This window comes from Terrapene carolina, unplaced genomic scaffold (assembly GCF_002925995.2).
Source record: "Terrapene carolina triunguis isolate 2854851 unplaced genomic scaffold, T_m_triunguis-2.0 Scaffold58, whole genome shotgun sequence".
NCBI classification, from domain to species: domain Eukaryota; kingdom Metazoa; phylum Chordata; order Testudines; family Emydidae; genus Terrapene; species Terrapene triunguis.
Window position 1 is genome coordinate 12,147,817 of NW_020664409.1, and position 72,089 is coordinate 12,219,905.

General features: G+C 44.2%; 1 protein-coding gene across 1 annotated transcript; it reads left to right on the forward strand.

Annotated features, from left to right (window-relative positions):
• The first annotated feature begins 9,934 nt into the window (after positions 1–9,934).
• SCGN (secretagogin, EF-hand calcium binding protein) lies at positions 9,935–59,125 on the forward strand. Its single transcript, XM_024209542.2, has 11 exons — positions 9,935–10,007; positions 10,907–10,977; positions 30,458–30,550; positions 30,794–30,883; positions 32,439–32,495; positions 34,049–34,126; positions 49,307–49,362; positions 51,467–51,512; positions 51,612–51,671; positions 52,231–52,299; positions 58,590–59,125. Exons 1-11 carry the CDS (start codon positions 9,935–9,937, stop codon positions 58,716–58,718), a joined length of 822 nt encoding a protein of 273 aa, XP_024065310.1. The 3' UTR covers positions 58,719–59,125.
• Positions 59,126–72,089: the final 12,964 nt, after the last annotated feature.

The window sequence follows — 72,089 nt, forward strand, 5'->3', positions numbered from 1 at the left end:
TACTCCGCCAGCTCCCAGCCGCGGCGCTTCACTTCCCGCCACCGGTGAGTGCAGGGAGGTTGGGGAAAGGATCGCCTCCCGCACTCACCGGCAGCGGGAAGCGGAGAGACATGGCCCCAGCCTACTCTGCTTCCCTTGCCCTAGCCCCAGCCATTTCGCTCGGGTTGGGGAAAGGACCGGCTCTCACCGGCGGCGGGAAGCGGATGGAAGGTCCAAAAGCCTAGTGGAGCGGATGAAAATTGATGTCTGGAAATGCTGTTGACTGCACATGATATGTGGTTGATCCTTTGCTGGAACTCAAGTTGTGGCTACAGTCAAAATGGGATCATCATTTCTTTTACTAAGTAGCCCTATCACCCCTTCCATTCCACCCTTCAATGCACATGATTTAGAGGTTTGTATTGGTCACCATCCCCAAGTACCTGGATGTCTACCTTCAATATAATACATTTAAACAAACAAACAAAATGCCCACCCTAGCTGTGTTATTGGGAGCTGTGCTGGAGGGGGACAACAGGACCCAGGGTGGGACTCAAGGATTGCAAATAAGCTTGTGCCCATCTTAGATTTTTGGGGAGAGTGGGGTGGGGAAAGAGCATCTTTTTTCAGGATAGAGCTTTATCTCCAAATTGATTTTCATGGGGGGTGCATTTAATCTGTTGTTTTGATTTAGTTCCCCTTTCAGTATGTCTTTTATCTGCTTCGCCAGCATTTACTTTTCTGCAACTCTCGAAGACCCCTTACCAGGCTGCAATGCTTTGTTCATACCATCTCTAACTCCAGCTGCTTGGAACAGTTCATTTGGCATAAACACTTCTGACTGCTCTAATTTAAATCATATGATGTGAGGCGATTAGTGCTGGGAATTAAAACTCATGCTCCTTATGGTATTAATACACACAAAGTAGGTAGATGTGCACTTGACAAAAATTACCAGCAATCACTGCACGCTCATTGGGGAGGCAAAATCAACTATGCTGAGGAGTACCTATGCTAGCATCATCATTATTGTCTTTAACCATTGCAAGACTGAGGGTAGCTGCTGAAATTATTTGTTTGGGAAGCTAATCTCATTCATACATCTGCAACTTTTACTGTCTTTCAGATACTCCGTGCAAAGCAAAGGGCCAAATTCTGGCCTCAAATCTATGTGCTGAAGATGGCCCTAATTCTCCTTCTGGAGACACAAAAATATGAAGCTGATAGTTACAGCTGGGGGTCCTATTGCCCAATAACAATTTATTTAAATGTAGCCCCTTATTCTGTTTGAAAATTATCCACAGACAGACCTGGATTTTTATGCACATTTTGTCTTCTGCAATTACTTGATGAATCCTTTAAATAGACACATTTTAGCCTATGGGTTGCTCACAAATTATTTACTGTAATTATTACTCGGACAATTTGCTATTGGTAATTCACTATTGCGCTTTATGACTGGTCACCTAAGTTACATGGTCTTGCTTCTGTTCCCTGATTGGAAGACTCCCATTCCCACAAAGATTTCAAGACAGCTAGGCAAACACTTCCAGCATAATTACTCATGCATGGGGCCTGATCCAAGCCCTACTGAAGTCACTGTGTATTTGAGGCACTTTCTCTTCTTGCAAACATGGTTGCGAACAAAACATTTGCAGTCCACAAGGTCAAGAGAGTCTGTTATGGAGAGTTTACAGTTTTGACTACAAAACAAGATAGGTGATTCAGAGGAAGCTGTCACCTTAGTTAATTGTTTCATTACCCCGGGGTCATTAATGTTATTAGTAATTAATTTATAATTAATTTATATTCACAGTTTTAAGTAAAACAGATATTGACATATGTTTTTGCAGTGGTCTTCCAAAGTTAATGATAATTGTGGTTACATAAAAATACTTTTGCTCTATATGGTCAAAATGAGAATAGATCCCAGAACTATGTAAGAACCAAAAAGGCTCTTTGTGATTTGAAGTTTAATTGCCATAATTTGAAAATAAACCAATAAAAGAAACATCTGAACTAACAATCTGCCCTCATGAAGACTTAATGGAAAAATCTCATACTGCTAAATATTATTAGATTATCTTTCCATCTATTTCTGAATAAAAAATAGTAAAAAAATGGTGTAGATTTCAAAATATTCGAAATATATCAGTATGATGCAATAGGATGAAATGTAGTTATTTCAAGTCCTTTGGGCTTAGTTTTAGTAACAACTATTTTGAAATCCTTTATCTCTAAAACTATGATGTAATCCACAGACAGGACACGACCTTTTTGTTTTAAGATTATGGCACCACACAAAAAGGTTTATAGGAGTAATATTTTAACCTAAAATAATCCTAGTTTTGTTTCAGAAGCTGTAAATCTTTAATCCTATGGCTTCAGTTAATGTCTAAAATAAATGTAAAACAAAAAGGATGGGTTACTCACCTTACAGTGACTGGAGTTCTTTAAGATGTGTTGTCCCTATGTGTAATGTACTTCAGGATGCGCATGCACCCCGGAACAGAGAATTTTCCTTAGTAGTATCTGTCTATACCCCCACTCTCCTTGTGCTCCCCACTGAGGGGGGAAAAAGGGGCTGCAGACTGCAACTATCTTAATTCCTTCTCTACTGCAGTTCCCAGCAAGGGGAAACCAGGCAGTGGGGAAAGGAGAATGGGTAGTGGACATATAGGGGCAACACATCTTGAAGAACTCACCTTACTACAAGGTGAGTAACCTTTCGTTCTTTGAGGAGTGATTGTCCCTGTGTTGTGCATGGCAGGTGACTCACGAGTGGTGTTCCTTGAAGGAAGCAGGTGCCTGGAGTCCTATGACACAACAGATTGCAGAATTGCCCTGCGTAGAGAGGCATCAGAAGCAGCCGCTTGCACTCGTGCATAGTATCTAGTCTAGGCATGTATGGAACTCCAAGTTGCCGCTCTGCAGATGTCCGTAATAGAGACCTCTCTAAGGGAAGCTACCCATGCTGCCTGAGCAAAAGTTGACTGCATTTGCACGTGGCTATCAAAGAGACATTGTTCATCTTGTAGCAGAAGTAGGATGCACACTGAGATGCATTTCAATAGCCTCTGTGAGGAGATGGCCTCTCCTTTTGTACGTTGCATGAATGAGACAGAGCCTAGGGAACTTCTGAAATGATTTCATTCTTTGCAGGTTAAAGGCAAGAGACTTACACATGTCAAGCGATTGCTACACCGAATCTTCCCAGCTACATTGAGGCATATGGTAAATCACAGGTAGATGGATACTTTGGCTGATATGGAAGTGATATGAAACAAATCCCTAAAGCTACCTATAAAATGTTTTAAACTATTTACAGAGAGAAGCTGAGGCAGTCAACACAAGCACTGAAGCTGACCATGGTTGTCCAGCAGGCCCTTGTATTTTCTCAGGGCAGGGCAAGGGCACATGTGCATACCACACAGACACTACTAAAGAGGTTCTCTGGTCCTGAGTACATGGAGTGAATGCACAACCTGAAGTGCTTTGCACATAGAAACAATCACTCCAAGAAAAACCTGCTTTATTAAGAAAACAGAATATACGGCAGATGTACTCATGTTGTTTTAAGTCTGGTGGTGGTAAATACACATTTCACTTTATTCTTCAAAAATACTGTATTCTGAGGAGCACCCTGCTGAAATAATGCAACTAGTTGGGAGTCCCTCTATTTTGGTCCATATAACTCCACACACTTTAGAACCACTGATGTTCTGCTGTGTAAGTTTTAGGGCACGATGTTAAAAGCCTACGTGAAAGGTCCCCCACTCCTGAATGCCAAGGCTCTTTGGGGCTGGGGCCAGGGGATGGCTGGCAGATCTGCTCCTATACACACCCTCTGACCCTTCAGCTGCTTCCTTCCCAATAAGTAAGGACACAGAGTCTACTCCATTGGTTACGGGGAAGACACTTCAATGGGGCAACATTGAATTCCCTGGTGCCCACCAGCATTATCCTGGCAGAGTGGTAAGAAGATCATTTGGGCCTTACTGCATACCTCTTAGAATACGTGTTTAATAGTGCTATAAATAAAGAGCCACATTCTGAGAGCCTTCCTTGCAGCAAGTAGTAACTTACTCCACAAGTACTCCCCTCCCCATTGACATCAATGAGACTACTCAGGTAATAAGTGGCTACTCATCATGAGAAAGGGTATCAGAATCTGGCCCCAAAGAAATACTTCAGGCCTCCAACTCCAGGCCTTATTGAGTAGCCTATACCAAATGGATTAATCATTGTACAATTACACCTTAAATGATGAGCATAGTTTTATAGTTGATATCACTATACGTTGTTCAGCATCTTTAGTACTTGGGTTTTTGCAATGACTCACATGTGGTCTTCCATGATATTACAGATCTTAAGAAATTGCTGTGGGATATTTTCCCAAATAGACTCATAGACTCATAGACTTTAAGGTCAGAAGGGACCATTATGGTCATCTAGGCTGACCTCCCGCATGATGCAGGCCACAAAAGCTGACCCACCCAATTTCCCTTATCTCAGCTGTTGAAGTCTCCAGATCGTGATTTAAAATCTCTTGTGTATGTTCCCTTCAGGGGTGGCTCCAGCAAGTGCATGCCTGGGGTGGCAAGCCGCGGTGGCAATTCGGCGGCGGGTACGCTGAAGGCACGGGACCGGCAGATCACCCGCAGAAACGCCGCCGAAGCCGCGTGACCAGCGGACCGCCCGCAGGCGTGCCGCCAAAGGCCGCCTGACTGCCGTGCTTGGGGCGGCAAAAAACATAGAGCCACCCCTGCTTCCCTTTACCCTCTCAACCTTCCTGGAGTGTCTTTGTCATCTTTGCATGCCTAGGTACGATTGTGTCTGGAGTGCAGGCTGTCCAAGTGATGATCCTTTGTGTGTGTATTTGTTACTTTACTGCTTCTGTTTGACAGCTCTGGGGACTGGTATCCCGTATTTACCACTGAACAGGTACAGCAGAGTGAGTGGCAGCGCCAGCATCCTCCTACTGCCCTGCCAATGGGCCTGAGCTCTGATCCAGAGGGGCTATCTCCCTGAGAGAGAGGTTAGTTCATATTGAGAACTCATTCATACTCTTTGAGATGAGGCTGCCACGTAGGGCCAGTTGTGGTGGTGGTGGTGGGGAGGCGTTGTGATGTGGAAGCTTTCACACTGGGAATTGAACCAAGGGATTGAAGCGAAGCTCATTGAAAGTTACTGAAAAAACTCCAGAGGGCTTTGGATCAGGCCCTAAAACTGCCAAGCTCATTTCACAGAGCAAGCCTTGATTTTAAGGGTTGCCGCCTCCTCTTTGGTGTTCAGGAAAGTTTTAACTACTTTACCAGTGTGCATGGTGTCATCATTATATGTGAGGGCAAATACGAGGCCAACAAAATTATCTCCTGATGGCACTGCACAGTATATTAGGATTTGTTTATGCTTTTAAGGATTATGGGTCCATTCAATTTTAGTTAGTTTCTCTTGAATTAGTTTCTTTGAGGTGCAGCCTCAGATATTCCTAGAGCCTTCATCATGTTTTTCAGTTTTTATGGACAATATTTTAGGGGGAGGTTGTACAGACTAACCAGCTGAGTCAGCAGATGTGGGAGGTGTAACAAATGCAAGGGTGCGCTCCTCTCCCAGGAGAGCAACTTCATGCATGGTGTTGTGATGGCACCTGAAGCTAGAGTGCATGGAGTAAAAGAGCCGGTGCTACAGCCAGAGGTGAGATCAGGAAGGTCCTGTGAAGTGAGAGATGGAAAAGAAAGGATGCACCATATTAGCCACCTATACACAGAGCCAGCACTGGCCCTGGGGATGGTGTGTGCGTATATGCCAAATTACCACCCACCCCCTCTTTCTTAATGATTAAACACCAGGGTGCCTGGGGAGTGGGAGGAAAGACGGGGTCTGAAGCAGCAAATCTTCATTATACTTACTAGAAGCTGTGCCCAGCTGCAGCTTCTTCTCCCTCCAGGTGGGACAGATGGAATAACGGCATCTCTCTCCACTACTGTGTGGTGGCACGTTCCCATTCTTTTCTTTGAGGTACAATGAACCTGGCCAGCCTCTACCCCACTTCCTCCTCTCTCCATGATGGCCAACCCACCACACATCCTTCTCCAGTGGCTGCAAGTGCAAGGGGATGGGGTGGCTGCAAGTATGGCTGGACAGATTGAGTAGAGAGGCTGAAATCTCAGACAAAAGTGAGACCAATGGACAGGTGTGTGGATCGAAGTTTTGACAATGGGAATAGGGGCAGGCAGACTGCTCAGGCAGTGGGCTGGGCCAGTCAACAGGAGCTAAGGGAACATGGTTCTGAGGTGGCGGGAGGGGACCAGCCCCGGGGTGGAGGGGTTAGACTTTGTGGGGGTGGGAAGCAGAACAAATGGTCAAGCAGGAATGGAAGGCAAGGCGCACAGGTAGCACTGACCATGCAGCTCCTGAGCTAGGTCTCAGGAGGGCTATGAAATCTGGAGAAAAGTCATAACCTCTCCCTCTCATTTCTTACCCTCAGCAGAGGACTTATTCTTGCAGATCCCAGCTCACTACTCTCATGGTCTCCAGCCAGATGGCATCCTGGATGGGGCCCTATAGCACAGCTAAAGAAAGGTAATATTTCAGAAGTTGGAGGAGGGGGCAAGGAAGAGCTGTGATGAATTGATGTTATGATCAGATAACTGGGGTGTGGAAACTGATAAAGCTATTGGATAACATTGAAAACAACAAGGAAATATGTTCTTTTAATTGAGTCCTACTCCTACATTTAACATAGCATCCTGGCAACACAGAGGAGACTTAAGAGATGGAGGGAATAATTGCAGTCCTGAATCTTTGAGCCAAACTGAGCTGTGGGGACTGAGAAAGGGAGCTTACCCTCTACTACTTTGTTTTTCCTATACTAATATTGTCTGTCCCGATGTGGAAGGGGTGGGGGAAGTCCACGTTCTTTCTCCTCCACAGGCAGATACTGATAATACTCTAGGGTGGGTAGGTGGATGTTGCTGAAGAGTGAGTACCATCCATCCTCAAACTGTACAGACTGTGCCAAGGTTCAAATGACCATGGAGTTAGAAAACATCGTTGACTATATGGTTAACGAATCAAGTGGGTCCCTCTTGCCTCCCTCCCCTCCTAAGCCTGGACCTGCTTTGTTGGGGCTCTGGGAGGTTCTGAAAGGACAGCAGCAGTAACAGGAAGCAGATTTTACCATTCCCTGTCTGCTCTTGCTCCTGTAATGTCACAGCTAGGGAGCCAAGCTGCTGTCTACAGGACCAGAAGAGGAAGTTAGGAAATACCCTTACAGAGAAATCCTATAGAAAACTATTAAGTTTCTGTAAGTTCTTTGCACAGTCCTATAAAATGTACTAGAGAATTATAAATATGCTATAGAATTCTACAGATTGGTTAAGAAACCCTATAGAAAGGATCTCTTGTCTGTATTAAATTCTGTTGGTTTTAGAGTAATTTGAAACCTTATTAACTTTCTATAGAACCTTCTTGCCTTTGTCCCTATTAAATTCTATAGACACTTTCCATAAGGATTATAAAATATGGTAATATTGTCCTTAAATCAACTAAAATGGGTTTATAAAGACCAAGTTTAGTCTCCTAGGTCACCAAAAATGGCCTCTGAGCAAACATTTATGGAAGAGCCATACTTTTAAAAGCCAGTTAATAAATAACTAGCAAATAACTTTTACTGATATTTGTTTAAAGCCCATATGCTCCTTCTCTGTGAGTAGACAGAACAGGGATCCTGGCTGGGTGTGCATGGACAGGAGGAATGCCTTCCCCACTGCATCATTCCCCTTACCCTGCAGAAGCCCCTTATCAGATATCTTACAGAGTTTCAGCCCTGCAGCGTGATGGAGCATACCCAGGGAACTGCCACTCTGCTACATCAGCCTGAGGGAATTTAGAGGATAAGTGAACGCTGGCTCCAGGAAGCCATTTCAGGAGCAATGGCTGGTGGAACTGTGGGTCCATCAGGGGCAGGAAAGAGTTATGAGCTCCTACAGCAGTGCAGAGGCATGGGGCCTATGCAGAGATGGCTAGAGATCTGGGGTTCCAGAGAGCTGAACCCCATTCAATGTCCATGATGTGTAAGGGAGAAGCAGAGGCAGCCTTCCCCAAAGGAGTGATCAGATAAAGAATGGTGGAGTGTCCAGTCCTGATGATGAGAGTACCTGTGTGGATACCCCCAGACTACCTGATTTATCTGTCTTTTTGCCTAATGCTCCTGTTGCGGGGGCTCCCACTTCATGGTGGGGGCCTTTGGCTGAGGCTGCTTACAGCCTAGGCATTCCATTGAACATCTCAGAAACCTTTTGTCTAGAATAGAGTGGGGAGACCACAGTCAGCTGGCTGTGATATAGTTGTAATAAACAGCTCTCATGCTGTTAATTAAATGCCTCAACTCTATGGCAGCTATTTTTTCCTTCCCCTACTTAAACCAACCAAGTGGTTTTATTCAATTACCTAAAAGGTTAGTGGGCTCTGGTAGCTTAGAATAGGTCCATTATGGATCTGTATGTTATATTTATCTAACAGATTGGTCACAGATTAAAAACTTTTAATTCATAGGTGTGATATCACTAAAAGCAAGTAATTTGCAGGTATAGTGTTCTCTGTGTGAACGGCAACGTCTACTGAACAAATGCAAGCAAAGATTTTCAAAAGCAGGGGCCTAAAGTTAGCCTCCTCAATCTGTATTTAGGCATCTGGCTAAGTGACTGGCAGGATTTCCAGCAGTGCTCCCAATGAAATCATATATATTTATAAATTAAGACAATGGGAGTTTCTGGGTATCAGAACTTTTGAAAATCTTGCGACTTACAAATGAGTTCTTTAAGGGCCTGGTCCAAAGCCCATTGAAGTCAGTGGAAGTCTTTCCATTGATTTCAATGGTCTCTTGCTCAGGCCCTAACAGTCAAACATTAGGCACCCATTTTTGATATTTGACGGTGCAATTCTCCCTCTCACTTCAGCCCAGGTGTGACTTTAATTTCAATGAAGAGTTGGAGAATCCTAGTAAATACCCTGGAATTCTTTTTATCATTTTGGTTTCTAGGGAACTTTTTGGAGTCTTGTAGGACATTTTTCTTTTAATTAAAACTCACATTTTCCATGCAAAATATAATTTAAGGATGACCCCCCCCCCAAAAAATCATGAACATGTCTTTTTCAGAGTAAATGGATGCCTGTGCAATGCCAACATGAAGGATTCTTGTTTTAAGTCAATCCTCCCCCTGCTTCTAGGTGTACTTGAATTTCTAGGTCTACCCTTGTTTGAATAAAATACAAACATGTGCAAACCAAAATCAATCTTGCAAAACTGTACGCAAGAGGACTGAGAAAACAAGCATTGGCACTGCACAAAAATACACCAAGACTTCAACAGCACTGTACAGACAGCTCCAAGGGCTAGGTGTGTGTCATTACTGCAGCCTGATATGCAGATGTCACTCAGACCACACACATCCCCCTAAACCGGACGGTCAGGTGACTTTGGTGGGCTTGGGAAGAGCCACTGTGAGAGATGCTAAAATAAATATCTCCAGGCAGCACTCTCTAAGTTGCCCTTCCACCCTGTCTCGAGCAGAGCAGGGGTCAATAGGGAGGCAGTTTCTAAGAGCCCCCCATGTAGTTAGCGGTGTCCTCTCTTTGCATCCCTGCAGCTCTCAGACACCAGGGAATGGGGGGTTGATTTTTAACTTGGGGGGTCCAGCTGCGGACAGCTGTTTTGCAGTGGAGTTCTCCCTCTCCCCCCGGTGGCTCGGCCTCTGCCCTTCCTCTCACCTGGGCCCATGCGCGCGAGCGCAGGGCGTGTCTCCCTGCGGGCTCCTCTTTGGGAACCCTCCCGCCCCTAGTCAGTCGGGGGGCGGCAGGCAGAGCGGCCGGCGCGCTGCAGGGACCGCAGGCGGGCAAAGCGCTCCAGCCGCCGCCGGGAGTTGGGCGAGTTCTCTCCCCCAGCAGCACCATGGACAGCAGCCCCCTGGAGCAACTGGACGCCGCCGGCTTCCTGCACGTCTGGCAGCGCTTCGACGCCGACGGTGCGGCAGGTTTGCTCGCGCGGGAAGGGAGCGAGCCGGGCGCCGCTGGCTTGGGGGCGCGGAGTGTCGGGCGAGGCGAGGGGTCCCGGGACTGGGAGGACGGGTCCCTGTGGCTGGGCGTGGGGTATCTTTCGGCACCTGGGCTGCAGGTGGCTGTGTATGCGGGAATCCCCCTGTGATGTAGCTGGGGCGTGGTGCCCCTGAGTGCGGCCCTAGGTGTGCATGCCCTGTGCCTGTGTGATGCACGTGAGTGTGGTGCCAGAGTCTGAGTAACATGTGGCTGGGGCTTCATATATGTCTGAGACTTACCACGTACTTCTGTGTTTGCCAGCTGTGGCAGATGTTGCCTGCGCCCCGGATAGCCCGCAAGCAGGCTGATAGCGTTAACACCGTGCAGCAAAAATCAGGACAAATGTTCTCTTTGCGCACCAACAATGTTTTTTTTTTTTTAAATGAGCATCCACCAGCACTGAGTAGCTGAATCAGTCCTTCCAGGAAATCCTGAATTTCACAGGGTTGACCTTATATACATAAGGGAAATTTTTTTTTTAACAATAAATATACCTTGCAGAGAATGCACTCAGAGCACAAAATATTTGTCTACTCTGTTACTGCTACTGCTTCTTTTTTCCTTTTGGCCAAGACCTTTACAATATAATAAAGAAAAATTAAAAATATTAAAATGCTAAGAATTTGAATTAAATCTAACAACTTCCAACTTTAAGTGATGTGCCATAAGATAGGAAGGATGAATAGACTTATTTAGGAATAAAGAGAACATTCCTCCAACTTGGCACAGTTTCTATAAACATAAAAATGGTTCTATAGTACGTAAGTTGTGCTTAGAGTTAGAGCAATAATTATGTCTGTTCAATCATGTATGTTTTAATTGTATTTAGACAATGGTTACATAGAGGGGAAGGAGCTTGATAATTTTTTTCATCATCTACTGAAGAAACTGGGCACATCTGTAAGTACTTACCAAATTCCATGCATGTGAAGACAATTACGTTTAAAAAGGTTTTGTATTCTTTGCTCTGTGACTACTAGTTTCCTTAGTGAGACCAAAGATAAAGGGTTTTATTTTCTCCTAGCAACAACAGGTGCTAGGAGAAACAGGTGCAATAACTCTACCAGTATTAGAGCTGTTTATTTTCAGTCCAACATCTGTTACTCACTCTAAGGTTATAATTTTGGCACAAACCAAATCTCCTCTTTGAAAGCTTGGAGGAAAATCCATTTAGATGAATAAAAATGGAACTGAAATTCTTTAATACAGAATAATTTAGTCTTGGAGGGGAAAGTAGCAAGTATTTATGCTTGATTCAAAACAATGCTGATTTGTTAATATGATCATTGATTTTGGAAATAAAATTACCAAAGAACTCTTCCTGCATTAATTTTAACCAGTGCTTATGAAGAGTTATGCCTTCATTCTTAAAAGTGGCTAAAGGATAAACATATGAGTCAAACATATTGCTCATAAGATCAAGACTTGTGTATCAAGACTTTGTTTGGGTTGGGTTGGTTTGGGGTGTTTTTTAGCTCTATTTCATACTATTTATCAGTGCTTCTCATCTTATGCTGTTCACAAATCAAAATGTACAAAAAGTTTTATGCTAAAATCTCCCTTTCCCCCTTATCTTCAGTTCATACTTTGCCTTTGAATGTCACTATATGCCAGAGAGAACTACTGCCACTGAATAAGTGTGTCCTAGAATTTGCACAAAGATTACATTAAAAAAAGTATGTTTTCACTACAGGGTCAAATACAAGAAAAAAAAAGTCAGCATCTCTTTAAATAGAAGAAATGGACACAAAGCAAATAAATGTGATGTGAAACAACTCCATTAAATAAAAACAGATAATAAGACAGGAAAAACAGGCTAGTTAAATCTGAACAGATTTCTGACTACAACGTGCAAAATTAAGAATGGGGGTCTTACATACTCCAATTTGTAATTATTCTAAACAAAAAAGAACTGTTGTTTCATTTGCAAAAAGAATCGTTTTATTATGAAATATTGCTGGCATGTATAGAAAAGTCTATTTAGAATTTAGCTATAAATTGCATAAAGACAGAGAGGATTCAGAGATGAGGAATGAGAATGATTATGGATATAGAAAAATTCATATGAAGAGAGGTTGAAAAGACTGTGATTATTAATTTTAAAAAGGAGATAAAGTTGGAAGCTTCCATTCTCCCTGCTTCATAACATAAGATAAAAAGGCACTGAATTAAACTGAAAGGTGTCGTATTCAAAACTGATAAAAGTGTTATTTCACACAATGCAGATTGTGACTAGAACTCATTGCCATAGGATGTTATCAAGACCAAGAACCTAGCAATATTCAAAGAGGGATCAACATTTATATAGATAAGACTATCTAGATTTATAACAACGCTAAAGAAAGTATTGGAAGGGATATGAGACTTCAAGCTTTGGGGTTTAAGCCAACCTTTAATTATGAGGTGTTAGGAGAAGAATTTCATAGTGCAGATTATCTGATGTTTGCCTGCTGTGGGGTTTCTTGCACTGTCTTCTGAAGTGTCTGGTGCTGGCCACTGTAGTACTGGACTAGATGGGCCATGAGACTTCTGCAGTACAGCAAGTCCTATGTTCCCATGATCACACACAGAGGTCTATGTGAAGTCTGTTTCATGACATGAAATAGGGCATTACATACCAAAACAGTAGTGCACAGAAACCAGTGTGTACAGGGTTCATAATGGAACATATTTTTCCCTTTGTTAAACAGGGTATATAATGACAACTCTCATCATTGCCAAAAGTTATATGTTCAAATGATTTAATTTAAATCAGTCTTCTTTTCCTTTCTGCATCTCTCATTTTCTATATCTACTGTTGCTATTATAAGAAAAAGTTTCACATAAATTAAAACCCTCTGAATTAAATTTAAGGAACAGATTCTGCCACACTTACTCATATGGAGAGTAGTATCTTGCTTTGCAAAGGATTCTCAGTGAAATCAGTGGGAGCGGTAAGGTGCTACTTAACAGCGAGGGAGCCAGTATATGGTCCTTAAACAATATGATCATGCGTTGCCTTGCATCCCTTCCCCTGGTATCCACAATTCAAGAAGGATGTTGATAAATTGGAGAAACTTCAGAGAAGAGCCACAAGAATGACTAAAGGATTAGAAAACATGCCTTATTCTGATAGACTCAAGGAGCTCAATCTATTTAGCGTAACAAAGAGAAGTGTAAGGGGTGACTTGATTACAATCTATAAGAACCTACATGGAGAGCAAATATTTAATAACAGGCTTGTCCATCTAGCAGAGAAAAATATAACACAATCCAGTAGCTGGAAGTTGAAGCTAGACAAATTCAGACTGGAAATTAGGTGTAAATTTTTAATAGTGAGAGTAGTTTGGAACAATTTACCTAAGGTCACAGTAGATTCTCCGTCCCTGACAATTTTTAAACCAACATTGAACGTTTATCTAAAACAGTGGTTTTCAAACTGCAGGTCGTAAGGCGCTGAGTCACGGCGGCTCTGGTCAGCACCACCGACTGGGCCATTAAAAGTCCCGTCGGCGGTGCTGCCCAGCTAAGGCAGGCTAGTCCCAACCTGTTCTGACACCACGCTGAGCCCTGAAAGCGGCCAGCAGCAGGTCGGGGGGCCATGGGGCTCTGCACACTGGCCCCGCCCCGAACACTGGCTCCACACTCCCATTGGCTGGGAACTGGCCAATAGGAGCTGAGGGGAGTGGTATCCCTGTGTGTGAGACACACGTGGAGCCACTTGCGTGCCTCTGCCTAGAAGCCGGACCTGCTGCTGGGCTCTTCCGAGGTGCAGCGTGGCCTGCAGTGCCAGGACAGGGAGGAAGCCTGCCTTAGCACCCCTGCCTTGCTGCTGACTGGGAGCCTCCCGAGATAAGCCCGTGCCTCAACCCCATGCCCCAATCCCCTATCCCAACTTTGAGCCCCCCCAAACCCGGAGCCCCTTTCTGGATCCCAAACCCCTCATCTCTGGCCCCACCCCAGAGCTTGCACCCCCACCTGGAGCCCCTCCCGCACCCCAATCCCCTGCCCCAGCCCAGAGCTCCCTCCCACACCCTGACCCCATCATTCCTGGCCCCACCTCACAGCCCTCACCTCTGTACCCCAACCCTCTGCCCCAGCCCTGAGCCCCTCCCACAGCCCAAACCCCTCATCCCCAGCTCCATTGGGTCACAGGCATCAACAATTTTCTTCAACTGGGTCGCCAGAAAAAAAGTTTGAAAACCACTGTTCTAAAAGATATGCTCCAGGAATCATTTTGGAGAAGTTCTATGGTCTGTGTTATAATCTGACCTCCTGTGTATGATCACAATGGTCCCTTCTGGCCTTGCAATCTATGGGTCTATTTTCAATTCTCATTGTTTAACTAATGGCAAAGTTATCTCAAATCCATAGGGCAGTAGTCAGCCTCAGCATTCTGCTTTCCCTGCATGGGTGGATCTCCCATTGAGGCTACTGAGAAATACTGAGGCTGAGTAAGTCTGAGAGTAGAATTTTGTGCTTTGATTGGAAGCTCCTCGGGGAACGGCCTTTTTTTTATTTGTCTCTTAAGCATCATGAGCATCGTAGCACTATATATGAATGACTTATTTTTGTATAATTATCATATAACATTACGTTTACCCACCATTTTTCTTTCTGTACACATCACCTATTCCGTACATGTCTCCTACTGATATGTGAAGAACCCCTTCCCACAGTGGAAAAAGTCAAGGGCCCCCCTGGAACTATTTTTCATTACCCTAAAGAAACACATTGCCTACTGATATCAGCACAGGGATGGGAGCTAGGATCTCTGCATTTTAATCCTAGTTTTGACACTGATTCCTTTTATGGGCACTTAACCTCTATGCCTCTTCTACCCTCTGCTACAGAGAGACAATAACACTTAATGACATACCTTGCAGACGCATTACAAGGATTAATTAGTTACTATTTCCAAAGTGCTATACAAGTGATAAATAACATTATCAGCTCTCGAAGTTGTCTCTGCTTGAATAGTGAACAGTTTCATAATTATATTTTTTCAACCTCCGCTCTCTAAGCTATTATTTTCCCCTAATGACCACTGTAATCTGTAACTCTGTTATTTTTCCCAGCTTCTCTGCTACATCTTTGTCTGACATTAAATGCAAGCGCATCAAAGCAGCTGGGGAAACAATTAAAGACAGAGTCTATGAGCCACTTGAGAATCAGATTTGTGGATTACGAGCACTGGGCAAGAAAGAGGATTCAGAATGTGTCACTAGTGAAGATGGGTCCAAACCAAAGTCTTGAATCTAAATATCTTTGAACTTTTGGGGGTGTTTTGAAGCAAAGGAAGATCTGAATTTTGCAAAGCCCCTCTAACTTTATAATGGGCCAAACCAAATCCCAGATCCAACCCCCCTTTCCTTATCTAACTATGAAAAGCTATCAGGTCATACAATTCTACCATAACTCCTTTGATTTGCAAGTAGATGTAGATTAATGGGCCACTTCACCTTGAATGGTCCCTTGAAATCTGTTACCTACTTATGCTAAACAATCTGTTCAAACCTTGTATTTAGCAGTGACACGTCAAGTTAGTTTCCCAGACCAGAAGAAGAACTCTGTGTAAGCTCAAAAGCTTGTCTCTCTTGCCAACAGTATTTGGTCCTGTAACAGATATTACCTCACTCACCTCATCTCTCTAATACATATGCAAAAGGTTTTAGTAAATTGATGGAGTTATGGTAGGATTCTGTAGTCTAATTACCAGTCTATACTGATGGGCTAAGGACTAGATCCACAAAGGGACTTAGGCATTGCAATGCTCAGTGTTGCAGTGCCTAACTTTTAGGCACCTTGCTGCACCCAGTGGAATCCACAGCCTCTGAGTTAGGTGCCTACGTGCCCAGTGCATGGAAGAAAGAGTTAGCTGTCAAAGAATGGGATCCACAAAAGACCATCCTACTGAGGCCTGGTCTACACTCCAGGGTGAAGTTGACGTAAGCTGTGTTGCGGCGATCTAGCTGTGGAAGTGTTTTCACTTAAATTTGACTCCCACCGACGTAAGTGCCTCTTTACGCCAATTTAGTAAGACTGCTTCCCCGCGTGGCATAGAGTCACGGGCGATGTAACTAGGTGGACGCAGTGTCAGTGTGGACACTGCATTGCTTACATCAACTGTTACTGACTTTCAGCAGCTGTTCCACAATGCCCCATGCTGACAATACAATCGATACAAGTGGTCCTGGCGAGGATGAACACCGACAACACAAGGAGCAAAGCGTGCACATACACACAAGCGATTTAATAACTGCGGTGGCTGTATGCTGACGTAAGTTAGGTCGGCATAATTTTGTAGTGTAGAAATGGCTTGAGCGGGGTGCTACCTAACTTAGCTAGTAGGAAATGTCAAGAAGAGGGGTGTGGCCTGAGTTCTACCCCTCTCAGGGAGTTTGGTGCTGCAGGGAGGCAGCTATCGCTGCTTGGAATTCACAGCTCTCCTGGAGCTAGGCCCCTAAGCAGTTGTTTTTTTGTTTTGGTTTGGGGTTTTTGTTTGGTTTGTTTTGCAAGAAAAACACTCCGTGGGGTGGGAATAGGAAGTGGTGGCAGCTTCCCTTGTAACTTTTAGCCCAGTGACTAACGTATTCACTTGGATGTGGGTGACCCGGGTTACATGTCCCTCCTCCCCCGCCTGATGTGGAGCAGAGATCTGAATGTGGGTTTTCCCAATTCTCAGGTGAGTGCTCTAACCACTGAGCTATGGAATAGTCTGATGTGGGGCTCTCGCCTATTGAAGCTGGTTCACAGGCTATAAAAAGTATAATTGTCCACGATACCATGCAGCTTTCCTAAGCAAGCATGTTTATTCTTAAGGTGAAAGCATTAGAGAAAATATATAAAGTATTAAAAGAACTTACACCCATGCTAATAAGCTTACCAGAGATCACGCCCCAACCTTCCAGCCTCACCTCGGGGGTTTTATGCAGCCATAGGTTCGTAACAACTATTAGCTTAGAATAAGCGCACCCATGAATCTCAGAGTCACTCCTACTATTTGGGCCTCTGACCTTGACCTCATGTAACAGGTGATCAGCAGACAAAAGGTCCCCTCCTCAGGGCAGAGCTTCGAAAGGCTGAGCTCTTGCATAACCTGAGGGGGTAACATTTGCATGCGCCTCCCCCTTGAAATTTCCTGGGAAACCCACTTAACTTTAAAAGTTCACATTGTTTCAAGTAGGCTCGTAACACTTTGAGGCTCGTAACACTTCCCCAAATTTACATTAGTCATGTCTCCCTTCTAAACAAGTTACATACAGTCCAACAATAATACATGAACATTTGCATTTTTAATATAGTAAACTCCTAAAATACTTAAACTTACTTCAGTAGTGTTCATCCAGGATACTGCTGGAAGTTGCCATTTCTGTCATATGTATATAGGTCCTGATTTCCAGCCTGACTTTAGTTCCATTTTTGTGCCCACTATTCTTTTGAGTGGACATATCTACTGGTTCATTTTCCACCCACAATCAAGTGTAAATACACTTGGTCATATACATGCCTAAGATTTGTGGAGGAATAAATTGGACCATCACATATTTGTGCCCACAATTTGTGGGTGCAAGTAGACGGCTAGCTTTTTTTAAAAAAAGAGGCTATTGTAGTTACTCTGCATAGGAGGCACTTAGCACATGGCAGATTCAGGCTCTCACATGAGTTCAGTTCTCACTGGCTTCTGTGGGAGTTGCATTGACTAAGATCTCAATCCTGCATCTGGCTCCATGTGGACACAGGGCTTTGCATGCATGCAGTCTGTTAAAGGATCAGATCCTAAGTGAGGTCTGAATTAGTCCAAGGATTTGTTGTTCCAATTTGGCAGACGCTGACAGCTAGCTGCAGACAGAATTGAATGGTGCAATCTGCCTGCCTTTTGTACCAATGAACAAGGGAAGTTGGGAATTTAAAAACAAAAAAATCACTTGCAAACAAACATCTTTCAATGCTTTAGACTTTTTTCCCCCCTACATGTGATGTACTTACTTAATTGCAGGGGAAAATCCTATTTTCCATCTCCTCATGTGGGGGAGAATGGTAATTGTTAATGGCATGACCTGTTCTTGATTAAAGTGATACTCTCAAGGTTGGCATATCCTAAATTAGACCTACTCTTACATCAAGTTCTAAAGTCCCTGTGATTCTCTGCACATTTTATTTTTTCCAAAACAAATGATTCATCACTGTGTTTTCATTAAAATAAATCACTACCAGCAGCACAGCTCTCTTAACAAGCAAAGAAATATGAGAGAACGTGGGGGCAAGGGCACCCAAAAGAAAAAAATGTGATAAAAGGAGAGAGATTACTGTCAAGTTTCCAGAAGGTTATGGACAACCATCCTTAAGAAATTAAACACTGTGGGGATAAAAAGGTGAACGTGTCCTTTCCATCATAATGAGAAGTATGAATATGTCGATTACATTTCTGATGTGAAATATTTTTAAAGACTTTTTCACAAAATTAAAGGACAGGATCAGATGTGAAGAGGGGAAAATGTACTTACTATGGTGGGTTGAATTACAGTAATTGTCCCATGCAAAACTTGGTGGCGTATTATCCTTAATAAGAAATGTTCTTGTAAAAAAAATTGTCCTTAAATCAAGTGATTTATGATAAATGCTGTGGGCCATATTTTTTACAGCTGTTTATATTTTGATAGTAAAATTATATAATCTTTTGTTTGCTAATAACATACATGTTACGGACTTGATCCTAAAAAGTGGTGTGCCTTCAATTACCATAGGCTTTGTCGGCCATTGAGGATGCTCAGCTGCTCTCAAGAGATACTCAGCACTCTGCTAGATTGGGACCTAAGCCAGTGTCTTTGAAGTTTTATTGTTCACATGATGATAGCTAAGGGGTAAAAATCCTTCTTCCAGACTTGGTTCAGTCACCATTATCATCTAATACGGATCTTAATTCTTTGAGTAAGGTGACCTTTCTTTTTCCAAAATGAAAACTGGAGACAGGCACTGCTTTTTATTCCTGTCATTTCTATCAATTGACAGTAGCGATCTGCCCCTCCTCCTTTCTCTGTCACCGATAACTATCGTACTACCCATGGCTCCTAAGCTTGCAAACTTGGTGTCATTTTTGATTCCTCCTCAAATAGCCACAATCTCCATATGCCTAACTTTGAGCAAAGTTTGGAGAATTCTTATTTTATCTGATCCTGTTTGCCCCTTTCTATGGAAGAAAAATTCCCTTCATGATACTCACACTGTGTTTTGACTAGGGCTGTCAAGCAATTAAAAAAATTAATCGCACAATTAATCGCGTTATTAAACAATAATAGAATATCATTTATTTAAATATTTTTGATGTTTTCTACATTTTCAAATATATTGATGTAAATTAAACACAAAATACAAAGTGTACAGTGCTCACTTTATATTTATTTTTATTACAAATATTTGTAATAAACAAAAGAAATAGCATTTTCCAATTTACCTAATACAAGTACTGTAGTGCAATCTCTTTATCATGAAAGTTGAACTTACAAATGTAGAATTATGTACAAAAAAACCCTTTCATTCAAAAATAAAACCATGTAAAACTTTAGAAGATAATGCTGCCCGCTTCTTATTTACAGTGTCACCTGAAAGTGAGAACAGGGTGTTTGCATGGCACTGTTGTAGCCGGTGTCACGAGATATTTACGTGCCAGATGCGCTAAAGTTTCATATGTCCCTTCATGCTTCAGCCACCATTCCAGGGGACATGTATCCATGCTGATGACGGTTTCTGCTCAATAATGATCCAAAGCAGTGCGGACCGACGCATGTTCATTTTCATCATCTGAGTCAGATGCCACCAGCAGAAGGTTGATTTTCTTTTTTGGTGGTTCGGGTTCTGTAGTTTCCGCATCAGAGTGTTGCTCTTTTAAGACTTCTGAAAGCACGCTCCATACCCCATCCATCTCAGATTTTGGAAGGCACTTCAGATTCTTAAACCTTGGGTTGAATTCTGTAGATACTTTTAGAAATTTCACATTGGTACCTTCTTTGCATTTTGTCAAATTTGCAGTGAAAGTGTTCTTAAAATGAACAACATGTGCTGGGTCATCATCTGAGACAGCTATAACATGAAATATATGGCAGAATGTGGGTAAAACAGAACAGGAGACATACAATTCTCCCCCCAAGGAGTTCACTCACGAATTTAATTAACGCATTATTTTTTTAACACGTGTCATCATCGTGGAAGCATGTCCTCTGAAACGATGGCCGAAGCATGAAGAGGCATATGAAACTTTAGTGCATCTGGCACGTAAATATCTTGTGACACCGGCTACAACAGTGCCATGCAAACACCCTGTTCTCACTTTCAGGTGACACTGTAAATAAGAAGCGGGCAGCATTATCTTCTGCAAATGTAAACAAACTTGTTTGTCTGAACGATTGGCTGAAAAAGAAGTAGGACTGAGTGGACTTGTAGGCTCTAAAGTTTTATATTGTTTTGTTTTTGAGTGCAGTTATGTAACAAAAAATACATTTGTAAGTTGCACTTTCATGATAAAGAGATTGCACTACAGTATTTGTATGAGGTGAATTGAAAAATACTATTTCTTTTGTTTATAATTTTTACTGTGCAAATATCTGTAGTAAAAACAATATAAAGTGAGCACTGTACACTTTGTATTCTGTGTTGTGATTGAAATAGATATATTTGAAAATGTAGAAAAATATCAAATTTCAATTTGTATTCTATTGTTTAACAGTCCGATTAATTGCAATTAATTTTTCGAGTTAATCGCTTGAGTTAACTGCGATTAATTGGCAGCCCTAGTTTTGACTGCAAAAAATCTTCATCTCTAAAAATGTTCCTGTATTCTATAGGCAACATTAAATGGGCAACTTGCACACACCTCCAACCCAGGCCAGTGAAGGCTACTGCACCCCAGGATTCTCACACATGCCCTACTGGGGAAGGCAGGCAGTGTTAGCACGGAAGTCCACCCCCAGAGGAGGACAGCTTGAGCTTGCTGTTGGAAATACATGGGATCCCTGCCAGCAGAGAGTGCCCAGAGAAAGCACTGAACCATTTTTGCTCAAAACTTTCCAAAAATAAAGTTATCAGACAGAACAAGTCTAGAATATTGCAGCCCATAGTGGCGGGAAGATAGTTAGAAGGAAGTGCTTCTGCAACCTTGAAGTGCCATTCTGCTCTGGATGGTGACTATGCAATAATGGCACCACAAACCCTTGAGAAAGACTATGCTTGACTACAGCTGTTTATTTGCTGTCAAATCATCCCACCAGTTTATAAAGACAATTGGCAGAGAATCCCATCAAGCTTATTTCCTGGGTCACTTTTCAGGTCAGAACTGTATTGCCACTATAGCATTTACTGCCCACTGTAATTGACGGCTCTGAAACAAATTCAATGTAACCTTTAGACATATGAAACTAGAGCTTGTTTGGCTTTGCCTTTTCTGTTTGCACCAACTTTGTTGAATAGCTAGTTAATAATTTAAAAAAAAAACCCCACACAACCTTCTTTCCAGTGGGGATGGGTTGTTTTAACAGCCCTACTTTACCTAAAATCATAGGACTGGAAGGGACCTTAAGAGGTCACCTAGTCCAGTTCCCTGCACTCAAGGCAGGACTGGGGGCATGGCTACACTGGAAACTTGAAAGCGCTGTTGCGGGAACCCTCCCACGGCAGCACTTTGAAGTGTGAGTGTGGTCGTGCGCAAGCGCTGGGAGAGAGCTCTCCCAGCACTCCTGGTAATCCACCTCCACGAGGGGATTAGCTCCGAGCGCTGGGAGCCTGTTAACATTAGCGCTTTAAAGCACTCAGACTTTCTGCACTCGGGGTGATTTTTCACCCCCCGGAGCCAGCAAGTTAGAGCACTATAAAATGTAAGTGTAGACAAGCCCTAAGTATTATCTGGACCAATCTTCCTCAAATGTGGCCACCAGGGGCTTTTCATGAGGCCACGACAGCCTCCTGGGTGGTGATGGGGGGGAGGAAGCATCGGTGCCTCCTCCTCCCTCCTTATTGCTCCTGGATGCGCCTCCCTGCACCACCTCTAGAGAGGGGCACAGCGCTGCAGGAGCAAGGTGAGTTCTTGACCCATGTTGGGGGGAAGGGATTTGGGTGGCAGGCTCCAGTGGCGGGACTTCAGGAACCTGGCCATGCGGCCCCAAGCTCCAACCACGGGGCAGTGGGTACTGACCCCCCCAGCTCTGGCCATGCGGCCCTGGCCTCCAACTGTGGGGCTTCAGCCTCCAGCCCCTGGCTCCAGCTGCATGGCAGCAGGCACTGGCTCCCGGCTCCAGTCCTGGGCTTCGGCCGTGCAGTAGCAGACGCTGGCCACAGGCGCCGACCCCAGGCCCAGCCGCATGGCAGTGGGCTCCAACCGCGGGGCTTTGGGTGCTGACCCCCGCCTCTCACCACGGAGCTTCAGTCGACCTCTGGCCCCCAGTTCTGGCCATGCGGTGGTTGGTGCTGGCCCTGGGCTCCAGCCACGTGGGTCCCAACCCCTGGCACTGATCCCCTGCCCCAGCTGCACGGCAGCAGGCACCAACCCACAGCTCTGTACCCTGGCTCCGGCCACACGGTGGTGGGAGCTGGCTCTGGGTACCAACCCCTGGCCCTGGCCGCTCAGAAGAGAGCGCTGGCTCCAGCCACACAGCAGTGGGTGCTGACTCCTTGCTCCAGCCATGCACTCCTGGGCTCTGGCCCCCAGCTCCAGGCTCTGGCCCTGCGGCAGCAGGCACTGGCCCTGGGTGCTGACTCACAGCTCTGGCTGCATGGCAGCGGGCTCCGATCCCTGGCTCCAGCCACGCTGTTCCTGTCCCCAGCACTGGGTTCTGGCTGTGGCACTGAGCCCTGGCCCTGGCCACATGGCAGCAGACACCAGGCCCTGGCTCTGGCCACACAACAGTGGGGCTCATCACTCGCCGCTGGCCCCCACTGCCTCCCACAGCCCTGTATCCATCCCTCCTCCCCCTGCCCCGGGACCCTGCTGCCTTCCTGGCCTTGCATCCATCCCCCCATTGCCCCGGGCCGCTGCTGCCTCCCACAGCCCTGCATCCAAACCCCCATTTCCCCGGGCCCCTGTTGCCTCCCACGGCCCTGCATCCATCCCACCATCGCCTCTGGCCCCTGCTGCCTTCCCCTTCGTCCCCCCCATCCAGGGCTTAATGGGTCCAGGGGTTTGCTAAGGAAAGTGATATTAACAAACATGCAAGTATCTCTTTTCACAGCAGACTTACTAGCTATTTGTGAAAAATTATACTTGTATGTTTGTTAATATCACTTATCACTTTTCATAGCTGTGATATTAACAAATATACAAATATCACTTTTCACAGCAAGCCCCAGGACCCACTAAGCTCTGGGTGGGGTGGGGGTGGGGGGCGAAGGAGGAGGCAGCATTATTTTTGTTACCGAGTCTGCCAAAAAACCCTACAAATATACATCACAATGATTTGGGTGTGTATCTGTGCATATTTAATTGTTTTTCCTAAAGTTAATTAAGTATTTTAGGGGAAAAGTGTCAGTGCGGCCACCAGTGAGAGTGGCCACTCTGAGGCCACCAAAAAATTTGTTGCGAGAAACCCTGATCTAGACCGTCCCTGACAGGTGTTTGTCTAACCTGCTCTTAAAAATCTCCAATGACAGAGATTTCACAACCTTCCTAGGCAATTTATTCCAGTGCTTAACTACCCTGACAGGAAGTTTTTGCTAATGTCCAACATAAACGGATATTGAACAGAACTCGATCCAGAACTGATCCCTGTGGGACCCCACTCAATATGCCCTTCCAGCTTGACTGTGAACCACTGATAACTACTTTCTGGGAACAGTTTTCCAATCAGTTATGCACCGGCCTTATAGTAGCTCCATCTAGCTTGTATTTCCCTAGTTCGTTTATGAGAAGGTCATGCAAGACAGTATCAAAAGCCTTACTAAAGTCAAGATATACCACATCTACCGCTTTATCCCCCCCATCCACAAGGCTTGTTACCCTGTCAAAGAAAGCTATCCAGTTGGTTTGACACGATTTGTTCTTGGCAAATCCGTGCTGACTGTTACTTACCACCTTATTATTTTCTAGGTGTCTGCAAATTGATTGCTTAATTATTTGCTCCATTATCTTTCTGGGTGCTGAAGTTAAGATGATTGGTCTGAAATTCCCTGGGTTGTCCTTATTCCTCTTTCTATAGACTGGCACTGTATTTGCCCTTTTCCAGTCCTTCCATGACTTTTCAAAGATAATCGCTAATGGCTCAGATATTTCCTCACTCAGCTCCTTGAGTATTGTAGGATGTATTTCATCAGGCTTGTTCTTTCCCTATTTTAGTCTCCGATCCTACCTCATTTTCACTGGCATTCATTAAGTTAGATGTCCAATTGCTACTAAACTTTTTGGTGAAAACTGAAACATAAAAGTCATTTAACACTTCTGCCACTTCCACATTTTCTGTTATTGTCACACCTGGCTCTGATCAGGGCCGGCTCCAGGCACCACCTTAACAAGCAGGTGCTTGGGGCGGCCAAGGGAGAGGGGCGGCATGTGCGGCAATTCGGGGGCGGCAATTCGGGGGCGGCGGACCTGCTGCCGAACTGCCGCCGCCAATCGCGGCTTTTTTTTTTCCCCCCCCAATTACCGCCGCCGGTTGCGATTGCGATTGTGGCTTTTTTTTGTTGTTGTTGCTTGGGGCGGCAGAAATGCTGGAGCCGGCCCAGGCTCTGATCAATGTGGTAGCTCTGTTTCTATGTAGTTGATGTTTGTCAGTCTGGAGCACGCTCCCTCTCTCACTTCTTCCCCTTGTAATATGAAGAATCTCAAGTTACCCAAGATTTGGGGTAGGGAGGAGGAGAGCACTAATACGGGCTAGCAGTTACCTTTCAAACTACAGTAGTATCTTCTGACTGTAGAAAATGCATCCTCAGGTCACATCTACACCGTGTAAATTAATTGTGCATTGGCAAGACACTTTTTTTAGGGACATTTGAATCTTGTCTGTGGAAACCATGGCAATCATTGAAAACCAATTAAATTAATACAGTTAAGTGATAGTAATTGATGTTTGTACTGTGCTTTGAAGATATAAAGATCTGTAAGTATGTTAAGCTCTATAACTAATAGTAACAATGTATGTCATTTGTTTAAACATTTTCCACTGTAAAACCCAAAGCTGTCTTCAGACCCAGACCTCTAGTATTTTACATTCTGCTTCCAGGTTGATGGGTAAGAATATTTTCCTGCTGTTTCTGGGGTAAGCCCCTCCCAAATGCACAAGACTTCTGAAGTTTTAACTATCAGCAATATTTATTACTGTGATATTAATACTATCATCTTTCCAGACTCACTGCCTCACTGTAGCAATATTACAGCAGTGATGTGAAAACAAAACCTAGCACCCAGAGTAGATTCAGACTTGTTTGAGCTTTCTAGAGTCAATGTTTGACCCCGGCTTCCCCCTTCCTTCAGATGGGAACTAAGCTGCCTCAGGTCTTTTCATGGAGCAACTTACTTGGCCTCTGCAACAGCTCAGCTGCAATAGCTGGCATGCTGGGGTACAGAGCCATGGCTGCCCTAGTCCCCATCCACCTGCACAGTGGAGAGAGTAGCAGCCCCAGGGCAGCCACATAAGATGCTTTCTTACTCCCCTATGTGGGGGTGAAATGCAGCTCTTGACTGCCCTGCATCAACAGCAGAATAGATCCTGTCCTTCCAATTGTTGGGTACGGAGCTAAAGAACAAAGCTGGAGATCGAAGTTGATGATATAGAAACACTTCACTTCTAGCCTACCTCTCCGAAAACCCAGATTGTGCATTTTTGACTCTGCCTTTGCTCTCTGGAAGTAAAATGATCCGCTTAGTGGTAGGAATAGACTCCTATTACCTTTTACATTACAAGAAAGAGAATGGTGCTGCATAGAGAGGGAGGGCAACTTTGAAACATCTGTCAGACTGAAGAACATCTGGACCAAAAGCTAATGGTGCTATGGTTTGCATACATTCCAAATGATGCATCTTTAAGTGATTTAGCCAATAAGATAGCTAATTGTAAAAAATCCTATTTTTATTCTCATTATCAATGCTCTTACATAGCTAAAATTCAGTGAAGTTGTTAAAAGCTGACACACGGTTGAACAATAAGCTTTTATAACAAAACACTAGTTTGAATTCCACAGCACATTTTTTCAAATATCCGTGATGATTATAGTTTCAAAAATAACTTATCCTACTGGGCATGGAGGAGGATAATTTCAGAGTAGTTTGCCAGGCTATTGAAAATAGCAACTGATATGCTTGCCTAACGCCTGGGAAGTGTTCTGCTCTGGAAGCCAATTTAAATACCACAAGAAAGAGTTATAATTTTTAGGTGAAAGAAAACAGTATTGTGTTTGTTCAAAAGTGCCCCACTTTTTTGTTTTGTCTGTCTATCCATCCATCCTCCATACTCACTCACATGTAATCAATCAGGTCAGAAGAGCTACTTCATTCTTTTCAGTAGAGCTATTCTCTATTAATTAATTGGACTTGACATTTATAAACAGAAGACATTTACTTGATTAACAGTTTCTCCTTTTGATTTCAATGTAGGATGCCCAATGAAGGGTATGTTATAATAATAATAGATCAATAATGTTCTCATGCATGAGAGAGTTGTTGAGATCTTTTTTTTCCTGTGAAGTCAGATAAAGAGAAATCAAATTATATTCTTATGTCATAATGAAATAAAACAGATCTCTTTACTATTGATGGGTGAAGGGCATTTGGAAAACAGCAGGCACTTCTAAACATGCAGGATGTGTAGGGAACAAAGAGGGAAAAGAAAGACCCCAATCCAGCAAAGCATTTAGGCACACGTGTAACTTTAACTACATGAGTAGTCCCATGGAAGTCAGTTAGGACCAGAGTCTCAAAGGAATTTATGCTCCCAACGTTTATTGAAATCGATTTGAGGATCTGGTCTTAATTTTCAAAAGACAAGTGATGAGCACTAGCTCATTTTTTATGTCATAAAAATATAGCATCAGGTTTGGGCAAGATGTCAGAATGTGATCAGACAAATACACGATACATGAGCATATTGACTGAAGTATGTGTAGAGGGTAGATACTTCAGTTCCAGTGTATGGCCTCGTCTGCACTAAAAAGTTAGGTCGCCCCAGCTATCCCGGGTATAGACAGTACTAGCTCAACAGAAGAATTTTTCAGTCAACCTAGCTACTGTCAGTGGGAGAGGTGGATTACCTATGCCCATGGGGGAGCCCCTCCTGTTGGCATAAGAAGTGTCTACATGGAAGCACTACAGCAGTGCAACTGCACCACTGTAGCACTTCAAGTGTAGGTAAGCCCATAATCTAATCATGGTTCCATTCTCTCATCTATGAAATCCTGATGTTACTCTACTAGAGTAACTACCTGCTGACTGTGGCAGAGGTTCTAAGGGAAAAAATCCTACACAGTAGTATTCTTTTGAACCAGCTGGAAATTGGTACCATCATATTGTGATGCTTCCCCGTGGGTACCCGGGGCTGTGAGGCACTTTGCTACCACCTGGTCTTAGCATGAGGAAGCCTTGTCTGTGTCACCTCCACTGGCCACAGGCAACACAAGCACTCCCCTCTAAGACTATGCATGCCCCACTCTGATTCTGCAGATTGGCGATAGGCACACTCCAACCCCCGAGCCCTCTGAGGTCTCCCTGGAGTGTCCACCCCCTGTTCACTGGACACTCAAAGTATTCACAGATTCACTGCTCCCAAAGGAATAGTACAACCCATCTTACCAGGTACACCTCAGACCACTGTTCCCCTTAACACACAGCACTTAGGTAAGTTTATAGTGAAAACAAAGAAATTAATTCAACGAAGTAGAGAGATTTGAGTGATAACAAGTAGAAGTACTGGAAGAAAATAAAATCAAATCATAACACACATTCTAGAACCTAGGCTTAATTAACAAGACCCTCGTGTCTAATAAAGTATTACCAACACTTTCCAGCCACACCGGCTATGATCCCTTTTTCATGAGACAAGCCACACTGTCAGCTTCTCTCCTATGTGAAAAATCTAGACTGTACCTCTGCACTCCCAGGAATAGCCCACAATCCATTGTCTTTACTGGTAAACAGGATCCCCTCCTGCTGTTTATTTCTTCCTGTAAATATTGCAGTGGGTATTGGGCTCAGTATGCAAATAGGCTTGCATTGTGAAACATACAATGTCCAATACACACATGACCAGACAGAGCTAAGTATCTGCTACCTCCTGTTTGAAAGGAACCTGTTGAAGTCATGTCATCTCTTGGTTATCTGCCTTAACTCCAAGTCTTTGAGAATGTAATTTCCAGCATAGATCTCCAAATCCATAATTATTATCCAGCCATACATTTTGAAATGATTGGGGTGACCAATTGGCTATTGGCTCTTATTAGAGACCTCACACGCCACACTTTGGTGAACTTAATATGCATATATCTGACCCAGGGGATCCCTATTAAAATCCTATGAATCCCCTTTCCCTCTGCCAGTTGGCACCAAAAGGTTCCTGGGTCACACGTGACTACTGATTATTCTGCATGGTATCAAAAAGATTTGTGAGATTCGAGGCATGGGTGTCCTTACTGTAATTCATTTCAGCAGGGAGCAAGTTTTCAAAATATCGACTTGTGAGTTAACAGTGATAGTACAGTGCTAGCCTTAGTCATTGTGCCTACAGCACAACCATGTTAGCTGCAAGAAGTTTATAGATTGTTCCGGAATGAAAGATTGAGGGCCTGATTCTCTACGGCCTTGTACCTCTGACAGTGGATGTAAATGCTAATTTAGCCCATGCTTAAGTATTTTGCTGACTCAGGGCCCAATGACAAGTCCTTCTGTCATTGCCTTGTTTAAACCTTGGAAAGCTGCTGCAATAATAATTAGTTAAATTAAGAATAAGTTCCACATTTGTCATCCTCAGACCACTTTATAAACATTAACTACTGTGAAGCAAGTAGTTTTGATCCCCATTTTACATGTAGGGTAACTGAAGCAGAGAGGTTAAGTGACTTGCCCCAGACCCCACAAAGAGGTAGTGTCAGCACTTGGACTAGAACTCAGGAGTTCCTGGCTTCTAGTCCCATGGTCTGACATCCCCATGTGCTCAGCTTTTCCTGTGCTTGGACCGCAGCTCTCAGTATCTCCGGCTTCATCACCCTCAGCAGCGGGAGACAGAATTGGTATTCATTCTTTACATCAATCAATTTTGATTTTAATATTCCTTTGTCCTTAATCAAGTGGTATGCAGTCATGGCAATTCTCTTAATAGGACTCACTTTTCTAGGACTACCTGTCATAAGAACCTAGGAATTACCATACTGGATGAGACCTAAGGTCCACCACTATTCTGTCTGACAGTGGCCACAATGCTTCAGAGGAAGGCATATGAACCCCACAGTAGGCAGAGAAGGGGTAATGATGAGTCTCTGAACTAGCCAAGTGGGGAAGCAGAGAGGTGTGACATAAATGGGTATTTCTATTCAGACTGCCTTGCTAGTGCTATTTATCTGAAATTATTGGAGATATCGCCTTTGGAAATCCTAATTGTCAGCTGTGGTGTGTTTCTTTTTGGATGCTGCGCGTATCACCACTAAATTTCTTCTCCCTATCTCTGCATCTCTGCTTGAGTTTTTCTAACCAAAATAAGGTGTAGCTGCTTTAGTATCACAGGTGGTGCAGCCCAGCCAGACCAGTTGTTCAGAAATGTTGCCAGGTTAAGTTGGCCACAAGTCAGTATAATACCTGCCAAATCATATAAACAGTTAAACTCTCAACTTCTCACATTCACCACCTAGAAATTGTTTGAAAGGGGAATAAGTCATTGAACATGCAAGCACAAAGAATGCAGGATGCTTAAAATTCCATATCATAAACACTGATACCTCCAGGGCTTAGTTTCAGAGCAGTTCTAGATCTCCATTCACATTGGTAATAGCCGTATGAAACAAGCCAGCTACAATGTCACCAACATCTGCTAAGCCAAATGACCTAATGAAAAAGTACAAAGATGTATTTCCCAGGAAACTGCTCTAATCCATAAAGTACAAGAGTAAAATGGACATTCTAGCTCTTGTAATACACACTCCCTGCCGCCCCCGGGACCAGCTGGCTAAGGAGAATGACATTGAAACATTTAGGCATCTCCAGATGCCTGAAATGAGTCTCCATCATACTGTTTATGAGCCACTGAGCTACATGTAGGGCTCCATTCTAAAACTTACCCTATGTGGCATCTGTGCATGGACCAATAGAAGCACTGCACTGAGAATTCTAAATGATGTAACATTCATATATGGGACAATTAGGACAGTAAATTTCATCCAGGAGATGTTCTAGTGCCCTACATGATTCTGTTTGAGTGTGTGTATGTGGTTTTTCAAACGGCAGGATGCCATAACAGAGGAAAAGCTTCAGAGGGTGAAAGAGCGATTCATGTCTGCCTACGATGTCACTGCAGATGGACGTTTACAAATACATGAGGTAAACTCCCAAAATATCTGTTTTTTTGAAAGACAATGAAATTAGAAAATGGATCATGCATAATTGGGACATTGGGGGGTAGGGGAGAGGGAGCGGGGACACAAAGATAAGCCAGGTTGTGTGTAAATTTCAAACTGCTTGCTCAAAGTGTAATTTACATGGAAACAACATGGTCATCTTTTATTTGCTGCATAGTGTCACTAGTCATGTAAATTTGCTCTAATCTTTACCTACCTCTTTTAGCTTGCATATATGATCTTGCCAGAGGATGAGAACTTTCTGCTGCTTTTCCGACGGGAAACACCCTTGGACAACAGTGTGGAGTTTATGCGGGTGCGTGTCTTTTGCTTTCACCCCTTGTACGTTGCTGTCAATTATTCTGAATGGCACCTATAAGCAGACTCTTATTTAAAGTAGATTAGTGTATTGGACCTCTGTGGAATTTTGTACAAGTTCATGTTCAGTAAGGAAAATAGTGTTATTTTTGAAGGCTTCATTTTCTTAGCTGTTGAAGTTGTGAACATTCTGGTAGGAATGCTCAAAAGACAGAGATACCATAGATAGGCTGGACAAAACCAGGGGATGCATATAGTAGATGCTTGCACTTTGCAGACTTTCTTAAAGATACATGTCCATTTTCTCCAGAGATGAAAGGTTTCTGTAGCAACCCACTGAACAGTTTAACCCTTTAGAGAGCTGGGGTCAGATCCTTGGCTTTATCATTTGTGCACTGGACAAAGATCAATGGGGATTGGCAAAGAAGGTTTTGAGCCACCTTGGTACTGGCACTCGTCCCTGATTCTGAAGATGTCCGTCGAGTTCCAAGGCACAATTTAGAGTGGATTGAGGGATTTGCTAAGTGGCCCAGGGGTGGGGCTGTGGACAGCCAGTGCAATTCTGTCAGTTGGGGAGCACTGGGGTATAGGGATGCCCTTGGAATGCCTCCTTTTCCTTGCCACACCTCTGCACAAGGGGGGCAAGGAAGGAAGCAGAGTGAGAGCCATTATGGCAACTCTAGACCACCCAAGGAGTTCCCCTACATTTGGGGAAATCAAGTGGCCTGATCTACCAGCTTTTGAACAGCTTCACAAATCTGGGGGAGGATTTGGTCCTATATTCTTGGCATTGCTAGCCGCTGCAGAAACACTATATCAGCCTTGCAACACTCATGAAAATTGACCAGCCCAGACAAAATTTACTTGCTTACCCTTTGTTGTGATGATGGTTATAACAAAAGATATTGCACTTGCTCATTAAAATTACTTGCTCACAAAAAACAAAAATACCCCACCTGGGTGAATAGCCAAACAGAATTTTGCATGACTCCTTCATAGACATTGAGCGACTTACTCCTATAGGAAAAACTCCAGACTAGTGAGAGCTTTTAAAAGCCATTATTAAAAAAAAAACTTTATTTTTAAATATATTCCTCTACTTCAAAGGCTTGATTTCCAAACTGAATATATAATCTTGATTAACATGTAAATTGGGTGTTTGTGGACACAATGACCAGTTACACAGGCAAATTACCACTTTGAGTATGCAACCATGATGGCTTTGTGCACAAATTAGGTACAAAATTTTGATCAGGTTCTCAGTCTGATTATATTTTTCCTTTATAGAAAGAGACTGTCTGTAATGAATAGCTGATTGCAGATTCCTTTTTTCCACAGCGTGCTATACACAGTTCTGTCCACATCAAAATAAGAGTAAAAAACACTGTATGTGGATAATTTTACTTTGTCCATAGTGAATTAAGTACTCAATAATATGGCTACATGCAAATTATGGAACTGAATGAGATCTGATCTAGAGCTGTATGAGATAATCAACTTATTTGATGATTAAGTGCAAAATTAATGTGGTCTTACCAATTTTTCCCCTCCAGATTTGGCGCAAATATGATGCTGATAGCAGTGGATTTATTTCAGCTGGCGAGCTCAAAGTAAGTTATTTTATCCCTCTCTTTGGGCCTGATCTATAACTCACTGAAATCAATGGGAGTCTTTCCACTGGCTTTAGTAATTCCACTGCCTTTTCGTGAGCTTGATAAATGGCATTTTAAAATTGTTCTGTAGCAATCAATCACTAGAGAACACATTGGCTGTAATTGTAGCTGCTAGATCTGTGGTTCTCTTGCATGGTTGTGTGAGGAACTGGCCAGTAGATCCTCTTATTTGTGAACCACCTGAGCTCACCTTTGTGCCCCACTCCTTCCCCCCCCCCCCCTCCCTAACCTTCCTCCCCCCCCCCCCCCCGACCCAAACTCACCTCTGGACTGCTGTGGAGACAAACACCAGAGCACTCCTCCATATCTTACAAATGTGCACAGTCCCTAGCCCAGCCTCCCCTCTCCAGCCCCGGCAGAACAGAGCCACAGCAGTCCCATTTTATTAACTAGCTAATTACTTTTGTGCCTATTAATAAATGGTTTTCTGTGCCTGCAAAGGTGGGGGCAGGATTTAGCTCAACATTTATTTTATTTTCTGGCCCAGGTCCGATTCAGGAAAGCACTTAATCAAACACTTCACTTTTCACCACATTCAGAAATCTATCATTGGTCTGCAAAGCGCTTGGGCAGCAAATTCGGCAATGAATCTTGGTCACGTGCCATCTGACTGTAACCCCTATGTATTGCCATCTTTAGACTTCTGAGCCATTGGACTGGCACTTCGAATTCTTCAGCTTAATGTTGAGGGTCTGTCAGCAGCCAACACAGAGTCATTAGTCCTTAGCCACTCGTCACAGTACTGATGTAATCTGTTTGCAAGAAACTTATGTTGCTATCAGCGTGGCAGGACGTTATGGTACTGATGACTTTGACCTCATCTCATACTTCCCTGATGTTTCAAATGGGTTTCTCTAACAACCTGCGATGTAGATGCGGTTAACTTCAGACTATGTCGCACATCCTTGACGAGTGCCTGCTGGCTTACTTCAACCGCAGGCTACCGGCTCTTCACCTGGCTGATGATGATGCTATCAAATGGCTGGGCACACTGTGCATATGCTGAGAGAGAGCATATGTTTAAAGTTAAGCACATGCTGAAGTCCCATTGAAGTCTGTAGGACTTCAACATATGCTTAAGTGTGGATTTAGGTGATTAAACACCTTTAAAAGTCTGGTCGTAAGTGCTTTGTTGAGTTTGGGCCATAATGATTTAAGATTATTTAGAAAGTTAAGTGTTTGGGGAGTAATAAATATCACTTAAAAAAAATCCACTGTCCCCTCATACAGCTGATCCTCTAATTCACGGTTCCATTATGTCTGTTACAGGAGAATCTGATTATTTTAAAATATATTTTAACACTACATATAAACTAAAAAAAGTAAAAGATCAAATAAATTAAAATTAAATTGAAGCCAATGGAACTCCTCATGTACTCAGAGTTAGGCTTGTGTTTCAGTAACTTGGTGAATTGGGGCCTCAATTTTTAATATTATTCCTTGAACTCCAAAGGGTAAAGTCTATTACTCTGATTCTTTTCTGTCAATAGGACTTCCTGGGAGATCTCTTTTTGCAGCACAGAAAGATGATTCCTGAGGCAAAGCTGGAAGAATACACTGATACAATGGTAAGCAAAGATAGTATTATTTATTGTGACTAGAATTTTAGACAAATCAAACTCTGTCTAAACTTGTTCAAAAGTTCAGCTAAGGAGGTACCTTCATATTTACACAACCTAGACCCAACCCTCAGCTCCCTCTCCCTGCATAGACGCCATCTCTCCCAACCCACACATAAGCTTTCAGATCTCTTGTTCCTCAAAACCCACAATGCACTGCTAGTTCCCTTCTTCACCCCACATCCTCACAAGCTTTCCAGCTCCTTCCCTACTAGTAACAGCCTTTTGGGTAAGCAGCAGCATTTTGAAATTCACTAATCTAAGCCTGATCTTCAGGAAAGAACACACACATACTTTAAATCATTGGTGGTTACGATGTGTCCACAACATTGTAGCTGCAAGCAAGCATTTGTATATGCAAAATGGGTAGTTGTGTGCATAACGTATGTACCCATCTGCTTACATAATCAGCCATTTTGCATGCACAAATGTGGGGTTTATGCAAACAACTTAGGTACCCACATTTGAAAATTATATGCGGGGTTTGTGTGTGTGTGTGTGTGAGAGAGAGAGAGAGAGAGTGCATAAGAAACAAACTCAGAGAAAAATAGTTCATTTCTGATGTCAGTAATGAAGTGGAAGATGTCATCTGAGTTCCATCAAAGGCTTCAACTAATGCTACTTTCATAAACAGTTTGTGGACACATTCATAAGCACCCATGACTTCAAATTTGACCATTTATATCTAACTCAAGAACTAATTTAACTTCTTTTTGTTTTACTGTCAAATCTCACATGTCCACTTATGACAGTACATTTCCACTCCCCCCAAAAAGGGATGAAATCAGACTACAGAAGTAATTTTATAGCAAAAAAACTTGAAAATAGAAAAAAAAATCCCCACAATTATCATAAAAGTCATTTCAGGAGAAATTTCTGGTAGCAAATAGCTTTTGCAAGGCTCCATTAAGATTTACTTCCCTGGTGAGTACTCTGAGCAACAGTTGGAGAGTAAGCAGGGCCGGCGCAACCCATTAGGCGACCTAGGCGGTCGCTTAGGGCACTACAATTTGGGGGGTTGCGACCACGGCGGTATTTCAGGGGCAGGACCTTCCACCGCCTCTGTGGGGGGCGGCATTTCGGGGCGGGACCTTCCGCCGCATAGAGCAGCAGAAAAGCTGGCGGCGCTCCTGAGAGTAAGCAATTTGAAATTTGTAGAGAATGGTTAGCTCATAGCCTCTGACTTATTTCCCCTTCCTATGAGTTTCCCCCATAATTTCCCAAGACACAGCAACTGCCATTGCACATAATATGATTGCTAACACAACAGATGCAGTTAGATAGTAATACAGTTGAGAAGAAACATGGTCTAGTGGTTCAAGCATGGGGATGGGACTCAGAAGTTATCTGGTTTCTATTCTTAGATGCTCTACTGTCTTGCTGTGTGTCCTCGGACAAGTAATTTAACATCTCTGTGCTTCAGACTTGGAAAAATGGCTGCTTTAGTGTATCTGGAGATGCATAATCTGAAATGCAAATATGCAACAGGAGGAAGAAATCTGCAAAGCAGTTATGCCAGAAGAACTTAGGGTGCTATCTAACAGCAAATTAGACTTGAGTTTGCAATGCGATATTGCAGGGGAAAAAGTACAATGCAGTTTCGGGCTGTATATGCAGAGGTGTAGTGTCACAAAAGAGCACTGTGATAATCCTCCTCTCTGTGATTCTCAGGCAACTGCATCTGGAATATTGTGTTCTGGGCACCAAATTACCATAATACTGTTGACAAACTGGAAGGAGTTCAGAGATGAGTAGGCCAGAGGGATTCATTTACTAGGAAAGATGCAAAATATTAATTATGTATAGCTTGACTGTGCTGTGACTAATGGGCACATTGTAACAGTCCACAAATATTTGAAGGGTGTAAATATCTAGAATGGAGCAAATATAACTTGGAGTAATGGGATGAAACTCAGAAGGGGAAATTTTATCTGAACATTAGAAAAAATGGCAAATCATTAGAGTGTGGAATAGACTCCCTTGGGAAATGATGGAAGCCTTATCTTTTGGCACATTTAAAACTAGACCAGACAAAGTTTTAGTAAGGGAATAATAGGAAACAAACCTGCACTGGCAGGAAGAGAGATTAGCTAACCTAATGTATACCTCTAATCTCTAGATTCTAGGATTCAGTTTCCCCATCTGTAAAATGGAGATAATAAACCTTAGCTATTCCACATTAGTACAGTGGGATTAATTCATTAATATTTGTAAAGTCTTTTGAAATCCTCAAATCAAAGGTACTATAGAAGTGCAAAATTTGATTATTATTATTAATCATCCTGTCTATCTAGAGAGAAAGACACATCTTGCAGCTACTGCACTGACCTGGGGTTCAGGAGTTCTAGGTTCAGTTCCTGGCTCTGCCACAGACTTCCATGAGGAAGTCACTTAATTTCTCTGTGCCTCAGTTCCCTGACTGTAAAATTGGAATAATTATACTTTTCTCCCACTTGTGTCTATTTAGATTGTAAGGTCTTTGAGGCAGAGACCCAGAGTAAGTACAGTGCCTAGCACAATGGCACACTAATCTCACTTGGGGTCCTAAATGCTTGAGTAAAAAAGAAAGAAAGAAATAAAAATAACAAATAATATCATGGTGTCAATAAAATGCGTGATGACCTAAAAATGTGTCAGTCTCACCAGGAACGTCAAAGTCTGTGCATCGTGGCATATATAGCCTGTGGCTGGCTGCACACATCTCAAATACCCAGTGACTAGATGAGTGGGCCCCAGTGCTTCTGAAGAAGTGAATAAAGGACATACAGATAGGTGTACTATTTTTGACAACATGAAAAAAGCAGCAGTCTATGATCCCATGCTGGGTATTTACAGCTTCTTGCTTGTGAGAGAAGATACAGGATAGGTATCTGATTGATCAAGTGATGCAAACTGTTGCTCCTATTAATATAATTGCAGCCCAGATGAAAGGAAGGCTTTGCAAAAGTTAGCTATTATTTTCTGAGGTCCCAGAAATGGGCCAGGTGCCTCACAAAACAGGTGAAGATACTCTCCCTGCCCCTTTTAATTACTGCTCTGGGCATTAGCAGCACTATGCTTGTCTTTGGAAGACTGCCTCCAAAGCAAATGATTTTAAAATCAGAGCACTAGGATGGAAAAGATTAGATTTGGGAGTAGGGCCTGTAGCCCTCCCCACCCACCCTCTCCAGCCATGCGACCTATGTCATAAGGATTTGTCCCTCTGCATACTTTTATAACATATTCTGGGTCAGGAGGACAATCTTATGGACCAGAGAGTGACTGCAGAGAATGTTTGTCTTTCACTGTGGAAATTGCTTTCATAGGCACTGACATCATGGTAACTTTGCTGAAGTTTATTCTACGCTGCTTTGCCGTATAAATTCTATTTCTGTGTAACCACCACTTTCCACGTACCATAATACATACCCCTCTTCTTCCTCATCTTTTATCCATCCCTTAAGTGACATAGATCATCTATGTGAAACACAAGGCTTGTCTACATGGATATCTAGTTTGCTGCAAGCTGGGATGTGCATCCACCCTGTGCTAGCCCTCTTTCGAAGAGGCTAAATCAGAGCTCATTAATGAACTGTTAATACAGGTCAGTAGGGTTCACATGGACAGCTAGTCTGCGGGAGATTAGTATAAAGTAGAATGACTCCCCTGCTTGCTGCAAACTACTTGTTCATGTAGACAAGCCCACAGTGTCCAAGGCAGTTTCTTTGCTCTATCTGTTTTCAATGTGAATTGGAGCCTTTTTCCCATTTTGAACACCCCTGCCTGGGTAATGTGGATTTTTCTCATCTCCAGAAATGCGTTTCAATTTAGCGTGTTGCTTAGCAGCCATGCATTACCAGATCATTCCATTTCTTCACAGTACTTTATGATCTTTGCATCCTTTTTGCTCCTTCATCAAAAGACTGTTGATTGTGATTCAGGGCTTACCAACAAATGGAAAGTGGTGAACCCTCAGGGATAGAAAATGGGCAGTGCTTTCACTAGTGTTTATATGGGCACGTTATGTAGGCAAAATACAATCTTCAGGAGCATCAAAGTCATTGGAGATAGTCATGATGGAAATAGATGTAACTGCAGGATGTTTATTTTCTTAGTGGTGGTGGCACTCTTTTGAGCCAAAAGGAACAGTCGAAGTTCAAGGGATATAAGGAAGAGGAAAGAGATGAAATTAAGCAAGGGAGAATTTAGGCTCAATAGCAGGACGAATGTCTAACAGTAGGGCCTACTAGACAGTAAAACAATTTCCCAAGGAAAATGGTCACTCAATAATTTATAATCAGACTGGAGATTATATTCTAGCAGTTGGGAGTTCTGAACAGTCTAGGGCACAATCTTTCATTGGCAGAAAGATGAATGAGATGATTTAACAAGTCTTTTTCATCTCTAAGTTATATGGTTCTGTGGAAACCACCATATGCAGTGAGAGCATCCTCCCTATCCAAAGCCCAAATCAGCGAATTAGTGAGGGAGATTAACTGGCAGTTGTGGGATGAAATTCGCAGCCTGTGGCCATGGGAGTTCAGCACAACCCACTGCTTTCACTGTGCCAATTTATGGACTGAAACAAAGCTTATTGCACCTCTCTGTTTCCTCTGCTGTAGAGTAGGCCACCCCCAATGGACTGTTCCATAGATTGTAGAGGGTGGGGCTTATCATGTGAGGTATTGAGGCCCTTTGGGAAGTCAAAGTGCAGTGCTCTGTACCTTGCAGGGCTGGGCCCATGGTGGCGAGGCTTCTAGTATAATTGTTCTAACAAAGAAGCTCCTATTCGCAGGAGGGCTAAAAGGACACTTCTGTGCTGTGGAGGCTGGCTTTTTTAGAGGCTGCATAGGAGTGAATTTCACCCTCTTTAATTTTTGTGTGTGTATATTTGCCTTCACACACATGTATGCATATATGTACAGCTAGATACATAGCATTTTGCAATTCCCCATCATTCAGGGAAATTATGTTTGGAAGTGATTTGTTCTTCCAGTTGGCACAGAACAAGCATTATGGGGGGAGGGAGCATATTCTCAGGGGCAGAGTTCAAATCACTGCACTTTCTACCCATAGCTCTTAGCAACAGCAGCCTGCCATAGGAATACTATAGCCGGGTACCAGGGGAGACCAGGCAGGTACCGTAGTTTAGAGAAGAAAATGGGAGGTTTTGCTGATAGGATGAAAATATTCAACCCTCCTAAACTTATGAGAAAGATAGTGAAAACACATGCAGTGATGCCTGCTACTGCTTCACCACAAAGAGAAAATATTGGTAATAATAGTAGAAATAATCTCTCTCCAGCTGCACATAATGAGGCTTCAATTGGACTTATGGGTTCTGGTGAAGTCACAAAAACCACAAGACTCAAGCTCATATGTTTGTCAGAACCTCAGCATGGAATCCTAATCTTAATGTATGTACTTTAGTGGGTATTGTCTATGGATGAATAATAACCAGACCTAAAATTAACCTTGTGCTTGAGTTAACATCTCTTTCTCTCTCATTTATCTGTCTTAGGTCCCCCCTGCTGTATTAGTAGTACTTCTTCACTGCCTCCTCCCCACACCTTATTTCTGATCCTTTTTACCATTTTATTTATTTTTCTTATTAGCCAGCAAGATATTGTAAATAAAACAACATCATTGGGCTTGATTCTCCATTGCCTTACATCTTATACCTGTGCCGAGAGGGTGTACATTGTTACCACTCTAACCTGATAGCATTTTACACCCATTTTGCAGAGGTGTACTTGGAGTACAGTGCAGAGGAGAATCAAGTCCAGGGAGGCTTTCTAGGATAATGTTGTCAATGGGCCAAATGCCAAGGTCCTGACCTGATTTGCTTCGATGCCAAGTAATGATTGAATCAGCATTTGCAGCAGGTGACTCTTTTTACATCCGTTTTCTAAGCTTGCACAGAAATCGCCATCCTTAATAAACTTTCTTGCACCTGTAACCATATAGCACTCAGTCATTTCAAGAGCGAACAGAAACCTTTCATTCTTATGCAGAAGCCCCTTGCACTCCTTAGTTACCTTGTAAGTAAAGGCACTGACTGTTCTTAGCATTCTATAGTTCACAAAACTACTTTAGCTGTTAGTCCTGATGTATTAATGCTGCATGCAGGGAAAGCTCATTACCAGTTTGTGCTTCTACAAATCAAGTTACATAGGCTGTTGAAATAATCACATACAGACCAAGGTTTTTGTGGTTCATTTTTTGAATACCCCCTGATGATGATATCAGATTCACCAAAAGGCTTTAATCTGAGCACCACAATATCCTACTATGTAAAAAAAAAACCAAACACTATCTTTGCCTACAAAAGAATAAAGCATTCGTTTTGTGTGATAACAATATGGGTGCTGAGACCAAAAATTCAAACAGGATTTTGCCTGAATAAAAACTAATTATGAAGTACAGTATTTGTTCTATGGAAATTAGTGGTTGGAGAGAATCTAGGGTGAAAGCCCCTCTGAAGTTATTTAGTCTCTCTTTGCCTTCCTTTTTCCCTCTGTAAAATGGAGGTAAGAGAACTTAGTTTCACAACACCCAGTTAATTCATTCATATCTATGAAGTTCATACGATCATCAGATGGAAGGCATATAGAAGTGAAAACCATTGTTTTTATGACTAATATATCCTGACTGCAGTATGTTTATGCACTTTGTATGTTGTTTAGTGGCTCAGGGTGCGAACCCTCATATCACAGGGTTTACTACTCACAGTTGGAGCACCTCTTTGTGGCCACATCTGAGGACTAGCTCCTGAACATTAACATCAAGTTTTTCACCACAAGGTTTAACGTTACCGCCAAAGTTTTAATCACAAATGGGCATTTACAAGTTCTTGTTATACAACACCTTCTGTTTAGATAGTGGTTTGTTCAATACCCATTGTGTCCTTTAATTCCTTCCTGTACCCTTGCATGTACATAGGTACTGGCTTTCCTTTTACTACAGTGTTCCGTCCTGCATACGTTGTCAATCTCAGCACATCTTTGGGGCTTTGATATTTAGGGTTCGGTGAGGTAAGGATGCAGTTACTGGCAGGCCCCTTATGGAGCTGTCTCCCAACCCCAGGGCTGTGCATATGCAAAAAGCCCACTTCCCCTCTTGGGGTCACCCTCTGGGTGAGTCCTTCCTGGCCCCCTTTCTGGAGGATTGAAACTTGAGCTCCCTTGGTTAAGGGAACCTACCTGCTGATTAGGGGTAAATGTTTCTAGTAGCACCCCCTCAGCTGTTTGCTCTATGTTGTCAGCAAGGGGCAAAGCTTCCTTCTCCCTGTCGGCCAGGTAATTTGCATGTTCACACAGACATACTGCTGGTTGTTTGGATGTGGACTTAAAACCACTGTAAACGCAAAGACTGGGCTCTGCCATAAAGAGACAGCGTCAATTTCTGCCAGCATGTTAAAACTGATGTCTTGGTGACCTACAGTTACCAACTTCTACTTCCACAAGGAATCAGATGTGTCTGAACCCACTAGGGTACTACAAAGATGTATTCACCGGCATCTGGCAGTCTACTCTCAGAATTTGAGAGACAGGCTGTTTGCCTGGATGGACAGGTGCTGAATCAGCTACTTTATCCTAGGTATTTGCCCACATGGGATCAGCATGATGATAGTCATGTGCTAACGACATTACTTCCTCAAGATGCTGAGTAGGCAAAGTTAACTGGTTACAGGGCTGCCTACATTCCATAAAGTTCCCTTTTCCCCTTCTGACGCCCCTTTTGAGACACCTTCCTCAGTGGTCGGTAAAGTGAGTTCAGGATTGTGCTTATCTGCAGAACTCTGGCAGTTAGCACTTGAAACAATTCTCTCAGCAAGCAATCTGCTACAATGGTCCCATCAGGAGCTAATTGGGCCAAATAACTCCTATGCCCTTCAGGCACAACTGCTTACTTGCAAACCTCACCAGGAAGCATCTTTCCTGAAGGAGCTTTCCCAAACAATAATCCATTTTTCATTGAGCTTTGATAAAAATGCAATACTGTTTAAACATGCTGGGCCTTATTCTCATTTACACAATGCTCTTTTACACCACTCTGGCAATTTAAAGGTACTTTAAAGTGGGTGTACAGTTCATTTGTTTCCACTGAAAGGCATCTTTATGCTGCCAACATGGTTTAAATGAAAATCAGGCCCACAACTATTTAAACCTCCCATGTGTGTTTGTACACAAATAGATCCATGATATGGGGGTGTACCTGCTGTAATGCTTTGTGTGTGTATGCAATTATCAGATTAGATCAAACACATGCTTGAAATGAGCAAGTTTAATTAATAAATGTATCCCCAGGCATTTGATGTGTAATACATGCAGAGACGGCACATTGCAGATGTGCATGAGCTACAGTTGTCCAAGTAATGGGATTATGTCTAGTTTAGTAGATGTGGTACCTGAACTAATTTGTTGAAAGCCATTCTATATCGAGTACATGTTTTCCATATTTCATGTGCAAATCATTATTACAGAAAGGTACAACCTAGGCCTTCAGGTGGGACTTTCTTTTTCTTTGTTGACCTGAATGGACAAAAGATTAAATGTATTTGGAAATCTTATTTAGGATGTTGGTCCTATAATAGGCAAAGTAGAATTTGAAAAGATGAGGGAGATCGGGGAAGGGTTTACAGTGGCTATAGCCACCCCAAAATTTGCCTTAACCCTCCCGTAGCCACCCCTCCCAGCACAAAATTCAACCATTGAAGAAAGGGTGGTATGGTATGGCATTGCCACGCTTACTTCTGTGCTCCTGCTGGCAGTGGCAATGCCTTCAGAGCTGGGTGCCTTGCCAGGAGTAGTGGCCACCACTCTCTAGCCACCCAGCTCTGAAGGCAAAGCGGAGAGAGCGGCAGCAGCTAGACTGGCACCCAGCTCTGAAGGCAGCGCTACCACCAGCAGCAGCAGAGAAGTCAGGGTGGCATATCGAGCATGGGCAAGGGGTGGGGGCATGGAAATAACAACAAATGGGAGGAGGGAGCATGCAGGGCGAGAGATTGGGAGGAGTGTGCATAAGGAAGGGGGATCACAGGTGGGGAAAGGTGACTAGGCGAGGGGAGGGGGATCACAGAGGGGGGAGTTGGGGCTTGGTTAGGGGAGGAGAATCACGGGGGAAGGATGCATAGCGGAGGGGGCAACACCAACAGAGGAAGGGGGGCATGGTTAGGGAAATGGGGAGCATGGACAAGGGGTGGAAAGCCCCAAACAGAGAGGAAGTGTGAATGGGGGAGGAGTTCCAGACAAGCAGGCATCATTCAAGGAGGGGATTGGCATGTGGTGGAATGGTAGTGCGCAGCCCGGTGCGGGGCACTGCACACCACGAGGGTGGCACAGGGGCGGGGGGCTGCAGCAGAGTTGGGAGCCCAGGGGATACTGCTGCTGTTAGCGGGGTGGGCAGGGGCCAGCAGACGCTGTGAGGCATCCAGTCCCGACAATGTGGCAGTCTGAGGGTACCAGCAACAGGCTTGCCAGGCACTGAGCTGAGCTGTGCTGCAAGCCAGCACGTGGTGTGAGGTGTGCTGGGCTGTCCTCAAGCCGCAGGTCTGGAGTCCAGGTCAGCTCCAGGCCCCTTTCCATGAAGAGGCAGCAAGGGGCCGGAGCCCCTTCCTGGGCCCTGCATGGGGACAGGGGAGCTTCAGTGCTCCCATATGTGTGCCCACAAGATGTAAAGTGCAGCCCCTGAAATTTTCTGTCTAGCCCACATCAGACACACACACACACAGACACACAGACACACACACACACAAACCCCCAGGAAGAGGCTGGCACTGCCCCTGAGAGTTTTTCTTGGTTTGGCAAAGGCAGAGCCTAGAGAAAAGAGGCAGATTGGGAGCTGGAAGCAAAGGGAAAGAAATGATGCTGATTAGTTAGAAAATACACATTTAAAGTCAATAAAATTTAAACTTTAGGTCCAAATTAAAATTAGGAGGGGACCAAACTGCTCAGGAGATTGGTAATGGGCCAGGGATCCTTTCACGCCTAGGTCACCAATTCTAATCTAGCCCATAGTAGTAGTCATGAACACAGGTCATGGCTATTTGATGACACACACACAAAAGACATTTCCTACTCTAGAGCTCTTGTCATCTAAGTCAAACAGAAGTAAGGTAGACAACACACACTGGAAAGCCCAGATGAGGGAATAACTACAGTAGGGAGGATTTTTTATTCTTATTATGTTATGTTTTATATTATGTACTCCTTGAGGGGATCCTGGAAGGCAAGGAGACTTTAGGAGACATATGAATGAAAAAGTAATTAGTGGCTTGGCTTGACCTATGCACAAAGAGTTATTGGCCTCAATCCACTTCTTAGGGCCACAGTCACGTGTCTCTATCACATAAATTGCCATCACAATTGGTATTAATTAGTATCTTTATTTCAATCTCATAGAGAAGCCAAAGATTTAGTGGTCATGGAGGCTGAAATTCCCCCGAAGAGATCTACGGGTTTCCTATTTGATGTATCGCAGTGTATTGTGCTATTGGGCCTGTATTTAAAAATGTAAGGACCCTGAAAGAGGTTGAGATTTTTGCTGACACAAGAGCAGGGGTGAAAGTAACTTAAATGACTTACTGGTATGCAGGCCAGCCGGGGTCCTGGGCAAGGTGCGGGGGGGCAGCTCTGGGCCCCTGGAAAGGGCGGGGCTGGGGCCAAAATCCCCCAGGTGTGGTAGCAGCAGCCGGGAGCCCCAGGTCCTTTAAATCACCACCGGAGCCCCGGGGTAGCAGTGTCATCGGCTGGGAGCCCTGGGCCCTTTAAATAGCCAGTGGAGCCCCGGGACCCTTTTAAATCGCCAGGCCCCGGGGCAGCTACCCCTTTTGCCCTCCCCTTCCTCCCCCCATCAGTGGCCCTGCCAGTACGGTCGGCACTTTCTTGCCAGTACGCCGGACCGGACCGGTTTACTTTCACCTTTGCACAAGAGTATTTTTGAGGTTTATAACATATGGTAGAAAGTAAAAGAATAATTTCAGTGAAACAGAAATACCTAAAAGAACATGGGTGTAGTTTAGAAATAGTTTGACTATGTTAAATGATTTTAGTAATGCAGTGAGAAGCACAGTGTTCCTTCTTGTAAAGAAAAGATTAGGAAGGTGTCTTCAGCATATTTTGGTCTCTTGCAGGGAGGCAGAATGCAGTGGAATTACATCAGGGATGAATTTGGCCCTGTATTTTTTAGAATGTGGTGACTCTCACTTCATGTGGCTCTTCATATTATTTTTGTGACTATTGCATGTCACATTTGTCACCTGCAGCCCCCAAACAAGAGACTTACAGTAACATTTTCAAAAGCACCTAAGTCCTATTTTCAAAAGTGACTTAGGCAACTAAGTCCCATTAACTTTGAATGGGGTTTTAAAAATGTTACCATTAGTGATTTACTGCAAGAGGGAAAAGTGACTATTTACAATGCTTCCAAAATATACCATAATTTTGTGCATATAAAAAGTTCAAGGCTAAGTTTTTACTCCCTGATCTCACTCAGAGCAATCACATTAGACTGCTTCACACCACACTAGACTTGCTTCACTTGTTCTTTCAGCTCCAGGTTGAGGGAAAATTAGAAAATCAAGGTTATTCTTAGTTCTAACATTTATAAAACTGTGAATGCACACAAAACAGGCTTTATGAAACAGGAATGAAACTGTAATACACATTTATGTATCCATTGTACATTCCGATCACTTTGAATCGGTGACACAATTTTCAAAAGCTTTCAGCATAGCTCTAACTCTGCTCCTAATTAATTTCAGTGGGAATAAAGTTGGGCCAATGTTGAGTACTCTTTAAAAACCTCATGCTGAATATATAAAGGGTAAAGTATTTGGAAGAATTCATTCAGTAAAATACTGTTATTTGTTCTTATCCAAACCTAATACTATAAAGAGTATTACCACAGACTGTGTCTCAAGTGATATGCAGGGAGGAGATGTGTTTGACAATAGGACTGAACATTTATACAAAGGGTTCTCAGGACATGCTGGCCCCTTCTCACATTCTCTACTTACTGAGCTCTTGGGAGTCCGTGTAAGTATCAGGCTCTGAACTGAATTCTGAGATGGTTGCCCCAGTTCTGGAAGATGTTTAGAAACAGCATCTTGGTTTCCCTGGCAGTACTGTGAGATCACCCTTTCCTATTCTGTGTCACATGGATTGAGCTCTCAGCTGAACACTGTGCCTATTATAGAAGGTGTAAATAGGGGAGACAGACCACACATGTGCCTTCTCAAGGACTTATAAAACCACTTTGATTTTTAGAAGAGTTATAACCATTAAAGGAGTAAGTTTCATGAAAGAAATGTTACTAGTTATCCCAATACTGAATATGGGAAAGAGAACAGCAGCCTGTCTTGATGAAATATTATACCATTTTTGCAATAAAAAGTGGAATCATTTTTTTCTACACCATTTTGCCATGAATTATTTATGTTTAAGATCTAGCAAGCCTCTTTTCTCCTGGCTTAAGTGTTCACCTCTTATTTATTCTTCAAACAGGCAAAGAACTCCAAAATAAAATAAAATATATGGGGGTGAGTCACCAGGAGGAAACAATCTGAATACATTAAGCAAAAGATGTCACCCATATTTATATGGATTAACTCCTTGACACTGTCCATCTGAAATTCCTGAATAAAACTGGTGGTTCTTGATGCCAAGCTTTGCTCCAAATAAACCCACCAGCTTTGACAATATAAAATGCTGACATTTCAGTGTATCAGAATGAAGCATTTTCCCCTGGGCTGTGCCATAACCATTACAACTGATGAGGATAATGATGAAATCAGGACTGGAGGGTTTTAAAGTTCCTCATGGGCCAACATTTTTCCAAAAGACAATAGTGTGATGCTGGTATTTAATTTAGTAAAGAACTTATTAGGGCCACAATTTACTTCTGTGCCAGGTGTGAATGGCTAGAAGTTGTGCTATGTGTTTGTTTCATTTCATATTTTTGGTGGCTGGACAAAAACAGGCCAGATTGTGGCTGGCACTTGTGTTGGGTGCACAAGGAAGTGGGGAAGGTGCCTGCACCTTAGATGGGCAGTATTACATGCTCCTAGCTACCAGCAAGGTGTCATGGCTTGGTTGTGGGTGGCCAAACCTAGAAGTCGGAGCCAGAGTCCGCAGTCTTGAGACAGGAGTCAAGAGTCAAGGCTGGGTCGGGATATTGGGAGGTCAGAGGCAGCAGACAGACAAACTGGCAGTCAAAAACCACAAGTCAGATGCCAGGAGATCAAGCTGGGTCAGAATCAGGAGTGCAAGTAGAGTGGTACCTTCCAGTATGCAGTACCAGCAAGAGATTTTTAGCAGGTATGGGGTACCGGGAAGACTTGGAGCTAGCCCCCCACTCCGGGGGGTGGGGCTGCGCTCTGCTCCTTAAAGGAACAGAATGCGGCTAGGGAGGGCATTCATTCTTTATATGGCTTTAACAGCACAATACATATGCTAACAAACTTAAACATAGGCTCTATTTAAGTTTGTTAGCATATGTATTGTGCTGTTACGTTGGTCAGGAGTCCTCAAGGGGGGCGGAGGGAGGGAAGGTGTTTAAACAATGTTTTTGATTCTGTTTCTCCCCATTGATCTGAATTATCCATGACATCCATACTGCATCACATCAAGTCCAAATCATTAGAGGAATGTCTCTGCTTGCACTGACCAGAGGATGTTTGGATTCTGATGTCAGCCCAGTCCTGCAGCCTGATGGAAATCAGGTGTTGTCCCCCATGTACATAAAATTCTTCTTTGCAGCCAAACTAGTCTAACATTCATTTTGTTAACTGGAACTGGAGCAGCAAAACAAAGAAAACAAGTGCCTCATTGTCCAGTTTTGTGGGTGAGAGAACTATAAGTGAAGATTATAATGCCAGACACTGATGGCCTTAAACCAGCTGCCTCAGGAATCTGAAAGAACTTTGCTGAAAATATGTTCCTCATCTTAGCAACGGAGCTAAGACTTATCACACATCTGCCCACCTTTAGTAAAATGAAGCTCCTTCTGATCTGACAGCTCAGGTATTGTCAGTTTCCTCCAGAACAATTTACAAATTTGGAACCTAATCCTGTAAACCCTTAATCATTTGATCAATCCCATTGAAGACAATGGGACTATATGCATGATTATGGACCACTTTTGTGGACTGGTAAGAGTTTCAGGAGTCTGTTCCTATAAAGGAAGTTGAATCCCCCATTGAAATGCAATGTTTGGGTACAATACCATAGAGCAGTTTAGGATACAGTTCTATTTAAAATTTGTCTTTTAATAAGTCATACATATGCTGAAACGGCTCCTCACCCAACTCCCATATTCCATTAAAACAGACTGAATACTACATATGTGGGGGGAAAGTGAGTAGTTAAGCATGTTGAGGTTTGTATATACAAAGGGGGGGGGGGTTGGATAGGGATGGGGAGAGCATGGGGGCCCTGGGCTGGGGCAGGGATGAGTCACATGGAGGGTCACGTGGGGAGGTCACGTGCCCCACCTTGTGTCCCTCCCATGAGTGCAGTACCAGCAAGAAATTATTTCTACTTGCACCACTGGTCAGAAGGCCAGGAGATCAATCAGGGGAAGCAGGAGCAGGCATAGCTAGCAGGAAGCACAGGGGGCACAGTCTGGACCAAGATGAAACCCAGTTGTTCAGATGGGTTCCTGTTCCTGACGCTAGCTTACGTAGGGCCAGCAGGTCCATCAGCCACTCTGGGACTCCACCACTTGGACCTCAGGGGCGGAGCCTCACACTGGGGCTGGGCTTCAGGGGTTTCAGGTAAGCTATTGCCAGCAGGCTGCCAGGTGGAGGGTTGGAGCATGGCTGCTCCCATGAACCTTGCAGGCCCTGGTTTGAGACCTGTGGGTCGTGACAAAAGGGATTGGTATGAAGAAGTAGTCATTCTCCTCTCCCTCCCCCCATTGCTGATCAGGTGTGGGAGAAGCATGCTGCACCATAGGAGGTGTATAGATGGTGTGCTAGGGTAGTCAACACACTTCTTGGGGACTTGGGCAATATTGCATTCCATCTGCACTGCTCTCCTTACAGTGGGAAGGGAAGTGCAATTTTTCTAGGCCATTCTATGTTCATATTTTCTTACCCAGCTATCTCAGTGTTACTATTTTATGGCAATTTTGTCTTCTTGATTTTAGATGAAGATCTTTGACAAAAATAAAGATGGACGATTGGATCTGAATGACCTGGCAAGGTATTTTTTAATGGTACCGTTTTGGTTTAGCAGCTTCTAGTGGCAGACCTGGGCAAGCTGATGGTTTATACTGCGGAGGCCTGAGTTTGAATTCTTCCTACGTTTCAAGTGAAACCAGGCTGTCTAGGTGTTTCTACAGCATGGTCCCGTTACCACAGCATCCACGTGCTTGCTGCATTAGAGCTCTAGGGAAGGCCAGGATTTGCCTCCCCCTCACTAACATGCCCTAGAATACTTTGTACTGGCTGAAGAGGTGCTTCAAAGGAGGTAACATGGCAGCCGATGGAAAGTATTAGAAGGTTCTGGACTGTGTGTATAGAGGTGCAGTCAAGGCATTACTGAATATATAGAGAGAGGTGCCTTGACCTCGCCTCTACCCATATAGATTCATAGATTCATAGATTCATAGATTCTAGGACTGGAAGGGACCTCGAGAGGTCATCGAGTCCAGTCCCCTGCCCGCATGGCAGGACCAAATACTGTCTAGACCATCCCCGATAGACATTTATCTAACCTACTCTTAAATATCTCCAGAGATGTTATATATATATATAGATAGATATATATAAAGTGGCCCCCTTGTAACATGCATACTTAAAGCTGTCTCTTAATGAGGAGAAAATATATTCAGCCAGGCCTTGACTATGCCTCTATACACACAGTCCAGAATCTTTTAATACTTTCCCTCAGCTGCCATGTTACCTCCTTTGAAGCACCTTCTTGGCCACTACAAAGTGTGCGTGTGTGTATTCAGTTGTGCCTCTACCTCACCTTTGTCCATGCACCCCAGAATCCTTTAATACTTGCCATTAACATTTAGCTGAGAATAATAACCCAGAATCCTTTAATACTTTACTTTCTGAGACACACATTGAGAGAGAGAATGAAAAATACCATAGGAAGGCCATTATTCCAGCTTCCTCTTAGATATGACTCTGTAAGTGGTCTGCTTATAACACATATGCTAGCTGACTCTTAGTAAAATGAATTTAGTAGATTCCCTCCAGCTCAGAGTGAACATTTGTCATTTGTCACATCACAAAACCTCAGTGAGGGCACAATTTGACATGATTGGCATTCTGTGCTCAGGGGAAACCCAGAGCTGGAATAGTTGCTCGAAAGAAGGGCTTTTAATAGTGCTTTAAGGGGAAATTTGTACATTGTTAGTGCTCAAGACAGTATTATTTTGTCCTTTTTTCACAACCAGGGAATTCATCCATGAGAAGATCTCTCTCTCTCTCTCTCTCTTTTTCATATATATATTCCACTGATTCCACTTTAAAGAGAGAAAGAGCATTTCCTTTAATTCAGCACAGCAATCCAGTTACAGAGGAGTAACTGGACAATACCTCTTGCTTTTAAGGCTAACCGCCTCCACTGGTCCTAGCACTGGAAATGTTCTGTAAGCATAGGCACCAACTTCTCCTGGTGCCGGTGGGTGCTCAACCCCCTAGTCAACCGACTCCACCCCTGACCCGCCCCCTCCCTTCCCTGCTCCGCCTCACCTCCATTCCAACCCCTTCCCCAAAGTCCCCGCCCCAACTCCACCCCCTCCCTGCCCCATTGGACTCCTTCCCCAAATCCCCGCCCCAGCCCCGCCTCTTCCCCACCTCCTCCCTAAGTGTGCCACGTTCCCGCTCCTCCCTCCTTCCTCCCACAGCTTATTACGCAGCGAAACAGCTGTTTTGTGGCAGCAAGCGCTGGGAGCTAGGGGGAGAAGTGGGGACGCGGCATGCTCAGGGGAGGAGGCAGAGGTAGAGGTCAGCTGGGGTGGGGGGGCGGGGCGGGGAGTTTGGTTGCCAGTGGGTGCAGAGCACCCACCAATTTTTCCCCGTGGGTGCTCCAGCCCTGGAGCACCCACGGAGTCGGTGCCTATGTCTGTAAGGGTCATTAACATAAAGGAGTCCATTTTCAGAACAGTGAGCCATGGGATTCGTACTACAACTCCCCACAAACAGAGAGGGATTTATGGTCACATCACCCACAGATCTCTCGGAAAGTACCTCCTTCTTAAGACTGCTGTAACCTACAATCTTCTTGCCTTCTGGACAAGTAGAACTAATACGATAACCAAAAAGATAATAATTTAGATCTCTCCTTTTAGGATTTTGGCACTCCAGGAAAATTTCCTCCTTCAATTTAAAATGGATGTAAGTAGCACTATTTTCTAATGAATTTGTTTTACTTTTTTCAGCTGAGATAACTCAGCCCTAGCCTCAACCCATTATCATTTTTTCCCCTGCACTCAGGCTTGTAGTAAAGAAGAAAGGAAGAACGATTTTGAGAAAATCTTTGCACACTACGATGTTGTGAGTTCTGTGGGGTGTTTTATTCTACTGCAGTTTAAGTGGCACATCTGGACTTGGACTCGCATTCATTCCCATGCAATGTAGCATTGGGTGATGCTGTATTGTTAGGGGTCTCTTTCTTCAGGGGAAGCAGTGTTTATAGAATCACAGAAGCAGTGCTGGCCTTAGCTCTGTGTCCGTCAAGCAGTTTTGCACCACATGCATGCCTCACCCCATCAACCAGAATGCCACCTTCAAAACCCCATTCATAGCTCTTTTGACTGCAGGACCAGTGGGGCACAGCAGAGACTGAATTCCCTAATTGTCCTATATCACTTGGAAAGTGGCATGTCAGTGCCATTTCCTGCCTTCACAGGACTTGTAGGGTAGTCACCAAAGAGCCTCACAAACAGCTGAGGGAAGATGTCATCACAGTTTATGGGGAGAGGAGAAATCACGTGCGATGGTTCGGAGGATAGGATTTTACAGATACATGGAGTTTGGGGGGACCTGATGGGTAGAAAATATTACTATATTTCTGACTTGGTGAAATGCCTTTAATGTTTCCTCTGTCTTTCAGAGTAAAACAGGAGAACTGGAAGGTCCAGAAGTGGATGGGTTTGTCAAAGATATGATGGAGCTTGTCAAGGTGGCTTCAGGATTCTTTGCATTTATTGTTTCCCATATTTTTCATAGGAATGATATGTTCCTGATTTGCACAAACCTTTGAAAATCTGGAATCAAATTTAGTCATAAGAAGAAATTAATTTCATGGTCTCCGCATGAACACTGTTGGACCTATGTCCATGTCACACTAACACTGTCAGACACACAGTCTGGTATAATTCAAAATGACCAGCAGTTTCTTCTTAATAGAGGCCTAAGATAGTTTATGTTCTAAATTAGACAGACAATGCAGTTCAACAAACACTAGTTGAAGGTTCAGTCTCTGACTGGTACATATACACACTTTTTTCTTTGGTCAAATTCATGTAGGATTCAATGATTGAAGGGCACTGATTTAGCTGTCAGGGGTAAAGGGGAAAGAGGGGAATCTTGCATGGACAGTACTTCGGTCTGTCTTTTCTTATGAGTTCCATTATGAGTGCAAAGGAGTCCAATCCTATGAGGTGCTGAATGCTCAGTTCCCAGGGAAGTCATAAGTAGAGTGAGTGAATAATTGATTTTTTGATTTGGTGAACAAACCAAAAAATCTGGGGGATAAAAGTGGTTAGTTTCAAACTGAAACTGAATTTTTTTCAGTTTTTCTTGCAGAAACAATAAAATGAAAATATTTTGTTTGGGTCACACAGAATGTTTCAAATGGTGATTTGAAATGATATTTGCTCCAGGTAAGACTGAGGTGATGGTAGTAGGCGGGTGGAACAACCAGAGGAAATGGCGGAGATTGCATCACTTCCTTCAATTACAAGGTTTTACCCACCTTTTATTACTGTGGTTCACAGTCCGGGGGGGTGTTAATCAAGTCTTCAGGTGTTATTGGATGTGCAGATAGCAACTCTGGCCAAGACCTTGTCTACACTAAAAAGGGTTTGCTATATAGCTATCCTGGCAAACTGTTGTAGTGGGGACACAGCTTATACCAGCTAAAGAGAGCACTTTTTTCTGGTGTAACTGCATCTACACTAGGGCTTTTGCAGACATGTCTGTGTTAGTTAGGGGAGTGATTTTTTTTCACTCTCCTAACCAACATAACTATACCAGAAAAACTTAAGTGTAGCGCAGATTGAGAGTTCCTTTTTCCATTTGTGCTTGGCAGGAAAGTTGTAATCTTTTCTTTGGATGTGGCCCTGGCCATAATTGTCCATGTCTTTGCTATCTCCATATTGAATTAGTACATATGTGTTCTGCATAGAGCTACACCTGAAAATCATCTGGACTCTTCAGCTAGTGCAGGCAACGCCCTGCCTGTTTACTGGTGCTTCTCACAGCCAGGAGACTATAACTGCACTGTATTCCATTTAGTTTCCAGGTGCAATTTGAACTTTTGATTTTGACCAACATAGTTTCAACCTTGGCTACCTTAGAGTATGTCTGGACTGCAAAAAAACCCCACGGCAGCAAGTCTCAGAGCCCAGGTCAGCTGACTTGTGTTCATGCTATGAGGCTAAAAATAGCAGTGTAGATGTTTGGGCTCAGGCTGGAGCCCAGGCTCTGAGACTTGACAAGGCAGGAGGGTCTTGGAGCCCAGGCTCCAGCCCAAGCCCGAACATCTACACTGCTATTTTTAGCCCTGTAGCACGAGTCCCACAAGCCCAAGTCAGTTGTCCTGGACTCTGAGACTCGTTGTGCAGACGGACCCTTAGAGGCTTCCCGTGTGAAACTGCATTTGAGATATGCTGTGGCTAAGAGCTACCCCAGTTTAGAATCATCATCAGAGTTTGAACCTTCAGCACTGCAGCACAGACTGCTCCTACTTGAGCTGCAGGGCTAACTGTATTAGCTGGCAGCAAGGGAAGGTTGTTTGAGAGTGGTTGGGGGGAAGTCCAGCCTGGCCTGGTGCTCTCTGTGTTTTCCACCCCTGGAATTTGGAGAACTCCTGTCCTATGTGTCGCCCCCAGAGGTGTGAATGGCTTTTGGAGCCATATGCTGGGTTTTGGTGGATGGTTGAAGGAAGCCCTGTCTATCTGTCTCTCTCTTCCCTCCCAGGAGTTGGGGGAGCTCCTGACCCATGTGGTAAACCCAAGGGAAAGGATGTAAATGAACCACTGGGGCCATGCTCTGGATCAGGGAGTTAATAGGAGAGGGAGCCTGCCCGACCTGTCTTCCCTTCCTCTACCTGCAGTTAGTCCAGCACTTTGCTGGTGTTCCCATTGCAGCATGTGCTGGTACTACTGCTTTGGCAGCTGAATGAGTCCAGCCTGGGAATGTGCAATGACTTTGACATTCCTCAGGAAAGTTTTGGTAGCATGCCAGAGAGAGAAAGGAATTGGCAGTTTTCAACACTTTATATCTCAGCGAATTCTTTGTCCTGGGACAAAGAAAAGGCTCTTGTGTAGCCCAAGAGGATTTCCTCTGCCAAATATCAAAGGTCTTCTGCAAACAATGGAGGTGGGGGAGCTTCTCAAAGAAAAGGTCCCAGGCATTCTTTATAATGGAAAGTGCTAGGCAGCCTAAATATAGGGGGGTTGTTACCAGCTCCTCCTACAATAAAGTGTAATTAATCAGGGGCGTATCGTATATCAGTTAAGAATAAGAACTAGTCTTTATATTGACTGCGTATCCAGAGACTAACAATATGGATTGGATATGATGGCATCTGCCTTTCAATATCTGAAAGCCTGATGAACATCAGTTCTTGTTTTTCCATAACCTGCACTCCATCCACTCTCAATCTTTTCCTTCCCACCATTTACACATAGTTAACTGTAGGCTGCCTTTTAGCCTTGTGTACGTGTAGCCAATAATAATAACAAAAATGGCAGATAACATCTATCCATGGAAATATAAAAAATGTACTTTTGTAAATTGGGCTCAGATGAGCAGATACGCTTTCAATAACATGCTTTTCACATTTGCCATGGTGTCTGAAAAGGTTGGGAAGACCTTAGTAACCAGGACAATGACTGAAACAAAGAAAAGAAGACACTTGGTCATGTGATGTGGGAACATTCTTCCCTCAAGGGATTTCTTCATCATCATCATCCTTTTTGTAACCATGGCTGAAGCTGATATTTTTGACACCACAAATTCTGTTCTCATTATGAGAATGTGAGAACAAAGGAAAGATGTTAATGCAAAGAAATGATACAGCACTATTGTAATACAATGGAAATGTAGCCATTAAAATAACGCTTCTATAGTGTGTTAGCCAGCCCATGGTATTTCAGGGCTGTTTAAAGCAATAGAATTAGTCTGGCACATAGTACTAACTTAGAGAATATTTATCTATCAGTCACACACATTCCGAAAGGCACAATGTTTGTGGGAGAAACAGAGTTAAAGTACAGGACTGGGAGTCAGGAGAGCTGGGTTCTGTGCACAGCGCCGCAGCAGGGTTTGCTATGTGATCCTAGATCATTTAACATCCCTGTGGCGGGGAAAACACCACAGCGGCCCAATCCTGTAGCGTTTAATTTCAGAAAGGGGAACTACACAAAAATGAGGAGGTTAGTTACACTGAAATTAAAAAGTACAGCACCAAAAGTAAAATCCCTGCAAGCTGCATGGAAACCTTTTTAAGACACCATAATAGAGGCTCAACTTAAATGTATACCCCAAATTAAAAAACATAGTAAGAGACCCAGAAAAGAAATACCATGGCTAAACAACAGAGTAAAAGAAGCAGTGAGAGGCAAAAAGGCATCCTTTAAAAAATGGAAGTTAAATACTAGTGAGGAAAATAGAAAGGAGCATAAACTCTGGCAAACGAAGTGTAAAAATATAATTAGGAAGGCCAAAAAAGAATTTGAAGTACAGCTAGCCAAAGACTCAAAAAGTAATAGCAAAAAAATGTTTAAGTACAGGGGCAGGGGGTTGGGGTGCAGGAGGGAGTGCGGGGTCTGGGAGGGAGTTTGGGTGCAGGAGGGGGATTCTGATCTGGGGCAGGGGGTTGGGGTGCAGGAGGGAGTGCGGGGTCTGGGAGGGAGATTCTGATCTGGGGCAGGGGATTGGGGTGCAGGAGGGAGTGCGAGGTGTAGGCTCCGGCCGGGAGGCACTTACCACAGACGGCTCCCGGCCAGTGGCACAGCAGGGCTCAGGCTGCCTGCCTGTGTGCCATAGCCCCAAGCTGCTCCTGATAGCAGCTGGCTGCTAGCACGTCTCTGCGGCCCCTCGGGGGAGGGGGACAGCATGTCTGTGTGCGCTGCCCACACCCACAAGCGACGCAGCCAATGGGAGCTGCAGTGACAGTGCTGGGGGCGGGTGCAGTGCGCGGAGCTGCCTCTCCCCCCACCACCAGGGGCCACAGAGACATGCTAGCAGCCGGCCGCTTCCAGGAGTGGCGTGGGGCCACGGCATGCAAGCAGCCTGCCTGAGCCCCACTGTGCCGTGGGACTTTTAGTGGCCCGGAGTTGGAGATCATTGCCTGTGATTTATTTTTGCAGGGTCCCCCTTGAGCCGGGGCCCTGGGCTGCAGCCCCTAAAGTCCCTGCCTTAATCCTGCCCTGGGACTAATAACTGTAGTCTGTAACCTATCATTTAAATCAGCTTCTGTACCAAATTACTGGAGGATAGCTAATGTGATGCTGATTTTTAAAAAGGGCTCCTTAGGTGACCCCGGCAATACAGGTCGGTAAGCCTGACTTCAGTACCGGGCTACTGGTTGAAACTATAGTAAAGAACAAAATTGTCAGACACATAGATTAACATAATTTGTTGGGGAATAGTCAACATGGTTTTTGTAAAGGGAAATCATGCCTCACCAATCTACTAGAATTCTTTGAGGGGGTCAACAAGCATGTGGACAAGGGGGATCCAGTGGATAGAGTGTATTTAGATTTTCAGAAAGCCTTTGACAAGGTCCCTCACCAAAGGCTCTTAAGCAAAGTAAGCAGTCGGTTCTCTCATGGATTGGTAACTGGTTAAAAGATAGGAAACAAATGGAGAGAGGTAAATAGTGGTATCCCCCAGGGGTCTGTACTGGGCCCAGTCCTATTTAACATATTCATAAATGATCTGGAAAAAGGTGAGGTGGCAAAATTTGCAGATGATACAAAACTACTCAAGATAGTTAAGTCCCAAGCAGACTGTGAAGAGCTGCAAAAGGATCTCTCAAAACTGGGTGACTGGGCAACAAAATGGCAGATGCAATTTAATGTTGATGAATGCAAAGTAATGCACATTGGAAAACATAATCCTAACTATACATGTACAATGATGGGGTCTAAATTAGCTATTACCACTCAAGAAAGAGATCTGGGAGTCATTGTGGATAGTTCTCTGAAATCATCCACTCAATGTGCAGCGGCAGTCAAAAAAGCAAACAGAATGTTGGGATAGGGATAGATATCCCAAGAAAGGGATAGATAATAAGAAAGAAAATATCATATTGCCTCTCTATAATTCCAAGGTACGCCCACACCTGGAATACTGCATGCAGATGTGGTCGCCCCATCTCAAAAAAGATATATTGGAATTGGAAAAGGTTCAGAAAAGGGCAACAAAAATGATTAGGGGTATAGAATGGCTTCCGTATGAGGAGAGATTAGTAAGACTGGGACTTTTCAGCTTGGAAAAAAGGCGACTAAGGGGGGATTTGATAGAGGTCTATAAAATCATGAGTGGTATAGAGAAAGTAAATAAGGAAGTGTTATTTACTCCTTCTCATAACACAAGAACTAGGGGCCACCAAATGAAATTAGTAGGCAGCAGGTTTAAAACAAACCAAAGGAAGTATTTCTTCACACAATGCACAGTCAACCTATGGAACTCCTTGCCAGAGGATGTTGTGAAGGCCAAGACTATAACAGGGTTCAAAAAGAACTAGATAAATTCATGGAGGATAGGTCCATCAATGGCTATTAGCCAGATGGGCAGGGATGGTGTCCCTAGCTTCTGTTTGCCAGAAGCTGGGAATGGGTGACAGGGGATGGATCACTTGATGATTACCGGTTCTGTTCATTCCCTCTGGGGCACCTGCCATTGGCCACTGTCAGAAGACAGGATACTGGGCCAGATGGACCTTTGGTCTGACCAGTATGGCCGTTCTTACGTTTTTATCACTCACTTATGCTCTGGGCCAAATTCAGAAATTATGTTAGACTTCCTTATTTAGACTCCCTTAAATCTAATTAAACCCACTGCACCTATGTAGAGCCACAAGACCTTTCCCTCATCCTTCTCTCCATTTCATTTGTATCTCCCCCCTCAATGTGTTTCATGTGCTTCAGTCATTCTGCAATTCCCATTGACACATGTTGTTAGAAAAATGACTGAGAGATTTTCTCTCCCAACAATGATTCTTTCTTTTGTCTCCAGCCCAGCATTAGTGGTGTGGACCTGGATAAGTTCCGTCAGATTCTGCTCCATCACTGTGATGTGAACAAGGATGGAAAAATTCAAAAATCTGAATTAGCCTTGTGTCTTGGGCTTAAAATGAACCCATAGATTTGAATGCGCTTCACCTATTGTTTGCAATGTTTTCTTTGTAAGAACTTACTGCTGCCGGTAGAACTCTTTCAGTGCTGTGTTAACAATCTGTGTGATAGTGCTGAACGTGGAAGATATAGGCACCTCACTGCTGTAATGAAAGTGCATTTGCACCAGGATGCCACAGAGTGGAGAATGCATGAAGGGCCTTTCAATTCAATAACTAGATTCACATTGTTCAGTAGAAGAAATTACGTGTGGGGCCTCTGTATTTTTTATAAATAATGTCCATATCCACAGACATACCAGTTTATCAAAAATGGGGGATGTCGTTCCATTACTTCCTTCATAAAATACTGCCACAATCAGTTCTTTGGCGTAGGATGAGTCTTTCCTTAAAATGTAAGATTAGTGCTCTCATACTGTAGCTGCTTTCATTGCCCGATTTTTATGATGACTGCCTTCTATGTGAAGTCACTATATTTCTAAACATGAGCATTGTGCTTTACTTGTGCGTACAGCATTATAATACTGGATGGATTGCAGTTTATTTGTGCAAGAATAAAAACAGCAATTAAGGAAATACAGTAAGATTGGTGCTTATGCATTATTTATGGACAGCCATACATCACAGTTCGATAGTCATACTATACTATGTATATTCTAGCTGTCATCTCACTGTATTTATACAGAGCACATTAAGTGTTAAGATTCACATTGTTCAGTAGAAGAAATTACCGGTGGGCCCTGTGCATTTTTTATAAACAATGTCCATATCCACACACCTACCAATTGATCAAAAATGGGGAACACCATTCCATTACTGCCTTCATAAAATACTGCCACAATCTGCGCTCTAGAGTAGAATGAGCCCTAATGGATTTGTCAAGCCTTGGCTTTACATATGCCAGGCTACAGAGTACAGTGGAAACTTCTCACAGAGAAATCACTTACTGCACAAAATAATTTCACTCTGGGCTAAATCCTTCTTTTGACACAAATCTAAGGGCAGGTCTACACTACCCGCCTGAATCGGAGGGTAGAAATCAATCTCTCGGGGATCGAATTATCGCTTCTCGTCGGGACGCGACAATCGATCCCCAAATTGACACTTCTACTCCACCAGCGGAGGTAGGAGTAAGCGCCGTCGACTGGGGAGCCGCGGAGGTCGATTTGCCGCCGTCCTCACAGCGGGTTAAGTCGGCTCCGATACGTCAAATTCAGCTACGCTATTCGTGTAGCTGAATTTCCGTATCTTAAATCGACACCCCCTCCCCCCCGTAGTGAGGACGTAGCCAACATAAAATGGCTTCGTGCAGGGTTTCCCATTAGGGAGACTAAGGCTCAGAGTCGGCAAAGCACTTGCTCAACTTTAACTTTATTTCTTTTAAATCAATGGGTCTTAACCACATGTTTACATGCTTGGCTGAACTAGGAACTAAATCCCTCCCTCCATGGCCTCCGTGACACTATTGGAGCCTCAGTGCCGTAGCATCTGCTGCACTCTGTGATCTTCCATTTCAGGGCAACCAACCAGTGGATACATGTAGTCAGCAACCCACTGGCCACACCCACAATGCACTGTCTACTCTCCCTTCGAATAATCCCCTCTTTATTTACAAAGAGAAACCAGCTGAGGAGACATGTTCAGTAGAACCTCAGTAGTTCTGTTGCACCGAGGATCTGCCATATCCATGGAGGCAAGATTTCCCCCGTAAGTGGAAGTTCACTAGATCTACAATGCACTTTGCACATTGCAAAGCACTGAAATAATCTGATTCTATTTCATCATATAATATTTACAGAAAATGACCTTTAATAAGTCAACGTTAAGTCCTATTGATTTCAATGGGACTACTCATATGCTTCAGTACTTTGCTGAACAGGGATGTGTTTATTCGTGTCCTTCAGTGTTTTGCTAGATCAGGGCCTTAACTCTCAAAACTGATTGTTGTCATTCTGACAACAACACGGAATCACAACAATAATAACTTGAGTTTTCACAGTGTTTGATGGAAGGCAGTAAATAAGCAATCATGCCTTACGAGTACAGAGACGCACTGTTATCCACATACACGTTCATTCATCTGAGGAACAAGCTGTGCTCATGTTGCATGACAACAGACAGAAAGCTCAATAGCTAAGAAAACTATAAACGTGCTGTATACAGGGACGTCCCTACCCATGTGCAAAGTACGCAGCGGCGTAGTGCTCCAGCCCCTGCTCCGCCTCTTCCCCATGGCCCCCGCCCCTGCTGCGCCCCAGCCCTGCCCCCTCTCCATCCTTTCCCCAAGCCCCGCCCCTGCTCTGCCTCCCGTCCCTTCCTGCCCCTGCTCTGCCCCAGCCCCGCCCCCACTCCCCTGAGAACTGCTGCTGGGGTCGGGCCTGCACTCACCACATGGTAAGTGGAGCGACCCAGACCCAGCCTGCTCCGCTCCCCTGGCTCCCAGCCGTGCCGCCAGCGAGTGCTGGGTGGCGGTTCCTTCCTCCCCCCAAGGCTGGGAGCCAGGGGAGCAGAGCGGAGCAGGCTGGGGCTGGTTTCCTCCCAGACTCCCCCCCACAGAGGCTTGGGGCCCCACACAACCCCCCCATGGGGGGGGCTGTGTAGGGCACGAAATTGGCTAGGAACGGCCCTGGCTGTATATGATATGTAAGTTATCATAGTCTTTAATAATTTTCTACAAAACATAATACAGGACATAACCAACCACAGTTCCATCATATTTCCAAGGGGGTTCATCAACCAAAATAATGATCCCTTTCCTTTCACTCGTATCCTGCCTCTTTGTCTTTCTGGCTGTCTTTCTATTATCATGTATTATATTGCTTTCTTAATCTAGTTTTCCATTACTTTGATATCAGAGATAATTCTGCACCATGATATTACACTATTTTATATGGTTAAACACCAGCTTTATGATGCTGTTGACATGTTTATATGCTAGGAGGCTAATTCTGATCATATACCAGTTTAACTCCACTGACATTACTCCTGATTTACACTGGTATAAATGGGTTAAAAAAGTCGCTGTTAAAAAAAATTCTGAAACAAGTGGTATTGACTAACCTTAAAGTTACAGTGACTTTACAAGACCAGTTTATAAAAACCTCAACAAAGAAACATAGCTGAAAAAAAGCTAATTTAGCAGCACCCCTGAGTCATCTCTAAATGTGAGTAGTTCAGTATCCTTGCAGGCTCTGGTGGGCTATTTATTGACTATGTCCTACTATTGCAGTGAAAACCGTCTGATACAAGAGAATGTGAAAAGGTGGGATTTTTTTCTTTTTTTATAGAGGTCCACCTTGCTGACTACACATTTTCTACTGTAAAATTTCTTTTTCTTCAAATGGCTTTTAGTTGCTAAACGGAGCTACGGTGACAGCTATATTTCTCTTCAAATAAAAGTATTTCTTGTCTTATTGATTTTTTTCTGGGAGCAGAAAAGCATTTTTATGACTTTTTAAAATGTTTTCAGCACATGAAATTGGGGAGAGAAAGGGTGTCTACACTGTAATGTAAGCCCAGTGTTTGAACTCAGGCTCAAGTTTAACCCCCCGCTTCTGTCCACATATAAATTGCAGTAACCCAAGGCTTGGACCTAGGGTCTGAGGACCCCACAGGAGGTGGAGGGTCTGGGTTGAAATCAAGCCAGGACCCAGGCTTCAAGCCCTGTTTCTTTGTAGTGTTTAGATGCAGTCCCACTGGACTTGTGCTCGGGGAGTTGGCCAAACGTATTCCACAATCCCATGGGCCGACTTTCTGTCCTCTGGACAGTCAAGTTTTCCTACACTGCACCACAAACAAAGGGCTAGAGCAGCCACTTTTTGGGAAGGTGCTAGGAAGTCTGGGATATGGGTGGTTGGACTCGGAACCACATAATGCACTGTAGATATTGGAGCCCCAGGTTGGGTCCTAGGGTTCAACAATTCTTAACCTGGTGTTATAAAGAATGTAGATGCTCAAACCCTAGGTTAACAAACCCAGGGTCTGCTAACGTGAGTTCTACTAACCCTGGGTTTACGGTGCAGTGTAGACATACCCAAAGAAGATGCTGCGCAAAGGCCTGATCCAAATTGCTTTGAAGTTAATATAAAGCTTCTCATTGACTTTCAGTGGGCTTTGGATCAAATCCTAGAAGCTAGGATAGGAAGATTTAGAGACAGTGGGAGTTTTCCATTGAATTCAATTGAGGCCAGGAATCCTCCCTTTAATTCTTTTTGGTTAAATAAACAGTCTTGCTCCTGGGTCATAAGGGTTTGAGATGCACATAGGAAATGTGGTTAGAGACTGTGATAGGTTTGGGCTTTTTGATTGCACAAGCACCAAGTAAAATAAAACTGAAATGCTACAGACATTTCGTGCTTGTTTGTTGTTTGTTCACTCTGGGCCTTGTGGGGAGTTTCTCGCTAGCTGCACAGACACTGACTCTGCCTCACAGTACAACTGAGAAATACAGACTTTGGTGTTATATCTGGATCCAGCAGAGAAGGAGATAGACTATGGCCTGGTCTACACTATGAGTTTAGGTCGAATTTAGCAGCATTAAATGCAATTAACCCTGCACCCGTCCACACAACAAAGCCATTTACTTTGACATAAAGGGCTCTTAAAATCGATTTCTGTACTCCTCTTTGATGAGGGGAGTAGGGCTGAAATCGACATTGCCAGTTCGAATTAAGGTTAGTGTGGACAAAATTCGACGGTATTGGCCTCCGGGAGCTATCCCACAGTGCACCATTGTGACTACTCTGGACAGCAATCTGAACTCAGATGCACTGGCCAGGTAGACAGGAAAAGCCCCGCGAACTTTTGAATTTCATTTCCTGTTTGCCCAGCATGGAGAGCACAGGTGACCACTCAGAGCTCATTAGCACAGGTAACCATGCAGTCCGAGAATCGAAAAAGAGCACCAGCATGGACCGTACGGGAGGTACTGGATCTGATCGCTATATGGGGAGAGGATTCCGTGCTAGCAGAACTACGATCCAAAAGACGAAATGCCAAAACATTTGAAAAAATCTCCAAGGGCATGATGGAGAGAGGCCACAATAGGGACTCATATCAGTGCTGTGTGAAAGTTAAGGAGCTCAGACAAGCCTACCAGAAAACCAAAGAAGCAAACGGAAGGTCCGGGTCAGAGCTGCAGACATACCGCTTCTATGCTGAGCTGCATGCAATTCTAGGGGAGGCCGCCACCACTACCCCACCCCTGACCGTGGATTCCGAGGAGGGGGTACTCTCAGCCATGCCTGAGGATTCTGTGGACGGGGAAGATGAGGAGGAGGAGGACAAGCTTGCGGAGAGCACACAGCACTCCATTCTCCCCAACAGCCAGGATCTTTTTCTCAGCCTGACTGAAGTACCCTCCCAACCCTCCCTAGGTGGTATCCCAGACCATGAAGCCATGGAAGGGATATCTGGTGAGTGTACCTTTGTAAATATAAAACATGGTTTAAAAGCAAGTGTTTTTTAATGATTAATTTGCCCTGAGGACTTGGGATGCATTCGCGGCCAGTACAGCTACTGGAAAAGTCTCTTAATGTGTCTGGGGATGGAGCGGAAATCCTCCAGGGACATCTCCATGAAGCTCTCCTGGAGGTACTCCAAAAGTCTTTGCAGAAGGTTTCTGGGCAGAGCAGCCTTATTCCGTCCTCCATGGTAGGATACTTGACCACACCATGCTAGTAGCAAGTAATCTGGTATCATTGCATGACAAAGCCTGGCAACGTATGGTCCCGGTGTTTGCTGGCATTCAAGCAACATCCGTTCTTTATCTCGCTGTGTTATCTTCAGGAGAGTGATATCGTTCATGGTAACCTGGTTGAAATACGGGAATTTAATTAAGGGGACAGAGGTGGCCACTCCTACTGGGCTATTTGCCTGTGGCTGAAAAGAAATCCTTCCCTGCAGTTAGTCAAGCGGTGGGGGGCGGGCATTGGCGCTGAGCTTTTCGCTTTTGGCTAACAGGGATCTTCCCTGATGCCAGCCACGCAATGGGGGGAGGGGTAAAGCGATCATCCCAGAGAATTGGATGGGGAGGGGGGTTAGTTTGGTTTCTGCAGGGATCTTCCCTGATACCAGCCACGCGGTGGGTGGAGGGATAAAGCGATCATCCCAGAGAATTGGATGGTGGGGGGGTTAGTTTGGTTTCTGCTGCTGCATGTTAACAGGAAAACCGCAGCACTCAACGGGCTTTGCTTGGTATGGTAAAGGAGGGCGCTGCTTTTATGAAGGTTGCAGAAGCCGAAAGACAATGGCTTACCATGGCTGCATGCAAGCCGAATTCTGTTGCCCGGACCTGCGTCTGTGATCTCTAACACTAAAGCCGCAGGCACTCAATATAAGATGCAAAATGCGACCTTGTACCGAAATCACATGTGCTATGTAATGTGAATAGTGTTGTTCGCCGTGAAAGAGTATAAGCATTGTTCTGTAAAATGTATCTTTTAAAATACTTCTCTCCCTTTTTTCCCTCCCTCCAGCAGCTGCAAATTTTTCAAGCCTCCCTCCTCCGTCCCGAAGGCTATCTCAGATAAGGTGGCAAAAAAAACGCACGCGAGACTAAATGTTCTCGGAAATCATGTAGTCGACCCGCGATGAAAGAGCTCATCTGAATGAGTGGAAGGACACGCAGTATCACAGTACAGGAAAGCTGCCAGTGAGCGTGAGGCCATGAGGGACGAACGTGCAGAGAGGAGGGACGCTCGAGATGAGAGGTGGCGGGATGCAACGCTGGGGCTGCTGCGTGAGCAAACGGACATGCTCCGGAGTCTGGTGGAGCTTCAGGAACGGCAGCAGGATCACAGACTGCTGCTGCAGCCCCTGTATAACCACCCTCCCCCCTCACCATGTTCCATAGCCTCCTCACCCAGACACCCAAGAACGCTGGGGGGAGGCTCCGTGCACCCTCCCACTCCACCCCAGTGGACAGCCCAAGCAAAAGGCTGTCATTATTTTGAACTTTTGAAGTGGCCTTTTCCTTCCCTCCTATCCTCCCAAACCCCACCCGGGCTACCTTGTCAGTTCTCTTCCTATGTTTATAATCAATTAATAAAGAATACATGATTTTTAAACGATAGTGACTTTATTTCCTTTGAAAGCAAGCTGTGATCGAACGGGGGAGGGTGGGTTGCTTACAAGGAATAAGTCAATCAAGGGGTCGGGTTTTCACCAAGGAGAAACAAACAGAACTTTCACACCGTAGCCTGGCCAGTCATGAAACTGGTTTTCAAAGCTTCTCTGATGTTCAGCGCTTCCTGGTGTGCTCTTCTAATCGTCCTGATGTCTGGCTGCACGTAATCAGCAGCCAGATGATTTGCCTCAGCCTCCCACCCTGCCATAAACATCTCCCCCTTACTCTCACAGAGATTGTGGAGCACACAGCAAGCAGCAATAACAATGGGGATATTGGTTTGGCTGAGGTCTGAGCGAGTCAGTAAAGTGTGCCAACGACCCTTTAAACGTCCAAAGGCACATTCTACCACCATTCTGCACTTGCTCAGCCTATAGTTGAACAGCTCCTGACTACTGTCCAGGCTGCCTGTGTATGACTTCATGAGCCATGGCATTAAGGGATAGGCTGGGTCCCCAAGGCTATCTATAGGCATCTCAACATTCCCAACGGTTATTTTCTGGTCTGGGAAGTAAATCCCTTGCTGCAGCCATTTAAACAGATTAGTGTTCCTGAAGACACGCGCGTCATGAACCCTTCCCAGCCACCCCACGTTGATGTTGGTGAAACGTCCCTTGTGATCCACCAGTGCTTGCAGCAGCATTGAAAAGTACCCCTTGCAGTTTATGTACTCGCTGTCCTGGTGCTCTGGTGCCAAGATAGGGATATGGGTTCCATCTATTGCCCCACTACAGTTAGGGAATCCCATTGCAGCAAAGCCATATACTATGACCTGCACATTTCCAGAGTCACTACCTTTGGTAGCAGCAGCTCAGCGATTGCTTTGGCTACTTGCATCACAGCAGCCCCCACAGTAGATTTGCCCATTCCAAATTGATTCCCGACTGACCGGTAGCTGTCTGGCGTTGCAAGCTTCCACAGGGCTATTGCCACTCGCTTCTCAACTGTGAGGGCTGCTCTCATCTTGGTATTCTGGCGCTTCAGGGCAGGGGAAAGCAAATCACAAAGTTCCATGAAAGTACCCTTACGCATGCGAAAGTTTCGCAGCCACTGGGAATCGTCCCACACCTGCAACACTATGCGGTCCCACCAGTCTGTGCTTGTTTCCCGGGCCCAGAATCGGCGTTCCACAGCTAGAACCTGCCCCATTAATAACATGATCTCCAAAGTGCCGGGACCCGCGGTTTGAGAGAATTCTGTGTCCATGTCCATGTCCTCATCACTCTCGTCGCCGCGCTGCAGTCGCCGCCTTCTCCTCGCCTGGTTTTGCAGGTTCTGGTTCAGCATAAACTTCATGATAATGCGCGCGGTGTTTACAGTGTCAATGACTGCTGTATTGAGCTGAGCGGGCTCCATGCTTGCCGTGGTATGGCGTCTGCACAGTTCACCCAGGAAAAAAGACGCGAAACGGTTGTCTGCCGTTGCTTTCCCAGAGGGAGGGGGAGGATGTACCCAGAACCACCCGTGACAATGTTTTTGGACCCATCAGGCATTGGGATCTCAACCCAGAATTCCAATGGGTGGGGGGGACTGCGGGAACTATGGGATAGCTATGGGATAGCTACCCACAGTGCAACGCTCCGGAAGTCGATGTTAGCCTCGGTACATGGACGCACACCACCGAATTAATGTGCTTAGTGTGGCCGCATGCTCTCGACTTTATACAATCGGTTGCCAAAAATCGAATTCTATAAATTCGGAGTAATCCCGTAGTGTAGGCATACCCACAGAGCTGAGCTGATAGAAACAGCTGTCTGCTGTGGTAGCTTTTATTGGTCAGGCAGCAAAACTTAAACCAACATGAAAGTGAGGCTTGGGAGGGGGAGAGTGCTCAAATATTTAAAGGGACAGGACATCACGTTCCTTCAAAAAGTTTTCCAAACACACACACATTACTGTTTACATGACTAACATGAAACACTATAGAACCTAACTAAAAGTTGTGTGTGGACTACTGCAGACTCTTGAGTTGCAAGGGATTATTCTGCCCTGGAATAGCAACTCACTAATTAAACAATTTATAAATTCAGGTGCACAACTGTTTTTTCATACTCTCTTGGGCTAATGTGGTGATGGTGGTGTGGGAGTGTCCTGAACAACAGCCTTCTCAGTGAGTGTAGTTTGTGCCCAACAGCCACACGGAAATTCCTTACATTTCCATGGTTCTTTGTCTCACCAATTCATGAGATGAACTGCTCAGTTCACGCTTAAGCCCAAAGAATCCTTCTCTGCAGTTTCCATTGCAACTGCAACTTCAGCAGCCTTCTTGCATGTCCGTGCTGATACAGTCCCTAACTTCTTCCAGACCCGGTCCTTGTGTAATTCAGAGGCTAATTGGTCACATGGGGCATCACTTAGTATTTGTCTGAACTGACAATATTCTGACAACTTCCTTAGCGCAGCAATGAACTGTGCTACTGACTCTCCACTTCCCTGATGCCACTGATGGAACCGATAGTGCTCTGCTGCCATTGATGGGATAGGAGAAAACTGTTCCTGCATTGTTGCAGTAATTACAGCATACGTGGCAGTTCCAGGCACAGTTGAAGACAATAGGTCACGCAGTAGTCCACGTGCCTTTCGACCCATCACTGTCAGCAAGATTGAAACTCATTGTCCATCTGCAGCAACTTGCTCAAAATGTTTGAGGTACACCACCCATGATTCGCAGTTGTCATCAAATTCACCAATGCCGCCCACAAAAATTGCCATTTCTCTGCTCTCCTGTTGGATGTCACGCCTACTGAATGTCTTCTCTGGGACAGGGAAATCCTTTTTTTGTAACCACACTATCTGCATCAGTCACCCTCTGTTAGCTGTGTGTTTACATCGCAAACTGCAGAATTCCCCCTTTGGCTGTACTTGGACTGCCTCTGCTGCTATAGACCCTCAGTGCAGGCTAAGCTGTTTGTCTCTCTGCCTGGCCATGTGGTCAATCAATATTGTCTCTGCACTTGCTAGGCAGCAATGGCAGAAAACTCCTCTTGTGTTCTGCCATTAATTGCCAATTTCCTCCTCTCCGCTTTTGTTTGAACAGCTCTGTCAGTAACTGCAGAGTCCTTCTACTTTGTTCTATAGTTGTTTGCCTACTTCCCCTCTCTTGCTGGATGGCTCACACTGCTCCAGCAGCAGTCTGTCACCTTGTGCCTCTAGGTGAACTTTTCCCTTTTTTTAAATAGTATTATTTGCTTACTGCTTCATCTTCTGGCAGAGGCAGCACTGGACACTCGTGGGATAAAAATCCTGCATCACCAAATGTTATATGTGGACCCAGCAGAGAAGGAGCTAACTGCCACCACAGAGAGCGTTGATAGAAACACAGTCATCTGCTGTGGTTTCCTTTATTGTTCAGGCAGCAAAACAGAAACCAACACAGAAGTGAGGCTTTGCACTGGGGATGGGGGCATGCACAGACATTTAAAGGGACAAGACATCACATTTGGGGTTTATTGAAAGCTGTGTTCCAAGTGTGTTTGATTCTGTATTGCTTTGTGAACCTGGAACCAGACACTGATGGCAACCTTGCTCGTAGGTGGTTAAACTGAATTAAAACAAGCTGGAATAGTGTTCTGGCTCCGGCCCAAAACCCTGATGCCAGTCTTAGCCAAAATGCTGTCAAGGCGGGTTGCATAAAGAACAGCCAGCCCAAGACTGTGTGCTGTAGTGACTGCAGCCCCAGCACACAAAGGAATAGTGACCTGCCCTTTCCGTCGCTGCCCTAACCTGTGATGAGCACTCTGCTTTTCCCCTTGCCACACAACTGCCAAAATCTGTCTTGGAGACAAGAGCCCTGACCCCTCACCCAGCCACCTGACACTCTCACTCCCTTCTCCCCCCACACCCAACGTCTCCTTCCATGGTCCAGTGCCTGACCTTGGCCTGTCACTGGAGGGAGTTCATAGGGGGAAGCTCTCTCCCTGCTCACTGCCTTCCTGGAAACCCCAAAGTTCTCTGCAGTAGCCTTCTCTTTGCAGGCCTTCTGTCCTGCTGCATTTGCTCAGCTGCACCCCTGCTAGTGCATGAGGGAAGGGAACATTAAGTGTTCCTGTGGCTTCTGCACCACATGCATCCCCATTGGTCTGTTAGAGCACCAATGAAGTCATAGCACGAGCAGGGCAAGTGCTCCCCCTGCACCTTCCCTGCCTGTGCCCAAGAAGGGGTGTGCCTGATATAGGCTGGATCCTATCCCTGTACTGCCTGGGGGAGGAGGTAGGGAGAAGATGCTCAGAACCACTGCCTGGAAGGAAGGCTGGGAGTAATTTTAGGGAGGAACAGATTGAATTCAGGGTGTGGCTGAGACACATGGTGCCAGGAGCAGAAGATTGAGAGGCCCCAGTGTCATTTTGCTGGAGGGTAGAAGGGACAAAGGACGAGATCAATTGGCTGGGGCCAGGTAGAGGTTCCATTTGCTGGTGGGGAGGAGGCAGAGGATGAATTGGTTGATGCGGGGCAGATGATCAGTTGGTTAGTGGTGCTTGGGAGCTAAGAGATGGGAGGCAGCAAGAAAGCAAAAGGCTTGGGAAGCTACTGGAAGAACTACAAAATATGGGGGTGGGTGGGTAGGTAGGAGTGGGGTGGAATCAAGAAAACCACATGTTGTGAAGGTTCTTCACACAAACTTTACATATGGGAGATCCATATTTTCACTAGGATTCTGTCCCCACAGATATTCAGATCCATTATAATCAAGACAGAGTGGAATAAAATGCAGCGGTATTGGGACCATATTGCAAATCTCACAATAGCAATAGTTAATGAGTTGTCTTTCACAAAAGTACACAGAATATGCTCTTCTTTTAACCCCCTGGTGAACAAAGCAATGAGCCGAAATTATATCGTGGCAAGCAGCTCTTTTCATACTTCTTTTTATCATGAAAAGGACACATTCGCCTCCCTGCAGAGACTCCTTTCTAGTCTTACTAAAATGATGAGCACCCCTAGGCATTTCAGTTAGTCACAGTTTCAGCTGCAGTTCTTTTGGCAATTCTCCCCCCTCCCCCGAGAACTACAGCTACAGATGGAGGCAGCATGCCAACTTCTCTCCATGAGGTGATTTAGCCATTTGCTGTCACTCAAATGCGGAGTATTTTTACATGGAATTTAGATTCCCTTCCATATTAGCATATGCGGGACTATTTAAAGTCATATTTGAATGACTATATGAAAAAACCTTCAAATTGTCAAATCCTAACTACAAAAACTTAAGACCATATATATTATGATGCTTTAACTACAGTAAATATGTTGAAATATACCAGTAGGATCATGCCATGTTAGATAATTCAGTGCATCCTATGTCTGCAAGTGAGCAAAAATACTTGTTCACATTATTTCATGGAGATTAATATTTTTTCCTTTGCTATTTCACCAGAAAACTGGAATTCCTGATGGTGTTGTTTTTAATGTGCACTTTTACTAAAGTTAAATGGATACATTGTACCCAATGAGACTTACAATCTAAATTTCCAAGTTAGATTTGGTTGTGCATAAATCCTGAACTACTAAATGTTTTATTCTCCTCAGGCTTGCTCTCTAGCTCTCTTCCACTATACTTGTAGCAATCTATATGCACAATTTCCCCAAATATGACTTGATAAGTGTTTTGTAACTTTGGCAAACTACTGGATGAGTAAATCAATGTATGAACTATCTTAATACAAATCTGCTGCCTTGCTTTCCTTTCCACTAAGAATTAGTTGGAGAGCAAATTCAGGGCTCCTGCATTGCTTTGTGCTCATCTCAACTTTTCTCATTTTCAGTCTTTAATATCTTTTTCTGGATGACTTGCCCTGATCACTGTGATTAGGGGACTCTGTGTCTGACAGTTTCATTTGCCTGTATGAAACTGATACCAGTGCAACATGTGCGTTTGTGGGGCTTTTAACTCAAATTCATCCCTCCATTGGCTTCACTGGAAATGATGTTATAAAGACACAATCTTTCCTCTTCCAGCATTTTGTACCTTAACAAGCCCCCTTTTTATTCTATGCCATCACCATGGAGATCTGTCATAGGAGATGCATAATTTAACGCATGAGCCCAACCTATTGCAAATTGTTCTTGTGCCATCTTGTCCCTTGATCGTTACCTATTCAACATTTTCCAGGATAATGAACCCCACTGAGCTCTGCTCATCTCATTTCCAGTTTTGGACACATTTTGATAGCCTTTCTTCGCTGCATGAAGCTTTAACCAGATGAGATGTTTATAGAGGCGTAACGTTTTGGTTTTGTCAGCACTTTATTTTCAAATTTTT

Bases quoted from the DNA above. Each gene is read 5' to 3' on its own strand.
- SCGN (XM_024209542.2), top strand. From the start codon at position 9,935: ATGGACAGCAGCCCCCTGGAGCAACTGGACGCCGCCGGCTTCCTGCAC. The intron at 30,884-32,438 runs GTGCGTGTCTTT...TTTCCCCTCCAG, and splicing joins ACAGTGTGGAGTTTATGCGG to ATTTGGCGCAAATATGATGC. The intron at 51,513-51,611 runs GTAAGTAGCACT...CCCTGCACTCAG, and splicing joins TCCTTCAATTTAAAATGGAT to GCTTGTAGTAAAGAAGAAAG.